Here is a 72,089-nt window from a genome sequence, read left to right as displayed (position 1 = left end):
GCAACCCAAACTTTAAAATTCGTAATGCCACTTGATCGAGAAAATACTAGAAGTCGGAGATATAACAAGTCCTTAGCCGAGCTCGATGAAGAACTTCTACTGTAAAGGATACTTCTCTGTAAAAGCTTTAGCAGATCTCGATGAAGAACTTCCACTGTAAAAAGCTACCTTCATAATTCTACCACAAGCTTTATCAAAAATCTTCAAATTTGGAAAGTCACAAATCCAATGTCGAATGGCCATACCAAATTCTCCCCCGATTTATAATCAAAAACATGATTATAAAGCCTTCAAATGAGAATGATCATGAATGGATAAAAAAATTACTATGCTCCCCCGCGACAAAATGATATAACCGATGAAGCATAAAATCCGAAAAAGTCGTGAAAATTTGACGTTATTGCGAAAAACGACTTTCCAAACTGCCAAGACTTGATGGAATCTTTATTTTTCTGTTCACGAAAAAATATGTGCGTTAAAGAATTCAAAATTGTTCACCAGCTGTCAAATTTGCAAACTTTTCTGAATATTGGGCAGAAACTATCACTTGTTGAAAGACAGGGGCTGGAATGGTAATTCTGCATCAATATTCCCCTTTATTTGTAACAATTTCTAGAATTGATCCAAAAATGCCAAGCTTTGAAAACAACATGGATCAAAAGTGTCAAATCAGTGAAGCTTCAGGGACCAGAAACGTAACTTGAATATATTCTTCCCAAATACCCCTGATTAAAAGAACACGACTGGAATGGTGAATCCAAACAGCGAACATTCGTAATTTGAACACGAATCCAAACAACTCCCATTTATATTTCCGTTCTGAGCGCAAACATGTGAATCTAAGCCATTCGCAGTCTCAATTTCAAATCGTTTCACTGTGAATCAAGTGATTTCAATCTCGCTGCAAATCCTAGTCAACCACGAATCCAAGGAATCAAACTCCGAATCAATCATTCGTTCCGATTGTAGTCACGATTCTGATTTTGACTTTTTGGTTTGACCCATCGAGTTTGAATCGGAAGCCAACGATTAATTTCACCACAAGCGAAGAACAACTAAACCATTATTCCAATCGATATTTCAGGTTAAACACACCGATTCAACAAGGATACGGGATGTGTTGGGAATAAAATTGAGAATCAAAATATAGTCGAATCATGAAATCGATTTGTTAAACCAAATAAGATTGATTATTAGAAACACATTATACGATCTGGATCAAAGAATCGAGTGATGAAATCGAGCAAGGGAAATTTGTGAATCGGAAGTTTTAGAATTGAGAACTGATTATGTATTATCCAATTGATGAACAGTAGCGACTATAATGGGGTCAATAACAGAAGCAAATCGGTGGAACAAATATGGCTAAACGATCAAAACAATAAAATCGATATCGGATCAAAGAATTGATCAGATCTAAATAGAGTATAGGAAAGATACGAATGAGATTGAAATAATACCAGATGAACAGTGACCTAAACAAAAATTTTGGTTCCATACCGCCAAAACACCAAAATCTTCAATAACTTGTGTAGAAAATCATCAAATCAAGAACCGATACTTAAAAAATCTATAGATCTTCAAAGACCCGCTCTGATACCACTTGTTAGGATTAAAACCCTAATTGAGATTTGATGAACAAGATGCAGAAAATAAGAACAAACACAAATATGAAGATTAAGTTGAATGATCACTCGATTTATTCAAATATGAGGAATAAATTACACTTTCAGCATAGACTAAAGAATCTAACACTACATAAGAAACCCCACGGCTACATTTTACCTCACTCTTAACCCTAATAATGAATAATACATGACTATTTATAGGGAAAAGACAAGTCTTGGGCTTTTAACCTACAATCATCAATGGGGCCCATTGTCATCATCCATGGAGTGCTTTGAAACCCTATATATATATATATATATATATATATATATATATATATATATATATATATGTTACTTCTTCTTTTTATACACATCTAAAAGTACACACACACACACACACACACACACACATATATATATATATATATATATATATATATATATATATATATATGAGACATTAGCAATGATATCGATGTAGATAGAAGCTACTTCTATTTTTTGTATTTAAAATTCTTATAATACATGAAACAAACTTTATTGAAGATGATGTTCTTCTTCATGTTGTTGGTCTCAATTTCTGATACTTTAGCCTCGAATTTGACACTCCGTTTTCCAATTTGACACCGTGTTTTTTTGTCTCAAATTTGACACTGTGTTTTCCAATTTGTTACAATTATGACCACTTGACCGGTCAACCAGGTTAGATGCTGATGTGGCATGATGACATGTTACTTTTGATGACGTGACATGCCGACATGATATGCTGACGTGTTAAAATTGATTTTTTTTTTCACAAATAACACTAAGTTTTCACGTTTTTTTTTATTTTAACACTAAGTTTAATTTTTTTCTTTCAATTTTGACACTATGTTTTTTTTGTTCCAAATTGAACATCATTTATTAAATTTTGTTCAATTTTGATCATATTTCATTTGAAACAATATAAATATATTTTTATTATATTTTAAATCGTATAAATACGTTTTTTTCAATTAAAAACCAAAGTTTTGTATAAATACAAGGTTTTTTTTTACCTTCAAACCATAATTTTATGTATAAATTTGTATTAGTTATATAAAAACCGTAATTTATATTAAATATGCAACTTTAAAATGAGTTTAGAGGTTTGGAGGCATGTAGTCGATCACAACCCGGATGTCAAGTTTACAACCCGTAAAAATTTTAGATCTTATTAGAAGTTTATGGTTAGTTTGATTCTCATTATATAACTAATGCATATATACATTATGCTTTGAATGTAAAAAACAAAACAAAACAAAACAAAAAAAACACCTTGTACTTAAATAAAAATGTGGTTTTAAACAAAAAAAAAAATATATTTATATGATTTAAAATGTAATAAAAAAATATATTTATACGGTTTCAAATGGAAAATGGTCAAAATTAAACAAAATTAGAAAAAATGATGTTCGATTTGGAAAAAAAAAACATAGTGTCAAAATTGAAAGAAAATATTAAGCTTAGTGTCAAAATCGAAAAGAGTGAAAACTTAGTGTTTTTTGTGGGAAAAAAATTCAAATTTGACATGTCAGCATGCCACGTCATCAAAACTGACACGTCAGCATATAACCTGGTTGACCGGTCAAGTGGTCAGAATTGTAACAAATTGGAAAACATAGTGTCAAATTTGAGACAAAAAAAAATATGGTGTCAAATTAGAATTTTGGTGTAAACGGGGTGTTTTTTATGCTATTTACCCCATCTAAAAGTACACATATATATGAGACAAGAGCAATGATATGGATGTAGATAGAAGCTACTTCTATTTTTTGTATTTAAAATTCTTATAATACATGAAACAAACTTTATTGAAGAAGATGTTCTTCTTTATGTTGTTGGTCTCCATCTCTGATATTTTAGCCTCTAATAAATTTAAATTTTTATATTTAATATATCTTAAACAATAAAATTTTATAAAACGACCATGTGTTTTGTTTACATGTTAAACCTTGAGGTTTTTTTGGAAAAAAAAAATCAAAGCAATGTATTTTGAAAATATATTACCAAAATGGCGTGGTTTTAAAATATTTATCATTTAGGTTAAATATTATACCAAGTCAAAGTTAGAAGGTAAAATAAAAAAAGAAAATAAATTGAATTATCAATGTAGTTGTCTTTTCGTTTTGTTCATATTTTAATAATTTTTTTTAGTACACATTTAGATATCGAACTTTATGAAAGTGTTTACATACGACCATAATAACCGAATGTAACCTGCTACAGTCGGTCGTAATGGTTATATATATATATATATATATATATATATATATGTTACTTCTTTTTTTTTTCTACACATATATGAGACATGAGCAATGCTATCGATGTAGATAAAAACTTCTTCTATTTTTTATATTTAAAATTCTTATAATACATGAAACAAAATTTATTGAAGATGATGTTCTTTTTCATGTTGTTGGTATCCATCTCCGATACTTTAGTCTCTGATAAATTTAAATTTTTATATTTAATATCTTAAACAATAAAATTATATAAAACAACCATATGTTTTGTTTACATGTCAAACCTTGAGATTTAAAAAAAAAAAAATCAAAGCAATGTATTTTGAAAAGATATTTACCAAAATGATGTGGTTTTAAAATATTTATCATTTAGGTTAAATATTATACCAAGTAAAAGTTAGAAGGTAAAAATAAATTGAATTATTAGTGTAATTACCTTTTCGTTTTGTTAAGATTTGGGTTACTTATTTTTTTGTACACATTTAGGTAACAAACTTGATTAAAGTGGATTATTTATTTTTTTGTTCACATTTAGGTAACGAACTTGATTAAAGTATTTACATACGTGCATTATGACCGGATGTAACCTGCTACAGCCGGCACGACGTAATGATCGTATGTGAACACTTCTTAAAATTTCGTTATCTAAATATATACAAAAAAAAAATATTACAAAGATATTAACGAGCCCAAAAATTAATTACATTAAGTCAACTTCATTTGATTTAATCATCTTTCAGATTTGATCTTCGAGACAAGACACAGGGAAGTGCATTCGGTACAAGACTCCACATGCTTAGTATTATCTATTATTTACCACTAAATTAAGACCTTAATAACAAATTCATACAAATTAACAATTTTACTTTTACTTTTACGACAACTTATTTGTACAACTATAAATATTTAAAGTTTTTTCAAAATATATATGGCATTACCAATAAGCAATTGTGTTGTTCTTCCGAATATACATGCTTCTTAATAACTCAAATTATTACTCGCTACATTCTCTATGAAAGACCCTCACTTTTGAATTTCTGAAAGACCCAAACTTTCATACATGAAAATATTGTTACTCTAAAACATGCTACTTGCATATTCATAAAAACAATATCTTACATGATAAAGTGATTACAAACGACTGGATACAAACCAGCCATTACAAAGTGTTATATATTACACAACTACCCAAGATACTATACTTTTATACATACCTCAACATTAAAGACAAAGAAATAGTATTAACTATTCTAAATCTTCTAAACACAAAATAAGACTATATTGGATGATTATCATTTGCATTTGTTAAACATTGAGAGGGATAAGCGATAACGCTTAGTGAATTCAATAAATAGATACAATATAATCTTATGTCATATATATATATATATATATATATATATATATATATATATATATACACACACACACACTATTATGACAGAAGCAAAGAGGAACAAGAGCAAGAATAACATATGTGTATCATATGTCAGGCTTTCAATATCAACTCAAGATTTGATTCAAAGATTTACGATCAATGAGACATAACGATTTGAATACTTGATACGCATCAATAAAGCTTTGGCCCAAACGGCACAGAAGATATACAATTTTTGATTAACATTTTAGTAGATTTCAGGCTTATAGCCCTATCTAACCATTTGCCAATACCATAGAATAGAGGTCATTCTCTTACGGAGACATGCTCTACATGGTCAGAGGCTACATACTAGTCCTATCTAACCTTCTGCCAATTCCATAGAATAGAAGTCATTCTCTTACGAGACATGTTCTACATGGTCAGAGGCTACATACCAGTACCACCGTTTTAACATCCAAAATTTCAAACAAATTTAAACTTTTAAAAACATGTCAAGTTCATCAAAATATTACAACTTAGTTTTCAAAACATTGATTATCAGAGTCTTGTCCCCAAAAATAAAATAATAGGAGGAGCTGTACGACCACGCCTTGGCCTTGTCGCGATCCCCTGAGGTACCTGAAACAATAAACTGAAACTGTAAGCCCGAAAGCTTAGCGAGTCACCCCCAAAATACCGATACACATACAGTCCACATAGCAATATCAACGTTATCATATCGTATCAATCAAAACAGAACAGCATGCACTGGGTCCACAGCTTTGCAAGCTGGACTACCCCTGGGCCCTCAGTACGAGTCTGGAATGCCTACCGGGCCCTCAGCTCGTATCTGGAATGCCGTCGAGCCCTCAGTACGAGTCTGGAATGCCTACTGGGCCCTCAGCTCGTATTTGGAATGCTCTCGAGTCCTCAGTATGAGTCTGGAATGCCTACCGGGCCCTCAGCTCATATCTGGAATACTCCCGGGTTTGTTGGCTACCGCACGGAGCAGTACAACCTCAACCCACCCCACACAACATGTCGACATGTAACATATAAATGCACCTACATGTAATCAATCAGTATCACAGGCAGTCCTACAGACCTACCCGACTAACATATCAACAGGCATACATTATTAATTCAACTCAACATATCAATAACTACTAGGATATCAAATCTGATGGGCCGGCCTTGGTGCCTTAGACCCCTTAGTATAGTGAGGATAACTCACCTTGTAGATGTCAGCTCGGTAAATAATCACAGCTCTCCGATCACTTGACAAAGACTCCACCACCTATTACCATAATACGATTATGCTCATAAGTTTCTATCCTCATAGAGTACTCCATAACCCAACTAGTTAACCCTGATCAAGGTCAAAGTCCTTAGTCAAGGTCAACAGTCCATGTTGACCTTAACTCGTCGAGTACCCTCGGCTGCTCGCCGAGTTCCTTGAAACTTTTACCCCCTCGTCGAGTCATCGGCGTGACTCGTCGACTTCCCACGATCCTCGATTGAGGCCCTAGAGCCACTCGTCGTGTTTCTTTCTAGTAACACATCGATGCACACGCATTCCTAACTTGGAGAAAACTCATCCGACTCGCCAAGTTGTTCATGTAACTCGTCAAGTCTAAGGCATCCTTTATCGGACTCGCCGAGTTGTTCTACCGACTCGTCGAGTTCACGACAATATTCATACGACTCGCCAAGTCGTTCTTGCGACTCGCCGAGTTCCTTCAGTCCTTAAGCCATACAAATCCATTTTAAGCCATGAAACGACTCCAAACCACAGATCCAAGCTTCCAGGGCATGCCTTTCACGTAAAGTTGCAAACTTTACGTGTATGCATGGCTAAAAAGGTCCTTAATGTCCAAAACTAAGTTGTTAATGGGTTTCATGCACAAGGAAAACCTCATTCACGTCCAAGACAGGAACTGTATGGATCTAGAACTAGGGAATGGTCCAGATATGAAGTTACAACTTCAGATCTAGCTTATGTTTTGCAATATCACCTTACTTATACCTCAAAAACCCTAGATTTCCACTATATGAGATCTAAAAGGGAAAACGGATAAAGGTGTCGACTTGGTACCTTCTATGAGTGCTAACTGAGGTAGATTTCGGGTTCCACTCCTCCCTTGCTTCTAACCCTTTGCTTCTCCAAGTTCTTCCTTCCACAAGTTCTCCTTTCAAGCTTTCAAGGCACTAATGGCACAAAATACACGGTTAGGGTTTTCCTTTGAGTTATAACTGACTGTAAGGAGGCCAAATGGGGCTTAAGCCTCCTTAAATAGAGTGTAGAACTCGGGACTTATGGTTTCTTTTGCCAGCCCCTACTCGTCGAGTCCCACTCGTGGACTCGCCGAGTAAGTCACTTAAGTCGCGATGCATTCCCGCTGCTACTCAACGAGTAGGGCCAACCCAAGAAACTATAACTGGACAATACCTGAGAATCAGGGCATTACATCTCTCCCCCACTTGAACTAGACTTCGTCCTCGAAGTCCGCTGGCCTGAACAATGTTGGGTAGTGCTCGCGCATCTCCGCCTCCAACTCCCATGTCCACTCGGATCCCCTACGATTTTCCCACTGTACCTTTACCAAAGGTATCTCCTTGTTCCGCAGAATCTTCGTCTTTCTTTCCAAAATGGCCACAGGCCTTTCCACATAGTTCAGGCGCTCGTCGATCTGAACATCATCCAATGATACCCCAGCCTCCTGATCCGTAATGCACTTTCGCAATTGCGATACGTGAAAAGTATTGTGGATTCGACTAAGCTCTTCCGGAAGCTCTAGTCTATAAGCCACCTTGCCAACCCTTGCAATGATCTTGAATGGCCCAATGTACCGAGGGCCCAACTTTCCCCTTTTCCTGAAACGGATCACACCCTTCTAGGGCAAGACCTTTAGAAGTACCATGTCGCCTATCTGAAATTCCAATTCGGATCGGCGTCTGTCGGCGTAACTTTTCTGCCGACTCTGAGCTGTCTGCAACCTTTGTCTGATCTGCTGAATCTTCTCGGTCGTCTACAAAACCACCTGTGTTCGGCCCATTACCCTGTGCCCACCTCACCCCAACAAATCGGGGTGCGACATCTCCACCTGTACAATAGCTCGAATGGCGGGGCGCCAAGGCTAGAATGATAGTTGTTTTTGTAGGCAAACTCTGCAAGCGGTAGGTGAGAATCCCAGCTCCCACCAAAGTCGATGGCGCACGCCCAGTTCTGAATAGTCCGCTCGCTCTAGCCGTCTGTCTGAGGGTGGAATGATGTGCTGAAGTGCAACCGCGTGCCCAGTTCCTCGTGAAACTTCTGCCAGAAATGGGAGGTAAACCTGACATCCCGATCTAAGACAATAGAAACGGGAATCCTATGGCGAGACACGATCTCACGAACATACACCTCGGCCAACTTTTCGGCCGACGAACTCTCCCGTATGGCCAAGAAATGGGTACTCTTGGTCAATCGGTCCACGATGACCCAAATGGCGTCGTACCCCTTCACCGTCTTTGGCAGCTTGGTGATAAAGTCCATCGTGATCTGCTCCCACTTCCACATGGGAATCTCCAGGGGCTGCAGCTTGCCATGCGGCCGCTGATGTTCGGCCTTGACGATCCTGCAGGTCAAGCACCTCTCGACGTACCAAGCGATCTCGCGTTTCATACCCGGCCACCAATAGCTCAAACTCAAATCCCGGTACATCTTGGTGGCCCCCGGGTAGATGGAGAATTGAGACTTATCTGGTCAGTAATCCCGCCAGACATCGAAACCCAAACCCGACTATATCTGGTCAGTAATCCCCGACTATCCTGCACGAACCTGGTGTTTTCACCCTTGATCCTTTCTCTCTTCAAATTTTCCGGTCGCATGCCCTCCATCTGGGCATCCTTGATTAAGCTCACAAGCGGGGAGTCCACAACTATTTTCATACATATTGTGGGAGTAGAAGACCCCGCTGACTTGAGGCTCAAAGCATCCGCAACCACATTCGCTTTACCAGGGTGGTAAAGGATCTTGCAATCGTAGTCCATGACTACATCGAGCCACTTGTGCTGCCTCATGTTTAGGTTCGGCTGATCCATGATGTGTCTCAAGCTCTTGTGATCCGTGTAAATGGTACAGAAGACCCCATAAAGGTAATGTCTCCATATCTTGAGGGCGAACACCACCGCCCCCAGCTCCAAATCGTGCGTAGGGTATCGAGTCTCATGCGGTTTCAGCTGCCGCGATGCATAGGCTATCACTCGTCCTCTCTGCATGAGAACCGCCCCTAACCCTGTGATGGAGGCATCACAGAACACCACAAAATCCTCAACTCCCTCCGGGAGTGTCAGGACTGGCGCTTCACACAAACGCTGACGGAGGGTCTCGAACGCTCCTTGCTGTTTGGGACCCCACTGAAAATCCACCCCTTTTCTTGTGAGACGAGTGAGGGGTACTGCAATCTTAGAGAAATCCCGTATAAATCTCCGATAGTATCCTGCCAATCCCAAAAAGCTCCTAATATCCGAGGGGGATTTCGGAACCTCCCACTGCATAACCGCCTCGATCTTGGCCGGATCGACCAAGATCCCTTCTTGGTTAACGAGATGTCCAAGGAACTGGACCTCTCGTAACCAAAATTCAAACTTTGAGAACTTGGCGTACAACCTTTCCCGCCTCAGGACCCCCAACAGCTCTTGCAGATGTTCCTCATGTTGCTCTCGGGTCTTGGAATACACCAAGATATCATATATAAACACTATGATCGAGCGGTCGAGCATCGGTCTGCAGATCCGATTCATCAGGTCTATAAATACTGCTAGCATGTTGGTGAGCCCAAACAACATCACCACGAACTCGTAATGTCCATAACGAGTTCGGAATGCGGTCTTCTCCATGTCCTCCTCCCTGACCCTGACCTGGTGGTACCCGGACCTCAAATCGATCTTGGAAAACCAAGATGCACCCTGCAGCTGATCAAAGAGGTCGTCTATCCTCGGGAGTGGATAACGGTTCTCCACCGTTAGCTTGTTTAACTCCTGGTAATCAATGCACATCCGGTGTGATCCGTCTTTCTTCTAGATGAAAAGAATCGGCGCTCCCCATGGAGAACTGCTAGGTCGAATGAACTGCTTGCCCAGCAGTTCCTACAGTTGCGATGACAGTTCCTGCATCTCAGGCGGCGCCAATCGGTACAACGCCTTAGCGATAGGGGCCGCACCTGGCACCAGGTCGATCCTGAACTCGACCTGCCTCTCCGGAGGTATCCCTAGCAACTCCTCCGGAAACACATCTGCGAACTCCCTGACCACTGGTACATCGGAGACCAAAATCTGGTCCTGGACTCGCGTATCTACCACGTATGCTAGGTAACTCATACACCCGTGCTGAATGTACTGCCGAGCCCTGGCAGCTGAGCAAAAACCTGAGCCTACTCTGGTGCCCTCACCGTATATAACCAGTTCTCCCCCACTTGGGGTAGAACTACCCCTTGCTGACCCTCGCAATCAATCATAGAACCGAACCAACTGAGCCAATCCATACCCTCAATCATGCACACCTCCCCCATGGGAATCAAAATCAAGTCTATCGGAAAAGACGCCCCAAAGATCTCCAAGTCACATTTTCTATAAACTGAAGAAGCAGCAACCCTGTGTTCGTTAGCAATGGACAATCGCAACGGACACTCTAACTCGCCCATAGGCATACTGAACTCCCCACTAAAAGACTGAGACACGAAAGACCGACTCGCCCCCGAGTCAAATAAGACCAAAGCAGTCAAAGAATTCACCAAAAACGTACCTAATTACAGGCACAACAGATAATCATATAACAGATAAATAAAACAAGGTAAGGATCGAAACATACCAGCAACCACATCTAGTGCTGCTATGGCCTCCACCGCCGTAAGCTAGAAAGCACGACCCTGAGCCTTCGGAGGCTCTGTCCTGTCTGATCTCTCGTCTGTGATCCTCAAAGTAGCTGGTGTTGCAGCCTGCACCGGCTTGGCAATAAGTAGTGGACAGTTGGCCCTCTTGCGGCCGACCTGGTTGCAGTGGTAACATAACCTCATACCAGAAACTGTGGTAGTCTGGCGACAATCCTTCGCGTATTGCCCCTCCTTGCCACATTTGTGGCACCCACTACCAGCCCGACATACCCCAGAATGACCCTTGCCACACTTCCCACAAGTGCGTCCCTGTTGACCCCCGGTCCTAGTATCTACGGTCATAGGCCGCTTCGGCGCCAACTGTGATAGTACCGGGGCCGGCCGCTGCTCCCTCAGCTGCAGCTCAATATCCAACTCCCGCCGCCTGGCGGCCTCCTGTAACTCTAGAAGAGTATCACATCGCTGGGTAGATACGAACTGTCGGATATCAGTTTTGAGCATACTCAGATAACGGGTCATATGAGACTGCTCGGAGGCAAACTCTGGGCAGAACATCGCCCTCTCGGTGAACATACGGGTGATCTTCGTCACCGACTCTCCATCCTGTCTCAGACTCAGAAACTCCTGTGCCAAACGTTCCCGCTCAACCCTCGGAATGTAACGAGCGCGGAACATATCCCTGAACTGCTCCCAAGTAACAGCAGCTCTCTGATCATCATTATAAGCCACAGTCACAAGTCTCCACCAATCCTTGGCTCCGGACCTAAGCAGGTTAAGAGCACACCTGACTTTTTGGTCAGTAGGACACGAGCCGGTGAAGAAACACCCCTCCACATATGAAATCCATCTCATCGCCTTGATGGGATCCTGTATCCCATCAAACGTAGGGGTCTTCGTGTTGTCGAAGTCCCGGTACTGAAAACCCCTACCTACTCCTCCCCCTGCCGTAGTTACAACTGATGCAGCTGCTGCGGCGGTTGTCTCTGCGAGGGCTGCGTAACGCTCATCGAAATACTCCACCATGGCGGTCTTAATTGACCCAAACATTTCCGGAAATTCGGCCCGAAACAACACAGCAACCTCGTCGTGCAAGATTGCTCGAATCCTGTCGTCCATCTCCTCCGGCCTCATTTGGCCGATCGTCTCGGATGCTGTCAGCTCCCCCTGTCCGCCCTCTCCTGATCCCGACCCTGATCCTAACCCGGATCCAGTCACAAAGCGCCTAGTCATCACCATTCTGAAACACAACACAAGGCATTAGATAATTTTTACAACAACTAGGGACCAGCCCCCAACAAAACCCTGGGAGTTGTGACTTCCTTGTCACACGTATGGGTCCTGTGCTTTCAGTAGTACGGGTCCATACTACCTTCCACACCTACCCATATTCGTTCCAAGTATTACCACAATTCCCTAACAATACATATAATCACATCGAGCACTCAAGTCCGATTCCTAAAGGAATACTAGACGACTCGAAATCGGCAGACTTATCCCAACAACCTACCCACTCACGAAACTTCCACCAACCCTGCAGCACTAGTGCATGCTAGCCATACATAATACTGGACCCGATAGACTTTTGAATATTCAATCCTACCCTAAGCTCCCAATCAAACAAGAACATAACATAAGGCTAAATCAGACATTCTCATGCTAAATCAGACATTCTCAGGCTACAAGGAGTTGTACGATCACGCCTTGGCCTTGCCACGATCCCCTGAGGTACCTGAAACAATAAACTGAAACTATAAGCCCGAAAGCTTAGTGAATCACCCCCAAAATACCGATACACATACAGTCCACATAGCAATATCAACGTTATCATATCGTATCAATCAAAACAGAACACCATGCACTGGGTCCACAGCTTTGCAAGCTGGACTACCCCTGGGCCCTCAGTACGAGTCTGGAATGCCTACCGGGTCTTCAGCTCGTATCTGGAACGCCGTCGAGCCCTTAGTACGAGTCTGGAATGCCTACCGGGCCCTCAGCTCGTATCTGGAATGCTCCCGAGTCCTCAGTATGAGTCTGGAATGCCTACCGGGCCCTCAGATCATATCTGGAATACTCCCGGGTTTGTTGGCTACCGCACGGAGCAGTACAACCTCAACCCACCCCACACAACATGTCGACATGTAACATATAAATGCACGTACATGTAATCAATCAGTATCACAGGCAGTCCTACAGACCTACCCGACTAACATATCAACAGGCATACATTATTAATTCAACTCAACATATCAATAACTACTAGGATATCAAATCTGATGGGCCGGCCTTGGTGCCTTAGACCCCTTAGTATAGTGAGGATAACTCACCTTGTAGATGTCAGCTCGGTAAATAATCACATCTCTCCGATCACTTGTCAAAGACTCCACCACCTATTACCATAATACGATTATGCTCATAAGTCTCTGTCCTCATAGAGTACTCCATATCCCAACTAGTTAACCCTGATCAAGGTCAAAGTCCTTATTCAAGGTCAACAGTCCATGTTGACCTTAACTCGTCGAGTACCCTCGGCTGCTCGCCGAGTTCCTTGAAACTTTTACCCACTCATCGAGTCATCGACTTGACTCGTCGAGTTCCCACAATCCTAGATTGAGGCCCTAGAGCCACTCGTCGTATTTCCTTCTAGTAACACGTCGATGCACACACATTCCTCACTTGGAGAAAACTCATCCGACTTGCCGAGTTGTTCATGCAACTCGTCGAGTCTAAGGCATCCTTCATCGGACTCGCCGAGTTGTTCTACCCACTCATCGAGTTCACAGCTATATTCATACGACTCGCAGAGTCGTTCTTGCGACTCGCCGAGTTCCTTCAGTCCTTAAGCCATACAGATCCATTTTAAGCCATGCAACGACTCCAAACCACAGATCCAAGCCTCCAGGGCATGCCTTTCACGTAAAGTTGCAAACTTTACGTGTATGCATGGCTAAAAAGATCCTTAATGTCCAAAACTAAGCTCTTAATGGGTTTCATGTACAAGGAAAACCTCATTCACGTCCAAGACATGAACTTTATGGATCTAGAACTAGGGAATGGTCCAGATCTGAAGTTACAATTTCAGATCTAGCTTATGTTTTGCAATATCACCTTACTTATACCTCAAAAACCCTAGATTTCCACTATATGAGATCTAGAAGGGAAAACGGATAAAGGTGTCGACTTGGTACCTTCTATGAGTGCTAGTTGAGGTAGATTTCGGGTTCCAATCCTCCCTTGCTTCTAACCCTTTGCTTCTCCAAGTTCTTCCTTCCACAAGTTCTCGTTTCAAGCTTTCAAGGCACAAATGGCACAAAATACACGGTTAGGGTTTTCCTTTGAGTTCTAACTGACTGTAAGGAGGCTAAATGGGGCTTAAGCCTCCTTAAATAGAGTGTAGAACCCGGGACTTAGGGTTTCTTTTGCCAGCCCCTACTCGTCGAGTCCCACTCGTGGACTCGCCGAGTAAGTCACTTAAGTCACAATCCATTCCCGCTGCTACTCGACGAGTAGGGCAACCAACTCGTCGAGTAGGGCCAACCCAAGAAACTATAACTGGACAATACCTGAGAATCGGGGCGTTACAACCGTGAATCTAAGTCCTTTCACTGATCACATGGTCGAAGGTATAACTTTGCTACAAATATAGCATGAAATAACTACACGAGATAATAACACAGAAAAAGCACATAGCACATATAACACATAACATACAATTGTTCCTATATATTGAACTCACCTTGAAATAACTGGGGGTTAAATTAGTAAATTGGACAGCACTTCGGCTTTAAATATGACTTTCTTCTATAAAACCGGGAGCTTTCTTGAAAACCGGGCTCTACGAAGGTAGAGCTTCAAACCGAAAAGATAAATTTATTGGGCTTCACGGGCAATTGGGGATGTGTTTCGGGTGTTAAAAATAATACTGGGGCTTTTAGGGTAAGTGGATATAGACAAAATATGGAATAAGGGGTGAAAATGGCGAAAATCCAAAAGTAGCCGGAAGATCTCGCAGCCTCCCTTTTAAAGGGTGCGAGCTTCAGATCCGACGGCTGAAAAGCGAACACGCGGCAGCAGATGCGAAGGCCACACAACAACAGCAGTGCGAGGCTCGCATGCGAGACATGAAGGCGAGGCGTGTCGGAAGGCTACTGGTCGCGATGTCGGTCGAATCTGGAAGCGACACTAGGCTAGGCACGCATCGACTGCATGCGAGGATGACTCACGATGTCGGACACGGGACGCGATTCGGGTGAGGAGATTACTATTCATGCGAGATTTCTCGAAAATTGTGCCCCGAACTTCTAAAATCCATAACTTTCGCATACGAGCTCCGTTTTTGACCTTCTTTATATGCACGCGTGCGCGGGAATATATTCTATAACTTTCGCTTGGACCTCGTTGGCTAATTTTGACTTTAATTTTAATATTATTATTTTTAACAGACCGGGACAGGAAAATCCGTTAAAAATTCATAACTTCTTCATCTGACGTCCGTTGTCGTCAGACTTTTTACCGTTGTACTACTATTGACGAGATCTTCAATTCTCGATTAGGTTGTTTCGGCTAAATATCGCTCGATCTTTATTTCGAGTTTTTAGCTGTCTACCGCTATTACGAAACTTAGAAAAATCATAATTTCCCCATACTAAGTCAGATTTAAAAGTTCTTTATATGAAAGTTTATTATTTTTACGAGTAATACAACTTTCATTTAGATCACTAAGGCTAAAAAGTAGTTTATCGGAAACTCACTTTTTACGCGACATTTTGTCGGTTTTATCGTGGATCTTCGATTGGTCATAACTTCTTCGTTATAACACGGATTTCGACGAGGTTTTCGCCTAAACTTTTCTAACGAGATTCTTTACAACTTTAAATAATAAAATTTTACTTATTTCAAATTTTATATTTTCGGTATATTTCACTATTTGGTTTTTAATTGGAATCTCATAAGACTTTCAATATTTTATGAATCTAAACATAGTTTTACTTCATTTCTAGTAAAAAATATCCGTTAGAACTTAACGCTCAATATCATATAATGTTTCATAATATTATTCACTTTTAATAATTGTATAACACGATTTTAAAACGTGTATGTTACAAATACCTCCTCCTTTTGAGGATTTCGTCCCCGAAATCACAACGATTAAAACAAATGGGGATACTTCGCTCTTATTTCATTCTTATTTTCCCTAAGTATAATTTGGGCATCGATGGTGTTTCCACTTGACAAGCACCAAATTCACTTCTTTTTTACGTAGATTAGTCGTTCTTTCATTTATGATCTCTTCTACTTAACTTATTATCCAGTTTCACCTCAGATAATGAAATCGTTTCATCATATACGCTCAAGCATTTACGTAGATGTCTTACATGGAATATATCATGTATATCTGCCAAATCGTTAGGCAATTCCAAGCGATTTGTTTGTTGACCAATTCTCTAGATAATTTTGAAAAGTCCAACAAATCTAGGATTCAATCTCCTTTTCTTCTCAAATTTCATAATACCTTTCTACGGGGATACCTTCAGTATCACCCACTTGGAATTCTATGGGTCATCTTCTCTTTTCTGCATAGAACTTTTTTTCGATCCTGGGCCACTTTCATTCTTTCTCATACCAATTGAATCTTATCAGTGGTATATTGAATCAATCCAGGCCTCCAATTATTTTTTGTCCTACTTCACGCCACGATAATGGAGTATGCCATTTTGATTGAAGCGTGGTAACTGTTATTATATGAAAATTTGACAAGCGGTAAATACTTATCCCAGTTACCACCGAACTCCAAAACATATGCACGAAGCATATCTTCTACTGTTTGGATCGTTCTCTCCGTTTGACTATCTTTCTTGGAATGATAAACTATGCTGAGAACAATTTGAGATTCTAATTTTCGTTTCATAGTTACTGTCACACCCCCGAACCAGACGGCGGAAATGTCTGAGGGCTCACATGACTTAAATTGAATATCATCACAATGAATATACATGAATCATAACATAAACATTACCATGCATTAATATATTACAACTTACATTGTTCACATCAAGTACGTTGTTTTTTCATTACAAATCCATAACATAAATTGTTTGATAGATTTCAAAAGCACAACACACTAACATATTTGGTTCTACTCCTTAGCTTACCTATTACCTGAGAATACAAGTTATTTTGAAAACGGTCAACATATGGAATGTTGGTGAGTTCATAAGCAGGTTTGATGTGAAAATGTTTTGTGTAGTTTGTAAGAAAACAACCCAGAAAATCCGATATTTTCTGAAAATACCATTGTTTATATAAAAGTATGAAGATCCGTGAATATATGCATGATGATTTCCAGACGTGTATATTTGAAAAACTTTGTATTAAAAGTACAGTGAAAAATGTTGAACTTTCTCGGAAAACCCGATGTTTTCAATAATAAAAATATCATATAACTGTTCGAATTGTTATTCCATCACGTGAATGATTTTGATTTACCTTGATTACTTGATTAATATTGGATTTATTTATGTGAGTCGTTATAACCATGCATGATAATGGCTAGTTCATCTGTCTTGGCACTCTGGTGAATGCCGGAATTGATCTTAAGATTTTGTCACCCTAGATTGGCCGAGTCTAACTGTAGCGAATAGCTGAGGTGTGGGAGAGTCACCCCCGTATAGATTTATACACAAACTCTCGCTCTCCCTCTAGGAGACTTTGATTATAACTACAGACTATGACCGACACACGTTGGTGCCACCCGTTATTACTCACTAAATCTCAATTGACTTTGATTACTATTGATTATGGACATGTATTTATTTACTTGGATTGACGATAGGCCTAATAAACAAGGAGAAGAGGATTACAAGATCCTACTATTTCCGCGTATTATTTATGGCTATTGGTTATACGAAGAGCACGATGACCGGTTTCGCATTTGATTCATTTGGACCTTACTAACATTGCTAATGGGCCACTAAGGCCCAATAGCACTTAAAAGCCATTGAGGGTCCCTTAAATATGAAATTGGGTCATAGAAGGCCCAATAACATTTATTATTATCCCTTGGGCCCAAAAATCATGTTAATGGGTCGCAAAGGCCCAACAAGCATAATTAGAACTTTCAAGCCCAAAGATTTGAATGTTTACTTGTTTTAGGTATAGTTTAATTGTTGGAAAGTTTGATTGGGTGATTGTTATTTTCGCACCGGAACAAGGCCGGTCGGTTATTTTTAACGATGTTTGAAATTATACGTATTTTCATCTTTCCATTTTCATGAATTGTAGTTTGGTATTTTTATTTTAACTCAAATATCTTAAAAATAAAATAATTGACTCAAAAATCTTGGTTTGAACCCCTTTTAGCACTTCTTTGGTAAAATTGACAATTTTAGTCCTTTATATAAAAAAAGACATTTTAAGCCCTTAAACCATTTTCTTGACACTTTTGACCCAAAGACTTGTTCAAGTGATATTTTTAGTTCAGAACTTATTTTTAGTTAAGAACTTTCGAATTTCTGAAAGACCCAAACTTTCATACTTGAAAATATTGTTACTCCAAAACATGCTACTTGCATATTCATAAAAACAATATCTTACATTGATAAAGTGATTACAAACGACTTGATACAAACTGACTATTACAACGTGTTATATGTTACACAACTACCCATGATACCATACTTTTATACATACTTGAACATTAAATACAAAAAATAGTATTAACTATAGTATAAGACTATATTGGATGATTATCACCTGCATTTGTTAAACATTGAGTGGGATAAGTCATAACGCTTAGTGAGTTCAATAAATAGATACATTATAATCTTATGCCATATACATACTATTATGACAGAAGCAAAGAGGAACAAGAGCAACAATAACATATGCGTATCATATGTCAGGCTTTCAATATCAACTCAAGATTTGATTCAAAGATTTACGATCAATGAGACATAACGATTTCAATACTTGATATGCATCAATAAAGCTTTGGCCCAAATGGCACAGAAGACATACAATTTCTGATTAACATTTTGGTAGATTTCAGGCTTATAGCTCCGTCTAACCATTTGCCAATACCATAGAATAGAGGTCATTCTGTTATGGAGACATGCTCTACATGGTCAGAGGCTACATACTAGTCCTATCTAACCTTCTGCCAATGCCATAGAATAGAAGTCATTCTCATACGAGACATGTTCTACATGGCCAGAGGCTACATACCAGTACCACCGTGAATCTAAGTCCTTTCACTGATCACATGGTCGAAGGTATAAATTTGCTACAAATATAGCATGAAATATAACAAGGAAAAAGCACATAGGACATATAACACATAACATACAATTTTTCCTATATATTGAACTCACCTTGAAATAACCGGGGGTTAAAATAGTAAATTGGACAGCACTTCGGCTTTAAATATGACTTTCTTCTATAAAACCGAGAGCTTTCTTGAAAACCGAGCTCTACGAAGGTAGAGCTTCAAACCGAAAAGATAAATTTATCGGGCTTCACGGGCAATTCGGGACGTGTTTCGGGTGTTAAAAATAATACCGGGGCTTTCGGGGGAAGTGGAAATAGCCAAAATATGGAATAAGGGGTGAAAATGGAAAAAATCCAAAAGTATCCAGAAGATCTCGCAGCCTCCCTTTTATAGGGTGCGAGCTTCAGATCCGACGGCTGAGAAGCGAACACGTGGCAGCAGCAGTGCGAGGCACGCATGCGAGACACGAAGGCGAGGCGCGTCGGAAGGTGATATTGCCATATTTATACATATTTTTAGGCAATATTTAAGTACATTTATATATATATATATATATATATATATATATATATATATATATATATATATATATATATAGGTCATTTGCATAGAATAATGATACTTATAAGGTTAGATTATATTTTGCAGAAAAAAATAAGACATTTTGAAGAAAGGGACTAAAAGCGTTAAAGGATGAAACTTTGGAGGTTGAAGGCTTGAAAGACAAGGAAAACACCTAAAAAGACGTATTCACGACGTGAATGGTTTATGGTTCACGACGTGAATGGTTTATGGTTCACGACGTGAGTGGAAGGAATGAGAAGATAAGCATTCGGGTGAAGGAATCCTTGGCGATTACGATTACTTCGAGTTCACGACGTGAGTTTTAAATGCTCACGACATGAACGGTGATTTTCCAGAAACTATATATATCCTTCTCCATTACGATTTAGGGAACTTTTTGGCTGGTTTTAGAGGGTTCCTGGAGACAAAATTCAGAGGAGAAGAAGATCTGGAAGTTGGTTTTAACACCAAGGAAGGAGAAGTTCATAATTTGTATTTATAGATTGGTACATTTAAACATGTTTTTGATTATAGTGTTTGTTTGTTTAGCTGTTAATATTTCCAGCTAAATGTAGCTGCTTCTGTTAGCTAGATGAAGCTGGAACTCATGGTTTTAATGCATTAGACTTCATTTTATTTGTTTGTGATATGCTTGTGTTGATTGATTTTACCTAGCATGCTTGAATTAGTTATTCGATTGCTTTGAATTCTTGTTCTGTGTAGTTAGTGAACACAAATCTGCATGAACTTGAATACCTAAAAATATAGTGAACACTAGTTTATTGGAGCTCAGATCAAACCAATCTTATATTAGTAATTGAATCATTAAAACAAGTTGTGTTAGAGAACTCATATTATGACTGTAATTGTGTTCTGATTAATCAATCTTTCATGGCTCCAACCTTATCTAATAATTGATTCTGTGTTAACTATTCTATAAACATAAATAGATTTACGTGAATTGATTAATAATTTGTAGATTTAGAACTAAATTGCTAATACTTTCTTAATTGGTCACCAACAGTAATAGTTATAGCTAATGTATAACAATTGAGTAAAAGTGGATTCGAACTAACAGAAGTATTTTGTTTATTGATTGAGTTTTTGTTAAAGGATTAAGTTCATCTAAACTTGCAAAATTAGATAAAAAAAAAAACCCTTTTAGCTTGTTAATAATTAGATTAATTTAGTAGTAAATAAAGTAATTAATAACACCGTTCCCTATGATCGACACCCGACTTACCTAAGTTATACTGTAATCTGACTAGGTACACTACCTATAAGTGCAAAGTTAGTCTAAGTTTTTTAGGTTATAAATATCAAAATTAGTGGGTACTTCCGTGCACATCAAATTTTTGTCGCCGTTCTCGGGGAACGACTTAGTTTATTATTTATTTGCATTAGGTTAATTGATCCTTTTTGTGGGGTAAAACTTGCAAAGAGTTAGTTTTGCAGCAAAGTTTTTTTTTAGTATTACTTTTTACCTGTTTTTAATTTCTAGGAAGGTTGATTTTTTTTTCTGATTACAGAACTCACGACGTGAGAACTGTGATTTTTAGTTTTCTTTAGTTTTCAGTTTATTTTTCTATTTTAGTTCGTTTTTACGTTGTTATTTTTTTTAGTTTGCAGGAGTTCATGACCAGAGGCTCTAACACACCTTTGGTGCCACCACTTGAAGATCCGAAGTCAGCCCTTCACAAAAATAAGAACAAGAACGTGAAAGAAGACCAAACACCAAAGATGACACCTTTGCAAGAACTAAAATCAGCTTTTTCAAGGAAGTCGGGAAAGAAAGCAGGGGAGTCGAGTTCGTCTTCAAGGAACAAGAGCAAGCTTGAACACCTAGATCAAATACCCGTCCACGCCGAGTTCGAATACAAAACCGATTCAGAATTTGCACTATTTACAAGTGAACCCAAAAACGAGCTGGAAAACGAAATGGCCAACATTGAGGAGATGTCCATGGGAGCTTACAAGAAGTGGATCCGAGAAGATGTGGGTACTGGTTTAGTCCAACCTGCAATACCTGCCACTGCCACATTCGAGCTGAAGGGACATATCTTGACTACACTGAAGGATATCCCATTTTACGGGAAGGATCATGAGGATGCTTTTAAGCATCTAGATGAATTCAATGACATTGCGGATTACTTCAATGTCCCAAATGTCAACAGAAACACCGTCTTGCTCAGAATGCTTCCCATTACTTTTAAGGGAGCTATTAAAGAATGGTTAAAATCACTTCCACCGGGTACGATCACCACTTGGGCTCAAATGCGTGAGCAATTTCTTGACCAGTTAAACTCAAGAAGGCAATAGCCAACTTTGAACAACAGCTGGAGGAGTCATTATACGAAGCATGGGAGCGGTACAAAGGCTTGATCAGAAATTGCCCTCAGCATGATTTTAATGTTCAACAAGAGATGTCGATATTCTATGATGGGGTCAATGTTATGACAAGACAACTCCTTGATTCTCAAGGACCTTTGCCAAAGAAAAATCCAAGAGAGGTCAAGGAGCTGATTGAAGAATTCGCGAAGCACTCTCGTGAGTACCACAACCCTAGGCAAGATGGAATCAAAGGCAGTGGAGGTGCACAAACTGAAGAAATAACAGCTATGATGGCTATGTTGAATAATATGGACCGGAGGTTAACACAAATGGACCAACCAATTCATGCTATAAGAGTTGGTTGCGAGAGGTGTAATGGTCCACACTTGACCAAGGACTGCAATTTAGATGAGTTTGGGAGTAAAAACGCTCAAGTATGTTACTCGAGTGGGGACAAGTACGATGAAGACTGGAGGAAACCAAAGAAAGAGTGGCTGCTATATGAAGAATATAAGAAGCAAAAAGAAGAGAAGTATAAGCAGACAGAACGAGGCTTCTACCAAAAGGAGCAGCCACCAGCTGAGAGGAAACCCGATCTAGAGACCATGTTAATCAAGTTTATGGAAGCTTCAGAAAAGCGACACAAGGCTACTGATTCTGCTATTAATGAAGAAATAACTTTGGTTAAGAATCATCATGCATTGATGGTAGAACAACATGCTTTAATAAAAAATCAACAAGCCTCCATCAATAATCTTGAAGTGCAACTTGGTTAACTAACCACTTTGGTTCATGAGAAGCTTTCCCCGAAAAATCCTGAAACGAAGACCCAATCTCATGTAATGTCCATAGATACTGAAGAAGAGGCTATCTCTGAGTTCCTAGAAGCATTAGAAGAAGAACCACAGCAGCCCGATCCAAAGCCAAAGAAGCCAAAGCTCGAAAATGAAGAAGCTGGTGGAACACCCAGTTCACGACGTGAACCCGTAATGCTCACGTCTTGGGCTCGGTCTCAACAGAAAAATTATGTCTTTGCTCCAGCTTATCAGCCGCCTTTGTCGTTTCCTTCCCGAGCTGCCCTTGGTCCACTGGAAAGAGAGCATATCGAGTTTATTAAGCATGTGAAGGATATCCCGATTAATACTCCCTTTGTCGAGTCGTTATCCAAAATTTCCGAGTATGAAATTTTTTTACAAGACTTGCTAGACACTCGTAAGCAACTAAAGAAGAATTCTAAGGTGATTCTAAGTGAGCAAAGCTCAAAAGTTGTGTTAGGAGAGATACCTAAGAAGATGAGGGATCTTGGATTCCTCACTCTTCCATGTGAGTTTGGTAACAACATGAAGGTTGATGCTTTAGCCGATTCTGGGGCTAGCATTAGTTTGATGCCTTATTCATTTTATCAGAAGTTGAAGGCTACAAGAATGACTATTCACATGGCGAACCGTTCAGTGACACAGCCCCGGGGCATTGTGAAAGATATTTTAGTAAAAATTGAGAAATTTGTTTTTCCAATAGAATTTGTGGTATTAGACAAGAAAGAAGATCCCAATGTACCAATTATTCTTGGTCGGCCGCTGTTAAACACTGCTGGAGCTCTTGTTGATATTCGCGAGTCTAAGCTCACCTTGAGGTTGGTGATGAAAAGGAAATCTTTGGGATGGAAAATGGCTTTCAAAAGAATCATGATCATGAAGAGTTGTTTAGCATTGATGAAGACAATGAACTTGAAGAATTAGAGAAGCTCATGGAAGAAGAGATCAAGACAATTCATCAAGTCAAACGAACAAAACCAAGAGCATCTGTTCCATATTTAGTTGAAGTCATTGCCTATACAAGTCCGCTTTCTTGGGTGAGCAAGGAAGATGATGTGACAACGAGTGATGATGAGGAGGTTACTTCAAAAATAACAATTCCAGTCATGAAAGAAGAAAGGAATGCTATGGAGTGCAAGGAGGAAACTAAAGGGACAAAACGCAAGCTTGATGAAGACGAGGTCAAGGCTAAAAAGGAAAATTCGGAAAAGGCGTACAAAAGACGAGTTCAAGCTTACAAGAGGCGTTTCAAGGAACAAAAGATCAAAGTGGTGGATTCTTCGGATGACTCAACGTAGGAGGCACGGAGTCCAACTCAAGACTCCAAGAAAAAGAAGCGCTTCTTGGGAGGCAACCCGAGTTTGGTTTGCATTTTTTTTCTTTTCTTTTCAGTTTTTGCACTTTAATCTTAGACACGTAGATCATATCATCCAACTCGCTTCATTCATAATTAAACATTGAGTGTGGGGTCCTTAAAAATGAATTGGTGATAATTAAGAAGTTAGTTAATAGACATACTTTACTTGATAATAATAAAAAATTTCGTGCAGGATTCACGACGTGAATGGTTAAGAATGCACGACGTGAATTCTGAATAAGCTGGATAATATAAAAATGATGCATATCAGCCCATTTTCTATTAAACAAATTGGCCCAAGACTTAGCCCACTTCTTATTAAATTGACCCAATTTTAAGTCCAGAACAGGACTCACGACGTGAATCCTTAAGGACTCACGACGTGAGTTGTAAATTATTCGGGACCACTGATTAAAGAGATAAGAATCAGTTTGACCTCATTTCTTTATTCCCCATGAAGTGAAACACACGATCTAGTCCCCCTTGCTCCAATTTTGGCCGACAATTCTTCTATTTTCGTTTGTGCTTACGTAATACTACAATATAAGGTAATGATTCTTAATTCTTAAGTTTAATTTTTCTTTAATAGTTGAACTTAGGGTTAGGGTTTTCTACTTAGATGAAATGTTAAATTTACTTCTTAAAATTCCCAAAATAGATTTGAAATGTTGATGCTTTATGCATGGAAATGCTATGGAAGTAAACCCCATTATTATTGTGACCTGATTTCTCATCTGATTTTCACGCTTTTGGTTGCTGGGTTACAATTCACAACGTGAATCTTAAAGGATTCACGACATGAATTTTGGGATGAACAGTTTTCAGTTTCTTTAATTTATTATTTTGTGGGTTGTTTCTTTTAGGTGTGTTTGTTGTTGTTTTTTGTAGAAATGGCTCCCAGAAGAGAGGTTCCAATTGGAGTGCAAGTTTACACCCGTTTTACAATTTTCCCGCAACAATGTCCCGCGACATATTAAACCGATGGAACAACAAATTAGGATGGCTCTACAACCGAGAGATTGCAGTTGCCCCAACAATTAATTGGACGCAGTTGAGGGAAGTTGGGCTCGTGGACCGGTTGTCCCTATTTTTGACGAAAATGTTTATTGGAAATGGGTATTCGTTCACTTGTTCTGGATGGCGCAACCTGTTTCGAATCCAAGAGCGTGTGTATAAGGAATTTTGTGTTGAGTTTTTCTCAACAGTAACATTCCAGGAGACTGTCCAAGACCCACATTGGCCACAAGCTTTGGTGTTCCGGTTGGGGGGTGAGTATCGGGAGTGCAGTCTAGTTGAATTTGCTTGGAAAGTTGGACTATATGATCGCCAAGAAGCAATGACTCCTGAATTTGGTATGATCTTGAGCGAGGCAGCTAGAAGGTATACAGAAGGAGTCACTGGATATGCTTTCAGGCATGGTATTGCATCCGGGATTTTTAATTCCGGATTGTCTCCCGAGAGTAGTATTCGGTCCCTTATCCATCGCCTACTTCACCGTTTCATCACATTCTCCATCAATCATAGGAGGCATGGAGATAATGTTACAAAACAAAATCAATTCTTCCTATGGTGTATCTTGCAGCCAGGGGTGTGTTGCAACATTCCTTATTTTCTGGCACGTTTTCTGTCCGGGTCAGCAACTAGTTCTCGCCCAGGGACCCCTATTTGTGGAGGGCACTTTATTACACGTCTGGCACGTTCATATCATTTGCTTGTCCCTGATATTACTCGTTCTATGACTTGTGTGGATGAGCATGATTTTGGCATGGGGTATTTGGAAACCATGCGGGTTGTCATAAACTTTGGGTCGCATTGGGGAATAGTACCTTCGGACGATGAGGGTGATGAGCAGCCTGATACACAACCAGAACAACCACAACCAAGGCCAAGGCATAGAAACATAAGAGGAAGGGGAAAAAGAGTGCAACCAATACATCCACCCACATCCATGGTAGGAGCACCTTTTGGGGGTGATATGGCTGGTTATTTTGACCAGTTATCTTTGAGTGTCAACTGGATTGGTGGCACCATGGAGATCGTCGTTCGACACCTTGGGGTGGAGCAGCCGCCTCATTTGGGGTATCATTACCCAATTTGCCCAAGGTGGACGGAGTATAGAGGACATGGAGGCGGTGGAGCGGGTACTAGCGGGGTGAACGAGGATGAAGAGGATGATTGATTGTTTCTTTTAGTTTTATTATCTTAGTTTGGTTTGGTTTTATTTTGTTTTTATTTGTTTTGGTTTGTAAAACTATTAAGATATTATGTTACTTTTTCTCTTCTTGGTTGTTATTATTTTTCAGAATTGCTCAGAGCACATATAAATGATGTCGAGATACGAGTGCATATTTGTTTACCCGGGAGTGTTTAAAGTCAAGAGTCGAGTCCCACAATTTAAAATAAGTGTGGGGTGAGTCAAGAGAGAAGATAGTCAGCGGAAGAGTCAAAAATGGTGAATTTAGAAGAGTCTTAATCCACTAAGACATGAGTTAAATATAAGAAGTGAGAACAAAGGTTGGAGGGAATATATTTCTGATATTTCAGTTTTCACGTCGTGACCCTTTTGGTGTTCACGTCGTGAGTCAGTATATGGTGACTTTCTAGAACCCGCTTCAAATCGAATTCACGACGTGAACATTTCCAGTACTCATGTCGTGACTTTGTACTTTTCACAAAAAGAATCATATTTTCCTATATTCCTTATGTGGTTCACCACCATTCTTTTTGGGAATATTATGAAGATAATAAGGGCTCATTTTCTCCACCATACAATGTGTCGTTTGCTTTCCCACATTGTTCCTTCCGTTGTGAACATTTTCGTGCACCATATTTGTTGAAGATTGAAGACTTGATTCCATATTTTGTCGGTACATTCCTTATCTCGCGTATTCAAGATCCAAGTTTCTATTTCTCAAAGTCTGTATTCAAGATGCACATTCCATCCGCACGTTTGGAGATGATCACGCCACTATCCCAGGGGAGTTTGTTCCTTTTTCTCCCTTCTCTTAATTTTTATATTTTTTTAGGCATACAATGAGGGCATTGTATGAAATAAGTGTGGGGTAGGGGGTAGAAAAAGTAAATTGCTAGATAATTGTGAAATTTAAAATTTTGAAATTTTTAATAATTAAATCTAGTAATAATAATTTGAACTATAGTTGTTAGTGTTATATGGGATGATCCGATAAGAGCTCAAACGTTTAGTTGAGCCAATACACGTTATAGTGCATTTGTGGCCTCCCTTATTTTAGTGAAATCATGGAACAAAAACATGACCCTGCTTAGTTTGAGGAATGCAAAATGTTTAGCAGCCTAAACCTGAAATGTATCCAGGAAAGATATGTCTTAACCAATAAAAGTTGAAGTTAAGCGCCCCTACTTAAGCATGTTGGTTTTGAGTGAAAAAAAAAGTGAGTTATGCATGTAAAAAAAAGAGAAATTACTAAAAAGTGAAATTCTTGAAGAATTTTGGAGCTATCAAAGTATGAAGATCAAAGATCAAAATTCCAAAGAATCAAAAGTTGAAGATGCCAAAAATCATGAAAGAAATGAATTCAATGAACTTAAAGGGTAAACATCAAAGAAAGGAAGAATCCAAGAGCTCCATTGTGGTGTCTAAAGTTGTAATTTCTAGAATATGTATGCTTGGGTAGCTTTACATAAATATCTTGAGGTTAGAAAGCTTTCTGAGGATGGATTCGGAGGGTTGCATAAAATGAGCATTGTTCGAAAGAAGTGGGTGATTGTTTATAAAGATTGTGAGTATTTAAAGTATGGGGGGTCATTTAGGAAAAAATTTAGACACAAATGCTTGCGTTGAGGTCTTGGCATAATGGCTGAGCTGGAATTGGATTGTTCGATGAAATGCTAGTAATGAAAGTATGAGTTTGAATAAGTAGATTTGCTTGAGGGCAAGCAAAGCCTAAGTGTGGGGTATTTTGATATTGCCATATTTATACATATTTTAGGCAATATTTAAGTACATTTTTATATATATTTCGGTCATTTGCATAGAATAATGATACTTATAAGGTTAAATTATATTTTGCAGCAAAAAAGAAGACATTTTGAAGAAAGGGACTAAAAGCGTTAAATGATGAAACTTTGGAGGTTGAAGGCTTGAAAGACAAGGAAAACATCCAAAAAGACGTATTCACGACGTGAATGGTTTATGGTTCACGACGTGAATGGTTTATGGTTCACGACGTGAGTGGAAGGAATGAGAAGATAAGCATCCGGGTGAAGGAATCCTTGGCGATTACGATTACTTCGAGTTCACGACGTGAGTTTTAAATGCTCACGATGTGAACGGTGATTTTCCAGAAACTATATATATCCTTCTCCATTACGATTAGGGAACTTTTTGGCTGGTTTTAGAGGGTTCTTGGAGACGAAATTTAGAGGAAAAGAAGATCTGGAAGTTGGTTTTAACACCAAGGAAGGAGAAGTTCATAATTTGTCTTTATAGATTGGTACATTTAAACATGTTTTTGATTATAGTGTTTGTTTGTTTAGCTGTTAATATTTCCAGCTAAATCTAGCTGCTTCTGTTAGCTAGATGAAGCTGGAACTCATGGTTTTAATGCATTAGACTTCATTTTATTTGTTTGTGATATGCTTGTGTTGATTGATTTTACCTAGCATGCTTGAATTAGTTATTCGATTGCTTTGAATTCTTGTTATGTGTAGTTAGTGAACACAAATCTGCATGAACTTGAATACCTAATAATATAGTGAACACTAGTTTATTGGAGCTAAGATCAAACCAATCTTAGATTAGTAATTGAATCATTAAAACAAGCTGTGTTAGAGAACTCATATTATGACTGTAATTGTGTTTTGATTAATCAATCTTTCATGGCTCCAACCTTATCTAATAATTGATTCTGTGTTAACTATTGTATGAACATAAATAGATTTACATGAATTGATTAATAATTAGTAGATTTAGAACTAAATTGCTAATTCTTTCTTAATTGGTCACCAACAGTAATAGTTATAGCTAATGTATAACCATTGAGTAAAAGTGGATTCGAACTAATAGAAGTGTTTTGTTTATTGATTGAGTTTTTGTTAAAGGATTAAGTTCATCTAAACTTGCAAAATTAGATAAAAAAAACCCTTTTAGCTTGTTAATAATTAGATTAATTTAGTAGTAAATAAAGTAATTAATAACACCGTTCCCTATGATCGACACCCGACTTACCTTAGCTATACTGTAATCTGACTGGGTACACTGTCTATAAGTGCATAGTTAGTCTAAGTTTGTTAGGTTATAAATATCAAAATTAGTGGGTACTTCCGTGCATATCAGAAGGCTACTGGCCGCGACGTCGATCGAATCCGGAAGCGGCACGTGGCTAGGCACGCATCGACTGCATGCGAGGATGACTCACGATGTCGGACACGAGGCGCGATTCGGGTGAGCCGCTTACTATTCATGCGAGATTTCTCGAAAATTGTGCCTCGCACTTCTAAAATTCATAACTTTCGCATATGAGCTCTGTTTTTGACGTTCTTTATATGCACGTGTAGGCGGGAATATATTCTATAACTTTCGTTTAGACCTCGTTGGCTAATTTTGAATTCAATTTTAATATTATTATTTTTTAACAGATTGGGACAAGAAAATCCGTTAAAAATTCATAACTTCTTCATCCGATGTCTGTTTTCGTCAGACTTTGAACCGTTGTACTACTATTGATGTGATCTTCAATTCTCGTTTATATTGTTTCGGCTAAATATCGCTCAATCTTTATTTCGAGTTTTTAGCTGTCTGTCGTTATTCCGAAACTTAGAAAAATTATAACTTCCCCATACGAAATCAGATATAAAGTTCATTATATGAAAGTTTATTATTTTTACGAGTACTACAACTTTCATTTAGATCACTAAGACTAAAAAGTAGTTTATCGGAAACTCACTTTTTACGCGACATAGTGTTTGCTGGTTTTATCGCGGATTTTCGATTGATCATAACTTATTCGTTATAACTCGGATTTCGACAAGGTTTTCGCCTAAATTTTTCTAACGAGATTCTTTACAATTTTAAATAATAAAATTTTACTTATTTCAAATTTGATATTTTCGCTAAATTTCAGTATTTGGCTTTTAGTTGGAATCTTATAAGACTTTTAATATTTTATGAGTAATTCTAAAAATAATTTTACTTCATTTCTAGTAAAAATTATCCATTAGAACTCAACGCTCAATATCATAAAATATTTCATAATATTATTCACTTTTAATAATTATATAACACGATTTCAAAACGTATATGTTACACTCTATTAGTTGTTCCATATTATTTTTAAATATTATGAAAAGATCGTATTCAAGTCAATGTATTATTAATGCAAAAATATGATTAAACCATTTCAAACGAGCAACGAACACATATTAAGATTCCATTTTAAACAAACAGCTAGCTATTGCACTTAACCCATTAACTGGCTCCATTTTCTTGATATCAGATAGTAAAGTTTCTGAAAGAGAGAAACTATTAAAGGAACTAAAATTAATTCGCAAGAAAAATAGCATAATTTCAAAACAATATCAATACGTAAGAGAACATGATTTTGAAAGAGGGAAAAACATGATTCTGCCACCATACTTTGTTGTAAATCAAGAAAGATCCACTTAAAAGATGACACCATGAACAACTTCATACTATTATCCCGAATTCGTTTCTTTTCTAATGGATTTTTCTACAACATCAATTCAAACCAACATCAACTTAAACTTCTTTTAACACATACACAAAACATGTAATCGACAAAAAAGAACCAGATTACAAATCATAAACCACAGTCATCATGTCAAGAAAGATGCAGATCTGATTTTATTCGTTTATTTAATCACTGTCCAGATCCTCATCATCATGATAAGACTGATTAAATTGCTTGTATGCATTCCTGAAATTATTTCCGGTCATACTGTGCATGGGATTCGCTAGTGGATCGAACTTCATATTATTAGTGGATGATCCGTTGTTGGATCGATCTCGTTCAGCAAATCCTGATAAACCTGGCGCTTCCTCATAACTATAAGGATCGACGACGCCGTATGCAGAATTGTTCTTGTGCACTAAACCTGAAAGACTGCCACCGGCGCCGCCGTCGGTGTCAACCCACCCGCGGTTGCCATTTCCACTAAGTTGATTACTCGAGTGTTCAAGGGAACGTACAGCTGTTATTGGCGGAGGTTGGAGGACAGCTTCATAAGCGGGTAACGCGCGTTGACCAACTGCCGGGAACTGCGGCTGGGAACTTTCAGTAAATCCACCTGAATAGGTCGGAGGAGGTGGCTCTGTTCCATATACATCAGCCACCGTGGGTTGGACTTCTTCCGGAAAGTCAACTTTCAAGCTCCTAAGACCCCCCGATGATGCGGAAGGAGGTGGTGCATAGGAAGAATTCATTTTGAGCTCGGAGAAGAAGGACCTCAGATTGGGTGTTCAGTGTTGGGTACTCAAATTAGGATAAAGGGTAGATATAAACTGGAAAGGTACTAGTATTCTTATCTCCTTTTCAATAATCATACAATTTCAATGATTACTTTTCCTAATCTAATCATATATTTGGATTATTATTTTTCTTTTTATTTATTAAATAAATAAAAAAATATTTCTTTTAAACTAATTAATTTAATGTTTTATTTAAATATATTAAAATGTTTATTTTAAATAAATATATTAATATTTTATTTAATTTTAAGTATTATTATATTTATCATTATATTTTTTATATTAAATTTAATTTTTTAACATGTCGCTCAAATATATATTAAATGACCAAAAAATATATTAAGCAATATATTTAAACAAAACGTAAAACAATTTTTTTAATTTAATATACTATTATACTATTAAAAAATTTATTGGACACAAACTTAAATATGTAACGTTTTCTTTTACTTTTTGTTCGAAGCCATTCCTTAATAACTATTTTCTTTTACATTTTCTCGTTTTGGAGTTACGAATATGCACAAATAAAAATAAGTTTAAAAGGTCAAGGTATTTAGCACATTAATAACTATTTATTTTGTTAAAATAAATTCGAGTTTAAAAAGATGGATTATCCAAAAAATTAAAATAGTATCATGAAATATATATAAAATAACAAAACATAAAAAATACATTAAAAATATATATATTTAAACAAATTATTAAAAAATAGGAAGGTTCTAAAAATCGTTCGATGGTAGCTCGACGGTCGACTGGTGTGAAAGGATTAATCGGTCTTGGTAGGGATTAATCGAGGACCATACATTATTAATAAAAAATTAAAATTAATCAAAGATTAATATATTTTAAGAAAAATAAATACTTCAAAATTATAAAATAAGAGAATTTGTAATTTGAAAATTTGAAAATACGAAAATATGAACATTTTTGTATAATATTTGAAAATTTTGGAGTAAAAAAAATGTAACATCCCGGGTTTTCAGGTATTTTCAAATCTTTCCTTTGGTATTCAAATATGTCATTTTTGGTCCTTGGAGTTGGATGAAATTAGCCCTAAGAAGCCCTAGTGGCAGAATGGTAAATCTTTGAAGATGCCTTAAGATGCCCTAGTGGCATAATGGTATTTTCATATCTTTCCTTTAGTATTTAAATATGTCATGTGGGTACGCTAAGTGTACTAGGGCGCGCCCTAGTATGCTGGGCGTACCTGTGTCCGGGTGAAAACCCTAATTTTAGGGTTTGAGGAGTATTTAAGCACCATTATGGGTCATTTGCTTCATTCTTCCAGCCTCCAAATCCTTGAGCCGTTTTTAATAAACCTTAACCCCATAAGTGAGTATTTTGAGTATCAAGTGTGATATTTGTGTGCTAAAAAGAGAAGAAGGTGCATCAATGAGTCAAAGAAGGAAGCAAGCTTGTAGATCTAGGATTATCACCTTCTTGGGAAGCTCCAGGAGGTAAAAGCTTTTACCTTTATGTTTGAATTGTTTAGATCTTGTCTTGGTGGCTTAATAAGGTTCTTTTGTCCCAAGAAGTCTCATTTTTGTGCATGGTTGGTGTTGGACGTATTAGGTTGTCCTTCCCGACCCTAGTAAGGGTTTTAAGACATAAAAATGAGGTCCCAATGGCCATAAGTGTCACATGCATTTGGTAGAAAGGTCTTAATGGATTAAGACCTTGTATTAAGAGATTTTGGATGCCTAAAGTCATAAAATTGGAAAGTTTATGACTCTATGATTCATTTGGACCATAGATCTGAAGTTTTGGCTTAAGTGTGTAAGCCATTAAGAACTTATAAGGGTTTTAAGATTTGCGAGGGTGCGTTCCACATAAGGCGATGTATGCCCTGCGTACTGAGTCAACCACCCCGATGGTGGTCAATGCGAGGCGGAGTACACCCAGTGTACCGAAGGTGTACACCCCACATATGCCTTCTGTTCGGGCTTGGATATTTTGGCCTCTTTAGACTTCTAGATATGAGTGTTTTTGGGCTGATTGGAGAGTTGGACCTTAGGATGAGGCCCAATAAAGAGTTGGGCCTAATTTGGAAAATTGGGAGAATTATGGGCCTTGTAGTTTTTTTGCCTTGTAGATCAAAGAGTTGGACTTGGGCCTTGGCCCAATTGGGGAAAGGGTAAAGTGGAAATTTACCCTAAGTGTAGATCCTTAGTCAAGGATGGTAATCCAAATGTTAATTGGATGTTTGTTTGTTGTGATAGTTCGGGATTCTTCATGAGCCATCAATCGGAGATTTTTGTGCAGATTTTGTTGGAATAGGTGTCTAAGACCATAACTATAATTGATATGTACTTGACCCAAGAGTAGCATGGTCCATTTTCGGGTTGCCTTCATCAGGACAATTTAATAGGATGGATATTTGAGTAAGAGGTTATTTGTGATTTATTAATATATTATAAGTATAATATATTAATTGAGAAATCATATTATTTAATTAGTATTGATCAAGAATTGATTTGGAATTGATTTAGTGATCAAAAGAGACTAATTAAATTAACGGGGACTGATTATGTAAATCAATGAGACATATGGTTTGGGCTAATGATCCATGATTAATTTGTAATGGGCTAAACTTATGTGAAAGTCCATAACTTATTGGCCCATATAAGTTATGGATCATAAGCCTAAGTGTAAGAATTATGGTTACATATAACTCTTGGAATTCTACACTATATATGTGTAACCCTTTTAGCCAAAATGGGACCTAAGAGTGACATTGCAAGAGTATGGATGATTTTTGGTGCCTAACCTCTCTCTCATTTATATTCCAATTGTTCATGATGTTTGTGACTTGTTTGAGGCACAACTCTTGGGGTGCTAAGCTCTTGAAAGGCCAAATTCAACAAACTACAACAAGAGGTAATCTTCTAACTTACTTTTATGATTTATATGTCAAAATTGTATGCTAGTTGTAGCTTCATGCTTTGGAAATTTTATTGCATGTATAATTAGAGAAAACTTAGATCCAAAACTATTAGGGTTGTATGTGCACCATAGGAGTGTTAGAGTATACAAAACCCAATAGATTTGTCATTGTGAGATAAGTTTCCTCACTATACTTAGGGGTCGACGGCACCAAGGCCGGCCCATTGGTTTGATAACCTGGTATTGTTGTTATGCCGAATATGGAATAAATATGCATTCTAGTCTTGATATTCTAGTCTGGTAGATCTGTAGGATTACCTATGATATTTTATGTTTATCTGTATATGATAGTATCTTTTATATTTCGACATATTGTGAGGTTGGGTTGAGGTTGTAGTACTTTGTGCTATAGCCAACAAACCCTAGAGTATGCTAGATATGAGTTGAGGGCCAGGGAGGGCATGCCAGACTCATACTGAGGAATCATGAGCATTCCAGATGCGAACTGATGGCCAGGAAGGGCATACTAGACTCGTACTGAATGCTTAGTGGCATTCAGTCCGATGACTGATCAGGCCAGGTGTAACGCACGTAGATTCGGGCTAATCAATTAAGAGACGATAATCATCAAAAATGAATTTTTGATGGAAGATTATTTAGAAGGATAATCTTAACTAAGTTATAGTATATGTTACAAGGATTCTGTACATATAAAGAACGCCGAAATCTGAGTTATAACAAAAAAGTTATGACATGTCGAAGTTTCACGACAGAACCGGTACGACACAGCGTGACGTAAATAGTGAATTTACGTTAGAGTGATATTTGGCCCAAATGATCTAAATTAAAGTCATAGAATATGTTAAACCGAGAGTGTGCATGAAAAGAATGCCCAAATCTGACTTCGTATAAGGAAGTTATGATTTTTCAAAGCTCCGGCTTAGTAGTGTACAACCTGAAGTTCGAATATGAGATCGAATGATATTTAGCCGAAACAATCTAAACAAGAATGGAGTATCTCGTCGATATTAGTCCAACGGTAAAAAGACAGACGAAAACGGACGTCAGATGAAGAAGATATGATTTTCTAACGGAGTTTTCCTGTCCCGGCCTACTAAAAATAATATATTAAAATTAAATTCAAAATTATCCAACGGAGTCTAAATGAGAGTTGTAGAGAATAATCTCACCTATGCGTGGATATAAAGAACGTCGAAAACGGAACTCGTATGCGAAATTTATTAATTTCTGAAGTTCGGGGCGCGAACCCCAAAGCTGTGTCAGAGTTCACGACGTGAACTGACTTCTGACACCTTCTGGAGCCTGACAGACGCAAGTTGTGAAGATGCATGCAGTGACGATCAAGTTCCACGACGTGAGCTTCAGAAACTCACGATGTGAGGGTCAAAATATAGCCCTATAAATAGAAATCAAGGGTCAGCCGATTTTGGTTGCTCCTCCCATACTCTTCCACTCCCGATACCCTCTCTAAGCCCTATTTTATACCCCCGAAGCCCCGGTATCATCCCGAGACCCGAAGTGTGTCCCAAAGCCCCGAAGATCTCGAGAAGAAAAGTGCTTCCGAGCCGAAGCTCTGCCCGCGAGAAGCCTGGTGTTTGAAGATATTCTAGTTTCACCAAAGAAATACTACTCTTAGATCCGCAATGTTGTCCGATCATCTTCTAATCAAGTGAGTGTGTAGTTACTTTCTCCTTACACATAGATATGAAGTATTTGCTATGAAATACATGTTATGTGTTTATATATTGGTGTTTACTTGCGATGGATGTGAATGAATGTTTTAGACAGGTTTTTAAATAGTTTTAAACTGTATACGTAATTTATATCTACAAATATGTTGGGTAGAACATGGATAGATGAAATAGTTGGTGTGTGATGAAATAATGTGATAAGATATAGGTGAGGATATAATGGTGATGATAATTAGGTGATGACAGATATGTGATGAATTACGAGTCCAGGCGAGGTTGTGGCTGCGTATTCATGCGATGATAGTCTAACCCTTATTATGATTTACGAGTCCAGGCGATGTTGTGGCTGCGTAATCATGCGATGATACCCTAACCCTTACTAGACACATATTGAGGGAGTGATCCTCAAATTAGTATTGTTTATGCGATGTAGGCAATGATCCTTAGGAAAAGTTCTTAGGAACAAACATATAAGGAAATAAGATGTAAGGAGACGAGAGGTAAATATGATATAGGAGATGACCCTTAGTATAATATCTTTAGGGAAGATTAAACGAAGATAATGAGGATGGGTAATTGGGTTGATTGTTGGATGATTAAATATAATAATTATATTTTTGTGGGTTGAAAACCCTGTATTCTCACTAGGATCCCAATCCTGACCCACTCAGTTTTCTTTGTATTACAGGTAATGGCACAAGAGTATAAGTTGGTGGACTTGACGAGAGATTTTGGATTATAGATCAGTAGTTATAAATAACTGTTGTAAGGGCTATTTTATATTGTTTATGCTTTTGGTATGTATCGGAACATGACATCCCGAGATTTTATTATTTAATGAAAAGTACATTCTCTTTGAGAAATGTTTTGATAAAGTTTTATCTTATCATGTTTGGGAACAAATTCCGCAATTGATTTCTTTAAAAGATTACTCTGATTTATAAAACAAAGCATAAACAAATCGGTCTTTTCTGGCCGTGAAATTTGGGGATGTCACACTTGGTATCAGAGCATTCGTTTAAGCGAACTAGGAATTTGTAGGAAATTTCTAGACTTAAACTTAGAATGCTAAGTAACGACCGTAAGGAGTGTGTCTAAAATATGTTAGGTAATACACCTAAATTGACACAAGCACTAGTTTATTTTAGGAATAATGCCTAAAATGCTTTTATGTGCTAAATGTTTTGTGTGATAGCTATATCAATGCTATTATTTGTTCGGATCCATGGTCTGTTGCCGACCGGATCTGGAAACCTTATGTATGTAGGATTCTAAGCGTACGACTATGGTATTAGAACTAGCATATAAAACTTTCTTATCTTAAATTCTCGCCCGGTACACCGAACGTCTGCTTGGATGTACAAAGCGTTATGGTGAAGACTCGTAGATAATTGAGTAAATGGAGGAAATGGAAGGCTTATGATAGTGAATGTCACCTATCGGAAGATATCGTAAGAGTGGTATCTTGCCTTTAGAATATGTCTGATAAAATAACGGAACGTTTAGAAGAGTATGGTACGTCTGAGGCACACCTTCGATTGGAAAGATGGTGGAACGATTGGTGTAATTATTGAAGTTGTCGCATCGTCTGGAATTTCCATCACCAACCGACTTGAAGTAGAATTGATGATTGAAGATACATATGGAAGAAGTCCTAGTAAAGTCTAGGAAAATTTTTATGATTAATTGAACACATTCGTTTGTGTTAAATTGTTTTGTGATTTTAGGACGTGGGGACTGCGTGACAATACTTGGGATAAGTATGAGTAGGTGTGAATAGTAATATAGATTTATACTACTGGAAGCACAAGACTCATGCTTGGATCAGGGAAAGTCACAAGGTTACCAAGAAGCGAGTGATTGGTCTTGTTTTATTTAAGTATGTCGTTACCATTGTTTCGGTAATGACTAATGAGATGATTGTTATTCCAACCCTAGTGGTCATATCAAATTGAGTCCGACTACGAGGAGTTTGTTATGTGGTTCATGGAACCAACTTCGATGTAACATCTGACCTAAGGCAGAAGATTGAAATCAATGCGATCGATAGCATCACGCTTGTTGTTAAGGAAGCTTGTAGCTAGAAATGCTACATGCAAAAAATGTGATTATTTCACATTAGAATATGAAGGAAGGTATATTCCATTCTGGAAATCGACTCTAAGAGACCTGAGTTTAAGCGTTGCATCATACGATGAGAGGTCATTAGAACATGACCCATTGGTATGTTACAATAAATGAAGGAAAGTATTTATTTTAAGAAGAAGAAGGGGTCCTCAGTAAAGATTTATTTTGTAACTCGAAGGTTACAATTGAAAGTCCAACATAGTATGAAGAGCAGATGCAGGATTGAGCACTACCTGCTATCGAGAAGTCCAAGAGTTAGATACTCTTTCGAGGAAAAATAGAATTTATAGGTATTACCTAGGATGAAGAGATAACGTATGGAATCATTATACAAGTCTTATTTCGTTGATGATTCCGGGACGTAATCATCCTAAGGGGGAGATAATTGTAACGCCTGTAGATCCGGGCTAGTCAATTTACAGATGATAAGCATCAAAAATGACTTTTTGATGGAAGATTATTTATAAAGATTAATCTTAACTAAGTTATAGTATATGTTACAAGGATTTCGTACATATAAAAAACGCCGAAATCCGAGTTATAACGAAGAAGTTATGACGTGTCGAAGTTTCGCAACAGAACCGATACGACACAACGCGACGTAAATATTGAATTTATGTTAGAGTGGTATTAGGCCTTAACGATCTAAATTAAAATCGTAGAATATGTTAAACTCAGAGCATGCATGAAAAGAACTCCCAAATCTGACTTCGTATGAGGAAGTTATGATTTTTCGAAGTTTCGGCTTAGCAGTGTACAACCCGAAGTTCGAATATGAGATCGAACGATATTTAGCCGAAACAATCTAAACGAGAATGGAAGATCTCGTTGATATTAGTCCAACGGTAAAAAGACAGACGAAAACGGACGTCAGATGAAGAAGATATGATTTTCTAACGGAGTTTTCCTGTCCCAGCCTACTAAAAATAATATATTAATAAAATATTAAACTTAAAATCAAAATTATCCAACGGAGTCTAAAAAAGAGTTGTAGAGCATAATCTCAGCTACTTGTGGATATAAAGAACGTCGAAACCGGAGCTCATATGCGAAAGTTATGATATTCTGAAGTTCGGGGCGCGAACCCCAAAGCTGTGTTAGAGTTCACGATGTGAAAACAGTGTTCACGACGTGAACTGACTTCTGACACCTTCTGGAGCCTGACAGACGCAAGTTGTGAAGACGCATGCAGTGACGATCAAGTTCCACGACGTGATCTTTAGAAACTCACGACGTGAGGGTCAAAATCTAGCCCTATAAATAGAAATCAAGGGTCAGCCGATTTTGGTTGGTCCTCCCATACTCTTCCACTCCCGATACCCTCTTTAAGCCCTATTTTATACCCCCGAAGCCACGGTATCATCCCGAGACCCGAAGTGTGTCCCAAAGCCCCGAAGATCCCGAGAAGAAAAGTGCTTCCGAGCCGAAGCTCTTCCCGAGAGAAGCCTGGTGTTTGAAGATATTCTAGTTTCACCAAAGAAATACTACTCTTAGATCCACAGTGCTCTCCGATCATCTTCTGATCAAATGAGTGTGTAGTTACTTTCTCCTTACAAATAGATATGAAGTATTTGCTATGAAATACATGTTACGTGTTTATATATTGTTGTTTACTTAAGATGGATGTGAATGAATGTTTTAGACAGGTATTTAAATAGTTTTAAACTGTATACGTAATTTATATCTACAAATATGTTGGGTAGAACATGGATAGATGAAATAGTTGGTGTGTGATGAAATAATGTGATAAGATATAAGCGAGGATATAATGGTGATGATAATTAGGTGATGACAGCTATGTGTTGAATTACGAGTCCAGGCGATGTTGTGGCTGCGTATTCATGCGATGATAGTCTAACCCTTATTATGATTTACGAGTCCAGGCGATGTTGTGGCTGCGTAATCATGCGATGATACCCTAACCCTTACTAGACACATATTGAGGGAGTGATCCTCAAATTAGTATTGTTTATGCGATGTAGGCGATGATCCTTAGGAAAAGTTCTTAGGAACTAACATATAAGGAAATAAGATGTAAGGATATGAGAGGTAAATACGATATAGGAGATGACCCTTAGTATAATATCTTTAGGGAAGATTAAACGAAGATAATGGGGATGGGCAATTGGATTGATTGTTTGATGATTAAATATAATAATTATATTTTTGTGGGTTGAAAACCCTGTATTCTCACTAGGCTCCCAATCCTGACCCACTCAGTTTTCTTTGTATTACAGGTAATGGCACAAGAGTATAAGTTGGTGGACTTGACGAGAGATTTTGGATTATAGATCAGTAGTTATAAATAACTGTTGTAAGGTCTATTTTATATTGTTTATGCTTTCAGTATGTATCGGAACATGACATCCCGAGATTTTATTATTTAATGAAAAGTACATTCTCTTTGAGAAATGTTTTGATAAAGTTTTGTCATATCTTGTTTGGGAACAAATTCCGCAACTGATTTCTTTAAAAGATTACTCTGATTTATAAAACAAAGCATAAACAAATCGGTCTTTTCAGGCCGTGAAATTTGGGGATGTCACACCAGGGATCAAGCCAGACATAAGTTGTGGGCCCATGAGGCAAGCCAGTCTTATGCTATAGGCTTAGGGGTAATCCAGTCTTTTAGTTGTGGACCCATTACATGTTGTTATTATATTTGTGCTATTTGATATGTATCTGTATTTTGGGGGAACTCACTAAGCTTTGAGCTTACAGTTTTGGATTTTGTTTCAGGTACTTCAGATGATCACGGGATGGCGAAGATGTGATTGTACACCTCCCCATATTTTGTTTTCTGATCTTGGAAATTATTTGATGTTGCAACATATGTTGAAAACAATTTGTAAACAATGATGGTTTTGAGTTTATGTAAAAAGTTAAAAATTTTCAAGAATTTTATGATTGTTACAAAAAATTTAAATTTTTTGATTTTTTTGACTTTCTTTTGACTTTTTTGACTTTTGTTGACCGATTAATTAACCCGTCAAACCCGATTAATCACTAATTTCTGGAAAACACAGTAATCCTAATCGGTCGGAGAACGTCAAGCAATGAAAAATTGTAAAAAAAATTATTCGGACAAAACGTTAAAACTTAAACGAATAAAACATCAAAACCAAAAGTATTACAAATACTTTATAATATTCTATATAATTGATTTAAAATAATATATATATATATATATATATATATATATATATATATATATATATATCATTATTTGATAATTAACTATTTAAATACAAATAAAAAAAAGTAAATTATTATGTTGTCATGAGTTAACTGTATAATATAAAATTATTATGTAATCATTGGTTATGGGATTAGACACTAAATCCAATAAAATATCCAGAATTTTCAACAATTAGAAGGGGAGTCCTTATACGAAGCTTGGGAACATTACAAGAGATTGTTACGACGTTGCCCTCAACATGACTTCAATGAGCAACAAGAAATCTCGATATTTTATGATGGAGTCAATGTGTGTACTCGCCAACTACTAGACTCTCAAGGTCCTATGACAAAGAAGGCTCTGACAACAAATAAAGCTTTAATTGAAGAATTCACCAATCATTCAAGGGAGTATCACAACCCAAGGGGGGGATATCACAAGAACAAGAGTGAATGGAGATGGAGCTTCTGAAGTCCTAAGAATGGTAATGGTAAAGCTCGATGCCATGGAAAATAGGCTCACGAAGGTAGATGAATCCATTAATATCGTACATGATAGATGCAGAGATTGTGGAGGACCTCATTCTACAATGGATTGTGATGTGGACTACAAGAGAGAACAAGATGTGAAAGAAATTCAAGAACTTAAGCATGATCTCTACCAAATTGAGCAAGTCCAATCCAAGAAAATAGATGCTCTCGATTCAATGTTATTCAAATTCATGGAAGTTAGCGAAATAAGACATGATGCAACTGATGCAACACTTAGAGTTCAACAAGCATCTATTTTGATCATCCACACACAAGTTGGGCAATTAACAAAACTTGTACAAGAAAAGTTATCGGATCTACTTTCAAGAAAAGTCGAGTCAATCCCTATAGATCAAGTCATGTCCGTTGACACAGAAGAAGAAGACGAATTGGTGCATATGGAGGACCTCGAAGATCATTCTAATCAGTCACTAGAAATAAAAAAGAAAGAAGCAGAAGAGTGTCGTGATTTTGACAGTTAACCACAACGTGGAAGCAATAGTGCCACATCGTGGAAAAAAAATGATTATGACTTTTCTGTTGTTGAGCTGTATCGACCACCTCTTCCTTTCCCATCCCGTGCCAAGGAAAATCTGGTAGAGCAAGGAAACACAATGTTCATGGAGCATAAAGAACTTAAAGATGAATTGGAAAAAGAAGTGAATTATTCAAAACCTCCAGTGTCAACGCCAATGATGTTTGAGGTGTTTTCTTTTACAAGACAACCAAATCTAGTAACAGAGGCGATTGGCGAAAAAGAAGAAGAGATTGATGAGTCCAATTTTGACAAGAAAAACCTGAAAAGAGAAAAGACAAAAGCTAAAGACATGGGAATGAGGAAAGAACCCAAGCAAAAGCACAAAGAAGATGTCAACCCATCAATGCAAGAAAGATCAAGAAAGGCATTCAACAGAAGGGTTTCCTACAAACGAACAAGGCTTAAGATGATGGAGAACGGGGAGGTTACACTTCCACCTGACGCAACGTAGAGTGGGAAGGAGTCCGTCTCACGACTCTTCAAAAAGAAGCGCTTCTCAGGAGGCAACCCGATGTTTTTAGCGTTTGCATTTTCTTTTCTTTTTTATTTAGTTTTAGTTTTATTTTTCATTTTAGTTTTATTTTACCTTAACCGAATGATGATGTGTTTCTCTAACTCTTGATCTTATTTGGTAGTGTTGAACGAAAGTGAAGCAGTAAAGGAGCTTACTTTGAAGAAGTCATGCGATTTTTGAAGATCATAATTGAAGAACAAGTTTTTTTTGAATAAGTGTGGGGTTCCCACATAATGAAGAGAAAAGCATTTTGAAGCATATTTACTGAAAAGAATAGTGGGAATGGTCTTACACATTACAAAGAGTCGATGCCCACCTGTTTCAATCTTAGAAGATTCTATGAGAAGACACCACGGCGTTGACATCATCAACACATCGTGGCAAAAAATTTAATCGCGACTGAATCTGACTACACCACGACGTGGCATCCTTAAACCACGTCGTGGCGACATTATTTTGCTTCACCTTCATGACCATTTGCTCGACACCACGATGCGGTGTTGCTTCCTACGTCGTGGCAGCGGTTCACCACATTTTTCAAGAATGGTTCTTTGATTTCATTCAATCTGACACATTTGCTTTTACTAGACGAAGGTCTAGAAGTACTGTTTCCAACAATTATACGAGAAGTCTAAGCTTTCCACACAAGTCTCAGAGTTTGATCTTGCCACTACTACCCAAGGGGAGTATGTTCCAATTCTTCCTTTTTAATTTTTTATGTTCTTTAATTGTTTTAGTATGCAATAGGGACATTGTATCATTTAAGTGTGGGGTAGGGGTCGAAAAAGTAAATTGCTAGAAAAGTTTAAGTAAGTTGCTAAAAAAATTAAAATTATAAAACTAAAAAAATTAAAAAATTAAAAATAGATTTGAAATGATAATCTAAAAATTGATCTAGTATTAGTTTAAACATAAGTTGCTAGTGTTGCGTGGGATGATCCGATGCGAGCTCAAATGTTTAATTGAGCCAACATATGTTATAGTATATTTGTGGCTTCCCAAGTTTTAGTGAAAAGTCATGAGATATGAAAGACAATCTGGTAGTTTATATGGTATAAAATTTTTTGCATCATGTACCTGAAATCTATCCAGGAGAGCTTATGTAGTCATTGCACTTAGACTAATATCTCTAACCAATAAAGGTTGAAGTTAAGCTCCTTTGCTTAAGTATATAGGTTTTGAGTGGAAAAAGTGAGATATATATAAAGAAAAAAAGAGAGATATTACCGAAAAGTTGAAGAATTGAGAAGCTGTCAAAGTATGAAATTCAAAGATCAAAATTCTAAAGAAATTCAAAAGTTGAAGATACCAAAAATCAAACAAAAAGGTGGTGAATTCAAAGAAATCAAAGATCAAATATCAAAGAAGTGAAAATTCCAAAGAGCTCCATTGTGGTATCAAAAGTTGTAATTTCTAGATTATGTATGCTTGGGATGCTGAACAAAAATACCTTGAGGTTAAGAAAGATTTTTGAGGATTGATTCGGAGGGTTGCAAAAATGAGTGTTGTATAAGCTAAGGGATAAAGGTTCATAAGGATTGTGAGTATTTAGGATTGGGAAGTTATTAGGAGATTTAGACACAAATATGCGCATATCGGTCTTGGTATAATGGCTGAGTTCAAAATGGATTATTCTATGTGATGATGGTGATGAAGGTTTGAATTAAAAAAAATATATATTTTTGCATGGGGGCAAGCAAATGCTAAGTGTGGGGTATTTTGATATGTGCATATCTACATATATATTTTACATCATATCTTAATATTATTAGCTATATTTATGCTTATTATAGAACAAAAGTTACTTATTATGTTTAATATTTTTTATTTAGCATAAAAGACATGCTTGGAAGCAATATGGAAGTTGGAAGCAGGAAAATGCGAGCTTAGGCAAGAAGAGGACACAAGAAGGATGTTGGTGGATAGCTTGACCCTTCCTCAGTATTTTGACGATATCTCATGACTCGTAACTCCAATTTAGGCGATTCAAAATGATACGAAAACTAGACACAATTTCGGACGACTTTTGTTAGAAAAGGGGGATTTCCAACCACCACGACGTGGTGAATTGAATCTTCACGATTCTTGATGCTGGCATGGAGAATACGGGATAAACACCAGGACCACGACGTGGTGCCATTACCATGTTGTGGTGGCCAGATTTTAGGCAAGTATATATATCCGAACATTATGATAAATTGGGGGACTTGGAGGTGACTTTCTGGAGAAGTATTGTGACAAAAAACCCTTCTAAGAACCCTTTGGGGTCGGTTTTGAAGCTAGGAAGTCGATTGGAGCAAGGATTCACATCTACACATTCGATTTGCTTAGTTTAATGATGTTTAGCTTAGTTTACCTTATGTTTATGTGTTCATCAACTGTAATTATGGGCTAAAGACCCTTGCTTTTGTTTAGTTAAATGAAACCTAAAACTATGAGTTAGTTTCTTACTTTATGGATTATATGAATTTGGTTTATGCATGTGTTTGATTATCTTACCTAGCATGTTAAAGTTTGTAACTTTTTTGCTTAATTTCAAGTGTAGTGTAGCTTAGTGACCATTAAATTACATGAACTTGGATACCTAGTGATATAATGACCATTAAATTGCTAGAGCTAGGATCGACCAAATATTAGATAAGTAATAAAATAACAAAGTTAGATATGCTAGAGAACATAATTGTGACCATAATTGCATTTGTTTAGATAAATCTTACATATCCCATCTATTATGAATAACTAATTTTGTGTTTTGCTTGTGTATGACCATACAAGGTAGTTTATGTATTGGTGAAAATTGTGACATCCCCAATTTCCACGGCCAGAAAAGACCGATTTTGTTTATGCTTTATAAAAATCAGAGTACTTCATTTCATAAAGATGTTGCGGAATTTGTTCCCAGAAAAACACGATCAATACGTTATCAAAACATTTTCCAATAAACGTATTTTATTCATTTTACAATGTTTGGGATGTCATCGTCAATACAGAAACATAAGCATAAACGGAACTTACATTTATTTACACTAGTGATCTACATCTCTTAAATCTCTTAGTGTAATGTGACGTCGTATCAACAGCTGTGATATAAATAAACTTAGTGGGTCAGGTTGGGAAACCTGGTGAGTACATAAGGTTTTCAACCCACAATAATATAATTATTATGTTTAAACAATCAAACAATCAACCCAATTACCCATCCCCATTATCTTCTTTACTCTTAAGGATTTATCCTAAGAGTCATCTATCCTGCATTCGTTTATTCCGAAGTCCCTTACTTCTAGGGTTATAGGACTGGCACTAAATCCATAGTTGCCAATGTTCGTTCGTAAAGCACTAATTCCATAGCTGCTATAGTCTACTCATCGGGTACTAAATCCATAGCTACCAGTGTTTATCTAATAGGTACTAAGTCCATAGCTACCAATTCCTAACAGGTACTAAATCCATAGCTACCGGTGTTTGTCCAATAGGCACTAAGTCCATAGTTGTCGATGTTTATTAGGCACTAAGTCCATAGCTGCCAATGTTTACTCACATCCTCTTTTATCTCTCATCATTCATCTACCCATGTCATGCCCAACATATTTTTATATATAACATACGTATACAGTTTAAATCCTTTAAAACATGTATAAAGTGTTCATCCAACATAGACAGCAAGTATTCAGATAATATGCACACATAGCACGTAGTTTATATAAAATACTTCATATCTATGTGTAAGATGAAAGGGACTATGCACTCACTTGATTAGGTGGTGACTCGGCACTCGGACAACACTTCGTTACTTCTTAAAACAATTTTTCCTTGACCAAAACCTAGTATTAATACCACTAGAGTTTAGTTTAACGTTAATCGCGACTAATTAATAGTCTAGCTATTATTACTGTTATATAAGCGTTAAATAACATTCAATATAACTCATAATAATAGCCCAAATAATTATTTTAAGGTCGTAATAATGTTACTATAATTAAATAAAAGCTAGATTAAATATAGTATAGGCGTAACTCACTTACAACGGGTTTTTATTAAAAACCGGGCTTCGCTGGAGCAGCGTTTCCGAGCCGAAAGCTTTTCTTCTCGAAGCCGTCGGGCGCTCCGAGGCTTTCTTCTCGTGCTACGGAGGTTCCCTAGACTTGGGAGGGGTTTAGGGAGGTTAGAGAGAAGTTAGAGAGAGAAAGAAAGGTTTGAAGGTGTGAGGAAATAATGAAGAGTTCATCTCTTATTTATAGGAAGTGTATAGTAAAGTAGTCTCCAAGCTTCGTTCGTAACTTTTGCATACAAGCTCCGTTTTTGTCTGTCTTTTTACCGTTGAGTTCCTATTAATGAGATCTTCAACTTTCATTTAGACCTCGTTAGCTAATTCTCGGATTTATAAAACTGTATCGAATTCGTCACGCTCGAAAAGTAGAGACTAAGCTTCGTCTATATCTTTCGCATACGAGCTCTATTATCGACTTTCTTTATATCCACGCTTTGGTATTTACAAGTACTACAACTTTCATTTAGATCCCGTTGGCTAAAAATCGACCGATCTAAAATTCAGATTTCGGGCTGTGCACTGATATGCTAAATCTTAGAAAAATCATAACTTCCTCATACGAAGTCAGATTTGGGCGTTGTTTTTATCGATGTTCTTAGTTTAACATATTCTACAAATTTCGTTTAGAGCGCTAAGGCAGAATCTTGCTCTATCGTAAATTCACTATTTACGCTTCCCGATATCGTGCCGGTTCTGTTGCGAAACTTTGACGGGTCATAACTTCTTCGTTATAACTCGGATTTCGACGCTCTTTATATGTACCGAAACCTTGTAACATATACTAAAACTTGGTTGAGATTATTTATTCTTAATAATCTTTTGTCAAAAAGTCGTTTTCGACCCCTATTGCCTCTAAATTGACTAGCCCGGATATATGGGCGTTACAATTATCTCCCCCTTAGGATGATTACGTCTCGAAATTATCAACGAAACAGGATTGTATAATGACTCCATACGTTACTCTTCAGCCTAGGTAATAACAGTAACTTCTATGTTGCTTCGAACGAGTATCTAACTCTTAGACTCCTTGACTGCAGGCGGTGCTCGGTCTTGCACCTGCTCGTTAGACTTTCAATCATGACCTTCGTGTCACAACCTCATTCTTTATCAAAGACTCCTTCTTCTTCTTAACAAACTTAGGATAAGTTAATTTAATTACTACAATTGACCGATGTGTCATATTCTAATGACCTATCATCATATGTAGCAATGCTTAGACTCAAGTCTCTTAGAGTCAAATTCCGGAATGGAATATGCCTTCCTTCATCGTCTAATGTGATATAATCACATTTTAACATGTAGCATTTCTAGCTACCAACTTCTATAACAACGAGCGTGATACTTCTATTGATCACTTTGATTTCAATCGTTTGGTTTAAGTCGGACGCTACATCAAACTTGGTTCTCTGAACCACGTAACCTACTCATCGTAGTAGGACTCAATGTGATATGACCAATAGGGTCGGGATAACAACAATCTTCTTAGTCATTACCGAAACAATGGTAACGACATACTTGAATAAAACAAAATCAATTACTAGTTTCTTGGTAACCTTGTGACTTTCCCTTATCAAAGTGTGAGTCTTGTGCTTCTGGTAGTATAGGCCTCTACTACCATTCACACCTACTCATACTCGTCCCAAGTATCGTCTCGCAGTTTTCCAAGTCACCATAAAAGAAAATCACATAACAATTTAACACACCAGATAACAAAACGAAGATTTTATTATTTCTTGAAACTATTACATAGGTGTTCAAGTTCACCCTGGACTATGCCTCTGATGGGCTACATCTTACGAAACTATGGCTACTGCATAACTTGATCTTCGGATTTAAAGTCCTCATCCTTGATTCCTCACATGGTTTTCTTCTTCGTCGAGGATCATGTGAAATGCCCTTGGCCTTAGTGGTGTTTCTGGTCTTCCTGCTTTATTTTTCCTTGGGCAGTCTCTGGACATGTGCCCCTTGCCTCCACATCCGTAGCATACTTTATCATTAGGTGTGCAGTCCTTGGAATAGTGGCCAGTCCTCCCACACTTGTAACAAGTCGCTTCTTCCTTGCACTTCCCACAATGCTTCTTCTTGCATTTATCACACCATCTCGCTTCACCTCCATTTCCTCCTCCAAGCTTTGAGAATTTGCTTTCCTTGTTGGACCTTGAAGATCCTTCAAACTTCCGCTTCTCTCCTGCCTTATCTTTTTCTAGACCCTTTTCTCTTATCTAGGCCTTTACGTTCTTAGCTGCCCTAACAGCTGTTTTCAAGGTAGTTGCCATTTTGACCATTGGGCCAAAGTCAGTGGGCAGTCCATTAGCAAACCTATCAATCTTGGAGAGTTCAGTAGGCACCAAGTAGGGGAATAGCTTCATCCTCTTGGTGAATGCGGTGGCATACTCATCAACACTCATCTTCCCTTTCTTCAGGTTCTGAAACTCGTTGTTTAGGTCTATCAGATCTATCTCCGAGCAATACTGCATTTTCAACTGTTCCAAGAACTCTTCCCATGACATCCTTAAGGCTTCTCCTCGTGGCATCGTATCTGCCAATAGCTTCCACCAGCTCAAGACTCCAGTTTTCAGTTGTCTTACGGCGAAGACGGTCTTCTGTTTCTCGCTACAGTTGTAGCTCTCAAACACCATTTCCGTCTCGGAGATCCAATCCATAATCTCAACAGGCTTTGTACATTCGCCCATCCTTGTCATTTCTCCTTTCCGGGCCATCTTGAGTCCCCACTTGACTCACTTGGCGGCTGTAGTTCCCTTCCTTCGATTGCTCGGGAATCAGCTCGGGTTGCTCAGTGGGCATAGTAGGTTCGTCCCTATTTGACATCCTCCTCATTTCTTCCCTTTGTTCAGCTAGCATAGCCCGAATCATGGCTTGAACTCCATCCATGGTGACTGGCTCAGGTGCAACTTCTTCTACAACAGGTATTTGCTGAACCACTAGGGGTTGGTTCCTATTCTCATTTGCATTCACATTCCGCTACTGGTCCTTGCCATCTTGATCTATACACCGAATAAGGTGAATCTAGACCTTTACTTAGGATTGACGTTTAAATCATCCTTATCACTCCGAAACGTTTACATGCTAGTTCTAATATCGTATTCGTACGTTTAGAATCCTAAACACATAAGGTTTCCAGATCCGGTCGGCAACAGACCATAGATCCGATCAAACTATAGCATAGCAAATCATTTAGCACATAAAAGCAATTTAGGCATCATTCCTTAAATAAGCTAGTGCTCACACCTCACAATCATCGCTTAGCATTCTTTGTTTAAGTCTAGAAATAAATCCAAATTCCTAGTTCGCTTAAACTAATGCTCTGATACCAACTGTGACATCCCCAATTTTCACGGCCAGAAAAGACCGATTTTGTTTATGCTTTATAAAAATCAGAGTACTTCATTTCATAAAGATGTTGCGGAATTTGTTCCCAGAAAAACACGATAAATACGTTATCAAAACATTTTCCAAGAAACGTATTTTATTCATTTTACAATGTTTGGGATGTCATCGTCAATACATAAACATAAGCATAAACGGAACTTACATTTATTTACACTAGTGATCTACATCTCTTAAATCTCTTAGTGTAATGTGACGTCGTATCAACACCTGTGATATAAATAAACTGAGTGGGTCAGGTTGGGAAACCTGGTGAGTACATAGGGTTTTCAACCCACAATAATATAATTATTATGTTTAAACAATCAAACAATCAACCCAATTACCCATCCCCATTATCTTCTTTACTCTTAAGGATTTATCCTAAGAGTCATCTATCTTGCATTCGTTTATTCCGAAGTCCCTTACTTCCAGGGTTATAGGACTGACACTAAATCCATAGTTGCCAATGTTCGTTCGTAAAGCACTAATTCCATAGCTGCTATAGTCTACTTATCGGGTACTAAATCCATAGCTACCAGTGTTTATCTAATAGGTACTAAGTCCATAGCTACCAATTCCTAACAGGTACTAAATCCATAGCTACTGGTGTTTGTCCAATAGGCACTAAGTCCATAGTTGTCGATGTTTATTAGGCACTAAGTCCATAGTTGCCAATGTTTACTCACATCCTCTTTTATCTCTCATCATTCATCTACCCATGTCATGCCCAACATATTTTTATATATAACATACATATACAGTTTAAATCCTTTAAAACATGTATAAAGCGTTCATCCAACATAGACAACAAGTATTCAGATAATATGCACACATAGCACGTAGTTTATATAAAATACTTCATATCTATGTGTAAGATGAAAGGGACTATGCACTCACTTGATTAGGTGGTGACTCGGCACTCGGACAGCACTTCGTTACTTCTTAAAATAATTTTTCCTTGACCAAAACCTAGTATTAATACCACTAGAGTTTAGTTTTAATGTTAATCGCAACTAATTAATAGTCTAGCTATTATTACTATTATACATGGTTGCAGAAATCGGGATTAATCAGCGATTAATCGTGGATTAATCGCTTGGCGTTCTACAACCGTTGAGGATTAGGGCATTAATCGGAAATTTAGGATTAATCGGGTTTTGGCGGGATTAATCGGCATTGGCGGGATTAATCAGTCAACAAAAGTCAAAAAAGTCGAAAAAATTCAAAAAAAAGGTCAAAAAAAATTTTAAAAATTCAAAAAACCATATTTCTTCTTTTACTCCAAAATTTTCAAGTTTTCAAAATTTCAAATATTATACCAAAATGTTCATATTTTCGTATTTCCAAATTTCCAAATTACAATTTTTCTTATTTTCTAATTTTGAAGTATTTGTTTTACATAAGATATATTAATGTTTAATTAATTTTAATATTTTGTTAATAATCTATGGTCCCCGACTAATCCTCGATTAATCCCCGCCAAGACCGATTAATCCCTTAACACCAGTTGATCGTCGAGCTACCGTCAAACGATTTTTACAACCTTGCTATTATATAAGCGTTAAATAACACTTAATATGACTCATAATAATAGCCCAATAATTATTTTAAGGTCCTAATAATGTTACTATAATTAAATAAAAGCTATATTAAATATAGTATAGGCGTAAGTCACTTACAACGGGTTTTTATTAAAAACCAGGCTTCGCTGGAGCAGCGTTTCCGAGCCGAAAGTTTTTCTTCTCGGAGTCGTCGGGCACTCCGGGGCTTTCTTCTCGTGCTAGGGAGGTTCCCTAGACTTGGGAGGGGTTTAGGGATGTTAGAGAGAAGTTAGAGAGAGAAATAAAGGTTTGAAGGTGTGAGGAAATAATAAAGAGTTCATCTCTTATTTATAGGAAGTGTATAGTAAAGTAGTCTCCAAGCTTCGTCCGTAACTTTTGCATACAAGCTCCGTTTTTGTCTGTCTTTTTACCGTTGAGTTCTTATTAATGGGATCTTCAACTTTCATTTAGACCTCGTTAGCTAATTCTCATTCTATCTCGGATTTACAAAATTGTATCGAATTCGCCGCGCTCGAAAAGTAGAGACTAAGCTTCGTCCATAACTTTCGCATGCGAGCTCCATTTTTGTCTGTCTTTTTACCATTGAGTTCCTATTAATGAGATATTCAACTCTCATTTAGACCTCGTTGGCTAATTCGAATTCTATCTCGGATTTACAAAACTGTATTGAATTCGTCGCGCTCAAAAAATAGAGACTAAGCTTCGTCCATATCTTTCGCATACGAGCTCTATTATCGATGTTCTTTATATCCATGCGTTGGTATTTATGAGTACTACAACTTTCATTTAGATCCCGTTGTCTAAAAATCGACCGATCTAAAATTCAGATTTCGGGCTGTGCACTACTATGCTAAATCTTAGAAAAATCATAACTTCATCATACGAAGTCAGATTTGGGCGTTCTTTTTATCGATGTTCTTAGTTTAACATATTGTACGAATTTCATTTAGAGCGCTAAGGCTAAATCCCGCTCTATTGTAAATTCACTATTTACGCTTCCCGGTATCGTACCGGTTCTGTTGCGAAACTTCGACGGGTCATAACTTCTTCGTTATAACTCGAATTTCGACGCTCTTTATATGTACGGAAACCTTGTAACATATACTAAAACTTGGTTGAGATTATTTATTCTTAATAATCTTTTGTCGAAAATTCGTTTTCGACTCCTATTGCCTCTAAATTGACTAGCCCGGATCTACGGGCGTTACAAAAATATTAGTAACTTTATACTTGAATTGCTAATTACAATAACTAATGGATTAGTGTCTAAGTCCATAACTAGTTTTGGTATGTACTTGACCCGGTTATAGCATGGTCCTTTCGGGTTGCCTTTACACTGGTGACTAGACAAGATGACTGTTGAGGAGAGAGACTGATTTATTGTTAAGAATAATAAATTGGGGAATAAATATAATTTGTTAACATATTATATGAATAATATATTAATTTGGAATCATATTATTAATTAGTGTTTAATCAGAAATTAATTATGAATTAATTTTGGGATTAAAGGAATTAATTAAAAGTGTAGGGTCTGTTTTGTAATTATTTGATAGTTGAGACTTTGGGCCATTGGATCACCTTTATTAAGGCTTGGCCAAAAATCCTAGAAGGATCTAGGAGTTTTCGTCCAAGGGCTTAAGGAAAGGAGTCCATGGGTTTGCTTAGGCCCTAAGCTAAAGGATTAGGGTTTCCACCTTGAAACCCTCGTTGACTTCAACTATAAATAGCACCCTAAGGCACTTAAAATTGGTACCGCTTGGATGAACCCTAGTAGAGCCGATTTTGTGGGCTTGTTACCCTCCATCCTCTCTCTTACATTCATCCTCTCACGCAAGTGTGTTTGTGAGCCATTAGAGGTACCACTTGTGGTACTTGCTTTCAAAAGCTAAGGAGATTCAAGAAACAAGTTGTTATTACTACATAACAACAAAAGGTATGTATTCTATTCTTTTATATGAATTTCAAAAATTCTAGAAGCATGCTAGGTATATTTTTGTGTTCATAAATTTATATGTCTAATAGTGAAAACATTGATCCAATTAGGGTTGCATGCACACATATGATTGTTTGTATAAGACCCATCAGTGGTATCAGAGCTTTTAGTTTTGTTTTCAATTAGATTTCATACAAGAGTATAAATATGATAAATTAGGGTTTATGGCAAATAAACCCTAAGGGCTTGATTTTCAAAATTAGGGTTCCTAAACCCAAGTTTTCGAAATTTTGTTAGGGTTTCCCAAACCCTTTCCTTAGGCCCCAAGATTTCGAATTTAGGGTTGTCTAACCCTAGGGTTTAAGAAATTGCCTCCTCCCCAAGATAAGATTCCTAAATTTAAGGGATTAGGATAATGCCATATCTTATAATTATCCCTTTAATTCTTTAAAAAGGTAATTAAAGATTTTTTGAATATTCCATCCCAAATTTTCGAATTTTAGGGGATTAAGGGATTAGGTTAAATTAATTTTTTTGAATACTCTACCCAACCGACCCGTTCCGAATTCGGGTAGAATGGGTCGGGTAGAACGGGTAACGGGTATGAACATTCGGGTAATAGGTTAACCCGATAATAATATAGGTTGGGTTTTAGGTATGAATATTTATTTTCGGGTATACCCGAATACCCAAATTCGTTTTTTAGATAATACCAAATACAAAATGCAGTCACGTATGCACACTTCAAATAAAACAAAACCTTTTGTTTCCTTCTTATGAACAACGGCTCGATAGTCGACGCAAACTTGCAAAGGGAATTCAACGCTGAAGAAAAAGAAAAAATTCGAGCTTTTATGAAAAAAACGTTGGTAGGATTTGTTTGACCACCGATACTTGGACTTCTACACAACAATCAAGTTATATGTGTCTCACCACCCACTTTGTAGACAATGAATGGAAATTGAAAAAAAAAGTGTTCAGTTTTTGTCCTCAAGAGAGTCATTGTGGGGTTGATATTGGATTAGTGGTTGAGAACTGTTTAATGTATTGCGGAATAAAAAACGTTTTCATAATTTTCGTTGACAACGCAAGTGCTAATGACGTGGTAATTGAGTATATATGTACTTGTTAATTGTCTGGAGTATTTTCCTACCCAATTCTTTATTAAACCAACTAACATGTAAAAAAAATTATCAATAAGTGTCACTTAATAAATTTTTGGGTATACCCGATAATTACCCGACCCGACCTCAAACCCGAATTCACGAAACCCGAAAACCCGAATTACAATATAGGTTGGGTATCGAGTATTATTTTCTTAAAGAATTACCTGTTCTACCCGAAACCCAAAAAATTTTATGCGTTCGAGACCCCTACTCTCAGTCGGGCTGGGTCTTTACCCTAAATGGAGGAGAAATTACTTGGAAGAGTTCCAAGCAAGAAACAGTAGCTGATTCAACTTGCGAATTAGAGTACATAGTAACAAGTGAGGCGACAAAGGAGGCTATATGGCTAAAGAACTTCATTGGAGACCTTGGAGTTGTACAAGCTATTAAGGATCCTATGGAGATTATCTATGACAACGAGGGTGCAATTACCTTAGCTAAGGAACCAAGGGATCACAACAGATCTAGGCACATCGACAGAAAATACCACTTCATTAGACATCGGATAGAAGAAGGGCTCCTCGTGGTAAAGAGGGTATCATCGGATGAGAACCCAACAGATCCCCCAACGAAGAGACTGTGTAGGGTTAAGCATTTACAGCATGCGAGGTGTATCGGGCTGAAGGATGATATTAGTTTTACATATTAGATAGTTATTTCTGAAACTTGTAAAATGTAATTGACATTTGATGATTAAATAAAAGTTTTTGTTTATTTATAAGTAAAGTGTTGCTATCTTGTGTCAATTGTTTACTATTGTTTCAATTTTGCATGTTTTGACTTCTAGAACAATTTCTTTATTCGAACTCTTCACAGTCAGTCATATGTTGACAGTAGATATGAATCAAGACTATCATGAATTGGACTTGTAGATGTCTAGGATGTTAGACATAGCAAAAGTTGCTACAACATTAATGAGTGCTCATAAGTTCTGAGTATTGGATTCAACCCATGCCCACTTGTTTTACTTCATGGAATTTATCTCGAGTGATTGTGAGATGGTAATATCATATAAGTCTTCAAACCTAGAGATATGAGTTGTTTATTATGAGTTGGTTGTGCATTGATTGTACAAAAACGCATCGGTAACTTGATGTTATAAAACGTGCTTTTGTGTATGATTCAACAAGTAGTTAGTACAAGCATATGAGTTGAAGTTTATTCGTTCCTTTTAATCCTTGGAGGATGAAAAGAGATATCTGGGCCCCTCAATGATTTTGTTTTGACCTATGTATCAGGCCCGGTCAGAACCAAATTGATGTGTTACGTTTAGTTCTATCTCAAACAAATCGGAAATCGTGAAACATATTGTTGGACAATAAGTACGACATTTTTCCATGTATTTGTCCATTAGATATCTAGAAAAGAGGATTATATGATCACTTGTCTTAAATGGTGCATCATCATCTTAGTTCCGCGAGACTTTGAAAGAGCTACGATTGCTGGTCGGTTCTTGAAGTCATACCTATAACTATAGTTATTAGACTTATCCAAGTGGGAGACTGTTGGATAAGGTGTCTAAGTCTATAACTATATTTATTATGTGCTTGACCCGGTTTGGCATGATCCATTTGGGTTGCATGACGTCATAACAATTGGATAGACAAAATGAGAAAAGGACACTTACAGTTTGTTAATATATTATAAGTTCTAATATATTAATATGAAATCATATTATCTAATTAGTATTGATCAAGAATTAATTTGAAATTAATTTTGTGATCAAAAGGAGACTAATTAAATATATGGGGATTGATTTTAAATCATTCATTCTTGTATAGTGGGCTTATGGTTCATGATTCACTAGATTGGGCTAGGACCCATTGGGTGTTCCATGGAGGTTATAACCCATGGATCATGGAGGAAATGAAAAGCCATACACATTAGGGTTTGCATGGTGTAACCCTACATGTGACACACTATATAAAGAACCTCATATGGAGTAAAATCGGCACTAAGACAAAAAGGGTAAGGGCTAGCGGATTTTGTGATCAAGTGTTATTCTCTCAAGTTATTCCAAGAGTTGTGGTGTTGTGTGAAACATTTTAGGCGTCACATTTGGGGTGCTAGGCTCACAAGGTCTTAAGGAATCCAAGCTACAAGATAGGTATGTCATTCTACTATTTTTTTATATTACAAGTACCCTATGACATGCTAGTTAGGATGAGAACCTTTGGAAAAATCAAATTTTCATGAATATTAGAGAAAACATAAATCCTAGGTTTCTAGGGTTGCATGTACACCATAGGAGTGTTAGAATGCTCAAAACCCATCACTTTGTACCTTTAAAAACTCATAAAACTGAAGAGAATGTTAGATCTAAACTTGCTTCTTGCTTCCTTGCTTCTTTGTGAACTTCACTCTTCGCAAACTCCACCAAAACTCAATGAATAAGCTTAAAATTAAGAGAACATGCTCTCAAGCATGCATGAAGGATAGGGTTTCACTATGGAAGGAAGGGCTTGAGGTTGAAGAGGATGCCCTAAACCTAAATTTTAGGGGCTTAAATATGACAAAACCTTAAAACTTCATGGCCTTAGGTTGCACCAACTGCCACATCGTGGTATTCTTATTACCACGCCATGACGACCATCCAAAACATGCATTTTATATCTTCCATTCCACAATGTGTCTATCCATCCTCCACATTGTGGTACTCAATCTTTCCCAAAAACCCTCCATTTGATTCTTCTAAGTTCTCCGCTGACCTACATAGTAAAATGGGTGTTACAATTCTCCCCTACTTAAATTAGATTTCTTCATCGACATCGGTTCGTACTTCCACTCTCATACACTCTTCAAACTCCTAGTTGGTCCTCCTAACCCGAATCCATCAATGTGGGTTGAGACCACTTGAATACTAGCATTTGCAACCCTCAACATCAAGGGTTCCAAGATCATACTCATACGCCAATGCGAGCAAAGATTCCAAGGTCTGAATCACATCTATTACAACACCTATTGAACAGCCGACCATCACCCGACACTTCTGCCAACACTATTTAGTGAGAACTAGGAAACTGGTGGACCATCTTCGCACGACATCCTTAATCCATACCGATTAGAACATACTCATTTATCTGTAACCTGCAGATCCCGAAGTCTTACACAAACTTCATGTAGATAGAGCCTGAAGGTTTTTATCGATCGGATACCCTTCAGTATAATAAGTAACAACAAACTAAACTAAGAAAATAAAGGGAAAAAAAGTAAAGAACATGATAAATTCACCAAATTGTCTTTCACCAAGAAAGTGGTTGTTTTCATGAAGAAAACGGGTTGTCACAAAGACGATCACCAAGACATGACGACATAAAGCCATACATTAGGGTTTCACCCTAATGTTGTGTATATATATATATATATATATATATATATATATATATATATACATACTAATCTAATCTAGTGAATCCCTTCAATCATGGGATTGTATCTAATCTATATATAAACAAATCCTTATCACCAAGATATCAGATCTATTATCTATTCTATATTTACAGAGTATAACTACCTAATATTCAAAGCTATCTTCCTAATAATGATCACCAAGATCATGGACTTCACGCCGACGCTGATCATTCTGGAGCTGACGTTGGCATTGGTGTTGACGTTGGTGTTGGAGGTCAATGTGTTATTGTGTTTGACTCATCAGATCATAAAGTATGACCTTACAATCTCCCCCTATCTGATGATGTCAAAACTAATCTTCAATAAATTCTCCAGCTTGTGCTCCCCTTGAGAGTAAGAACTTTTCTTCCCTTCCCCATTTTGGTTATCAGCAGTAGAGGTAATACGAGCAACGAAAACAATCAATGTATCATGAGTTGCAATAGAATGATAGATGATAAGGAGATGATAGAATGTTGATATCGGCTCCCCCTTAGATTTAGCTCCCCCTCAGACAAACAACATTTGAGGTTTGCTCCCCCTTAGATAAATAATCTTCTTCTTTTAGAAGTGTCTGCTATTCAATGAATGATCAAGCGACAACATAGTAGAAATCCCACTGAGAGAGTAGCTTCATCAGTTACACTTCCAAATCCCATCGAAGCTCCATGAGGTGTATTCCATTCCTCTAAATCCAGAATAATGGACCAACATATAGTTATGCACATGTTATAGTCAATTGTTTCTTCCGGTATGTCCATAGGTTGAAGACAACATTGTTAGGGTATTTGAAGCTTGATGTTGTGGATGCTTTTCAGGTGAAGCATAAAGGGGAACAATGTTTTTTTAGATATCTAAGTTAGAGTTTCAATTAATAATCTAGAGACAACATGGAAGTGACGTGGATTATGTCACCAATGCCAAACACAATTAAGAACTTGAAAACTAGATAATAATTTAGTTGCTCTCTATTTTAATAGTTAAAAATAATTCATTTATCGGACTATAAAAAAATAACATCAATAGACCTTTTAAAACAAAAACGAATACTTTTTGAGGTTAAAGTAAGATTATCTCTTAGGCTGCATGGACTAGGGATTGGGGACGCTAAGGAGGTTGTCAAGGCTCGCTAGGCTCGCCACACACTGCCTTAGCTTGCGCAAAGGTGCTCGTCACCGGTGCCTCGTCATGGTTGTAGTGAGAGAAGAGAGGATAGAAAAAGTTGGTATTTGAGCTTTGATTGGTTGTTTATTTTGTTGTTTCTTCTTTTAATTTTCTTTAAAATAAACCCTATTAAAATATCACTATCACTTTCCAAATTTTACAATATACACATGTTAAGCTTACATGTCAATAAAAAAAACTAAAAAATATATATGATAACTTTCTAAAAATACTACCACTCTTTCTAACCTTTGATAAAATCCATAACCTTATATGAAATTCATAATAGTTTTGTTACTTTTATTACATAATTTATGGCCAAACGGGGCATCAAACCAATAGTTTAATTAAACATTGTCAGATTTAGTTTTGATAATCGTATATATTTAGTGTTTTTTACGACTGAATTGTTCCAAGTCACTAGGGGTGCAAACGAGCCTAGCCGAGCCTGAGCCTGGCCAGGCTCGGTTCGGGCTTGTTTAAGTTATATAAGGCTCGAGCTCGAGCTTGGCTCGATTCGAGCTTCCTTGTACTGAGCTCGACTCGAGCTCGTAAAGAATTATACAAGCTCGGCTCGGGCTCGACTCGTTTTTTTATCTGACATGTCTAAATAAGCTTAAGTTCGACTCGAGCTCATTAAGAAGCTCGTTTACTAATATCCTAAATCTATAATTCCCCTAATATGTTTTTATTTTAATATATATAAATAATATTAAATTATATTATATAAAGGCTCGTTTAGGGTCGCGAGCCTAATCAAGCTTAATGACATAGGCTTGAGCTCGAGCTCGTTTAATAAACGAGCTTAATATTAAGCTCGAACTCGGCTCGGGCTCGTTTAAAATAGATTTCAAGTCGAGCTTTTAACGATCCGATCTCGAGTAGCTCGCGAGTAGCTTGACTCGTTTGCACCCCTACAAGTCACTTATCGGAAACTGGACTATGCCTTATGAAGACGTTATCCACTGTCTATGACTCAATATTAATGTTCAAAGAAAACAAAAGAATTAACAGACTAAATTTGATTAGCACTCTTGAGTTCTTCTTTTTTTTTTTTTGTGATATATAATAATTTTCTTGCCTAGTGGCAAAATTTGATGTAGGTAGATGATAATGTTTTCACCAGGAGACATAAATGATATTTCCAGTTCTCCTGATAATCGCCATTCACCCATATATGTTTTTGAAGTACAAAATTATGCTAAGGTTGAATATCTTGTTTACACGTAATTATTATAATTGAGAATGAAAATATTTTCCATTAAAGACATCAAACGAACATTGTTAATGGACAGTACCAATACATAAAATGGACGCTTACAACCAGATTGCAAATCACAAACAACAGTCATGGAAGCCTTGTTCCTACAAATCTGATCAAGAAAGTTGCAGAGATGTGATTTTATCTCTTTAATTCATCAATATTAACTCCAGGTCGGCAGGTCATCATCATCATCATCATCAAGATCATCAAACTGCTTATATTGATTGTATGCATTCCTTAAATTGATTCCGGTCAAAGTGTTCATTGCATTCGCTAGTGGATCGAACGGTGTATTATCAATGGATGATCCGATGATCGAATGAGGTCGTTGGTTAATCTGTGAGATTCTCGGCCCTTCCCCGTTACTGAAATGATTAGCAAGGTCATATCCAGAATTTCTCTGGTGCAGAAGATCGGAATAACTAGCACCGCTGGCATAGTTTTCATCCAGCACACGGTTGTTATTTCCGGTAAGGCTAGTAACAATCGAGTGCCCAAAGGCACGTAGATCTGTTTCTTCTGGAGGTGAGAGATCAACTACATCGGCCGACACCGTCACCGCGCGTTGATCACCAATCTGGTGCTGCAGCTGGGAACTGTTAAGTAATCCGGTTGAAAAGCTCGGAGCATGTGCTTCGGATGGATAATCACCGGCTACCGTGGTTTGACCTTCCGGGAAGTCAGGTTTTAAGATCCTAAGCGCCCCCGACAAAGCGGTTGGAGGTGGCGCGTAGGCCGAGAAACTCATTTTGAGATGGGAGAGAAGGTTTTCAGATGGGGGTATTGAATAAAGAAATTGGATGTGGGTAGATATAGACTGGAAATTGTAGAAGTCAACGTTATACTAGTGGTTCACTTTTTTATACTGCTGTAAACATCTTTACGGCGTTATAGGATTTTCATATATACTAGTAATTTATTATTATTATTATTATTATTATTATTATTATTATTATTAAACGGACAGCATAATATTAAAAACTACATACCAGAGAGTAACACAGCGGAAATTGGTAAATTATGATTTTGCCAAAAACCTATCCAATTAAGACAGTACAAAGATTTTGTTTGTTACAGGCGAAAAAAAATGATTGAAAAACTATAAAATGTCACAACCTTTAAAGGTTTTTTATAATTAACCAGTAGTTTATTTCCAAAAGATCAAATAGTCCACATAAGAGTAGCTCCCACATCATGCAAATACAATCTAATAGGCTTCTTTGAACGATAAGCAGCCAACCATACGTCCAATCCTCAAAATTACAAAAGAATGGAAGATCCAACTCGCACGAAGTAGCCAACCAAATCCATAAATCAATCGCCATCTCGTACGTGAAGAAAGATGATCAATAGTCTACATATCATTAATACAAAACGGACAAAGCAAAAGACCCAATATCAATATTTCATCTATCCAAATTGACTCGGGTAGCGAGCTTATTCAACTCAAGTTTCCACTATATATATATATATATATATATATATATATATATATATATATATATATATATATATATATATATATATATATATATATATATATATATATATATATATATATATATATATATATATATATATTAACTTTAATGAGAACCACACCATGACACCATTCCATCTTATCGAATTAACATCCAACCATGATTACCATTCAAAGACCACAACCAACCATCCCCATCGGTCAAAATCACCATACTAATTAATTAGGGCCATAAACGAACTGTTCGTGAACCGTTCGACAGGAAGTTCGTTTATTTCCCTTTATTTAATAAATAAATGAACATGAATACAAAATTTTATTCGTTTAATTAAACGAACAAACATGAACAATTGTCTCGTTGTTCAATTATGTTCATGAACGTTCGTATATGTTGTTCGTTTACGTTTATTTATGTTCGTTTATATAAGTTCCTTTTATCTTCATATATGTTTATGTAAGTCCAAATCTGTTTGTGTATCAATCAGATCCGCTTGATAGTGCGGAATCCCAATCAAGCGGATGATGCCATATCAAAATAAAAGAGAAGAAGAAGAACAACAAGTGCATCTATGATGTATTCAATGAATACAATGATGCTTCATACACATAGTACACACACACACACACTAGCTCTTCCCTCTCTAAAACACCTTGGTTTTCATACAATTATGTTCCTCTCTTCTCTCAGCCGTACACTCCTCACCCACCTAACATCTATTTATATGTATATGGGGAACACGGGTCGTAGATGGGTTCACGACCGTGAACTGGTTTACGGCCGTGAACACTCAGTTGGACGTGAACACAGCCACAAAAGTATATTACATTACAGAGAATCATCAGAGAGAACGATAGAGAATCAACAGGTTCATAAATAGCAGCAGACTGATTGAGGATGCTTCAATGCAATCTGTCTAAAGGGCCCAAATTAGTGGTTTGGTCTAGGCTTTGCATTGTAATAGTGGTATGTATAGATAGAGTATTTTAGTAGGTGTAATAGCCGTTTACGGTTTGTAATGAGTTTATGGCCGTAAACACCTTACGGCCGTAAACCCTTCTCGGTCGAGTTCCCTATAAATAGATGGCTAGTCAGACGTGTTTCGTAGTTGATGCATTATTGTTCACGACCCTATATCGAGGTGTACCAGACGTTTACTTCAATAGAATGTCTGCAAGCTTGATTTCATTGCTTCTTTACTTTTGTTCTTGTTTCTGTGATTGTGTTTGCTATTGATCACTGGTAAAATCCATTCTCAGGACCTTATAATTGGTATCAGAGCAGAACCAGCGTCAAAGGCACTCTACAATCGATTTTGGAGCGAGTTTTTATTGGCTTGAGATTAAGTTCGTTTTTTTCTGCAAGAGGGTTTTTGGTGTCATCGAAAAACTGAAAAAAATCGTAGCTTACGACTCAAGCTTACGTCCGTAATCACTATTTACAGCCACAAACTCATCATAGTTCTTAAACCGTGAACTGCATTCTTGAGTCGTAAACACGGAATTTTCATAAATCGAAGACTGATTGTTCTTAGACCGTGAACCTTAGACCATATTCTCTTTTCGACCGCAAACTCGGAGTTTACGGCCGCAAACTGATTTTCGGCAGTAAATTCTTTTTGGACAGTAAATCGGATTTTAACTGTGTTTGACCAGAAACTCAATTTAAATTTTAATTAATTTGCTTTCTGTTTCACATTAATTTAAAAATAAAAATGGAATCTCAAAGTCAAAATCATTTTCAAGAACTTGATGCTGTCATGGGCACCACTACACGAATTCCAAGGTTAATGTCTGCTGATGGTTTTCCCAAGTGGAAGTACAAAATAGAGAAATACATAAAAATGAAAGACTTCAAGATCTGGAAATGCATCATCAACAATCCAGTCAGAATAACCACTACAGTTGCAGGGCAAGTGGTTGACAAGAAGATAGAAAATTATACTGATGAAGACTCCGAGAGTGTGGAAGAGCAGGAGAAGGCTTTGGCCATCTTGACCATGGCCCTGTCACCAGATATTGCTCAAGGTTTTAGAGAGTATACGTCTGCTAAGGCTTTGTGGGAAGCCCTAATTGAGGTTTATGAAGGGAACGAAGACATGCGGGAGAGTCACCAAGACATGCTGCAACAACGATTCAATATGTTCAATTATGTTCCTGGAGAGACTCTTGAAGCACAACTGCAGCAGTTCACATCTCTCAATACTGAAATGACTGTGGCTGGGATTTTCTATACAAAGTCAGAGATAAACAAGAAGCTACTGAATGCTCTCCCAAAATCTTGGGACATGAATGTAGCTGTCATCAAGAAGACTAAGGATCTCAGCCGTCTCTCTCTCGCTGAAGTGATGGCAGTCATCAAGGCGTGTGATATTGATGACAAGCAGCGGGAGATCAACCATGTGAGCTCATATTCACCTGCAAACCTTGGCATCTCTTCTAACAATGCTCTTTCATCCTTTTCTTTTTCTCTTCCTTCTGCAGGTCAATCATTTACTACTCCGCAAGCTCAGATTCAGACTTTTCCCACTCCATCAGCTTCCTCTACATCAGCCATGCCTTTCACGCAGAATCAATCGTTCGTGGCTTCTCAAGCTGTTTCATCCTCAACTAGGGCTTCTTCTTCAATGGGAAAGGAGGGTGATGAAAATCTTGCACTTGCTTCAGGGCTTGTCAATTGCTACAATGCACTCGTAGCCGGGGATCTTCCACCCTAACTATCATTTGCCGATCTTGATCAGATTCACCCTGAAGATGTTGAGGAGATGGATATTACGTGGCAAATTGCCATGGCAGTCTTTAGGGAAAAACAATATGCCAAAAAGACTGGAAAGAACAACTGGGGAATGAGTGCTAACAAGAAAGTTAGGTTCAGCAAGGGAAAGCTTCGATGTTTCAACTGCCATGAGCCAGGGCATTTTGCTCGTGATTGTCCACAGCCAGACAAAAGATTAAATAATGATAAGACAATAGTTGCAGTCGTAAACAATCGAAGTGGTACTCAAATAAACAACGAGAAGGCTATGGTCGCTCAATCATTTGACTGGGAGGATCAAATGCAGGCCCTGAACTTGTCTGGACCTGAAACTGCCCACCTGGCACAAGTTTGTGATGATGCTCCGGCAGAGATTGTGGCAGCTGAAGATAAGATGATGGAGCTGCAGTTTGCGTTGATGGTATCTTCTTGTCATGAACCTAATACAACCGAGGTACGTTTACCATTATGCTCTCAAGCCTGTATTGATTATGTTAAAATTCTTCATGAGAAAATTGAGACATTAGATAGTGAAGTAGAAATCCTTAAGATTCTTTGTGAACTTAATGACCCATTAAAAAGGGAAGTAGAAGACCTTAGATATAAAGGTTACCAACTCAGAAAAGGTCAAAAACCACTTAAAGCCCAATTGGAATAAAAAATAAAGAACTTTAGGAGACTTCAGGAAGACTACAGTAATAAATGCGAAAATTATGATTATGTAGTGAAACAGAACGTTGAACTAGTGGCTGGAATTGAATCTTTAAAGGGAAAATTTGAAACCGCTGATTTTGATTTTAGGAAATTTGATGTCTCGAGTGAGGTAGTTGAAAATATGATAGACCACTGCATGCAATTTAAGAGAAATCAATCAAAGGGTCTAGGTTATAATCAAGTGCCTCCTCCCTTTAATCATTCATATCAGCATAAGCCCCTGTCCAAAGAAGAGATTGCCAATGAACCATTCATGGTTTATGGCAAGTCATCTGGTTTTGTTTCGGGAGGATTTATTAATGTTGAAAGTACTAACATTTCTACTTCTCCTGCAGATTAATCCTTGAATCAATCAAAGCACGAAGTTGAAGGAACTGTTTCTGAAAATAAAACTAAGTCCGAACATGAAGTTTTAGTTTTTAATAAAGACAATAATTTTGATGATGTTTTAAGTGACAATGATTTTTTTGGTGGTGTTTCTATTACTTCTGATACTGTTTTGAATGGTTTGAAAGTGTCTAGTTTGACCAATTTGGTTGACGATTCTGATGTGTGTGATAATAATTTTGAAGAACCACCAGTTTCACAAACTTCTCCATCTAATGTACCCTCACTTGCCTCACAACCTAATTCTTGTTCATGTTCTTGTGAGAGAAGCAAGGGTGATAGTATGGAAAACAAATCTGATCAATGTAGCACAAGTTATAACAATAACAAACAGATTTGTTTCAATTGTGGTGTTGGTGGTCATATAGCTAGAAATTGTCACAATCATATGTTTGTACATTTCAAATTTCCAAGAGGAGAGAACGAATCCAGAGGAAGGTCTTTAACTAGAAAGTCCTCTAAAAATCGTTCCCGGAATAATGATTGGAAAGATGATCGGAGTAGAAAACAAGCCATTTTTCAAAAGCATAAAAATGTTTTTATCACAAAGTCCCAGGCAGTTTACCAAAACCGAGCATGGCCAAGCCAAGGTCGGTTTCGTCAAGAAGAATCAGTGAGTCTTCAACCAAATCTGGTAGAAAACCCACATTCCTTAAGCAAACTGATAAACATTCAATCTTAAAAACACCCGGGACCATTAGAAAACCCAATTATGAATGGCTGCCCAAACTAGCTTCCAATTCATCTTCCGCGTCCTCTGAAAAATCTGAAAATTATCAATCTAAAAAGGCATCGGGGCCACCCAGGAAAATAATTACCTGGGTTCCAAAATCTAATTAAACCCACACATTTTGCAGGGATAGTTGCGGGGGAATGTCGTCAGACCCTGGTTCGTCGACAACGGCTGTTCCCGGCATATGACAGGAGATATCGCCCAACTGCACTACATTCAATCATTTAATGGGGGATACATCTCCTTTGCGGGTGGAGATGGTGGCAAGATCACTCAAAGAGGAACTGTCACAAACGGGGTTTTAAGTTTCAAGAATGTTAATTTTGCTCCCGAACTGAAGCATAGTCTGTTAAGTGTATCTCAGATCTGTGACAAGGGCTATTCTACTCATTTCACTGATGAGGAATGCATGATTCTCAAGCCAGGCTTCGTCATCCCAGAAGAGTGGATTCTTGTAAAATCTAAAAGGGATGGGAATGCCTATATCATTGATATGAATAGCAATCTTCCAAAACAAGTTACATGTCTTTTCTCCAAGATCTCCGAACAAACTGCAATGCTGTGGCATAGAAGACTAGGTCATGCTAATGCCAAGAACTTGAATCGTCTTGTGAAAAATGAGATGGTTCGTGGATTGCCTTTCAAATACTTCATCACGTTTGAAAAATGTGTGTAATGTGCCCTAGGAAAGCATCATAGAAAACCACACCTGCCAAAACAGGTTAACTCAATTAGTCAGGTGCTTTAATTGCTACATATGGATTTGTTTGGTCCAGTAAACGTTCTCAGCATCAACAGAAGCTCCTATTGTCTGGTCGTGATTGATGATTTCTCTCGATTTACGTGGGTTTTCTTTCTATCCAAAAAAGCTGGAGTTGCTGACTTGATTAAGAAATTCATAGTACTAATTGAGAACAAGACTAACCATCGGGTGAAGGCGCTTCGTACCGACAATGGAACAGAGTTCAAGAATTCTGTTCTCGATCACTTTTGCGCAGAAAAGGGTATCATGCGTCAATACAGCTCTGCTCACATACCCCAACAAAATGGTGTTGCTGAAAGGAGAAACAGAACTTTAAAGGACGCTGCAAGGACGATGCTGTGTGATTCAAAGCTACCGGTTTTCTTTTGGGCTGAGGCGATAAACACTGCCTGTTACGTTCAGAATCGAGTGTTGATCAACAAAGCTCAGATGAAGACCCCGTATGAGATTCTCTATGGTGACAAGCCATCAGTCAGTCATTTCCGAGCATTTGGCTGTCCTTGCACTCTTCTTCACTTAGATGCCAACCCGAAGTTTAATGCCAAGGATGATGAGTGTTACTTCGTAGGGTATGCTGCTCGCACTGCCTATAGAGTCTACAATAAGAAGACAAAACATATGGTGGAATCTTATGACGTGCGTTGGTTGGAAGAAAATGAGACGGACGCTAGAGTGGGTCCGGATTGGCTGTTTGATTACACATCGCTATTCAAATCAATAAATGTGTCTTCGAGTGGCTCATCTGGATCTGTTTCTGGTTTGAAGAAGATTTCTGAAGACGAAGACGAAGAAGTTGTCTACAGACCTCCATCTGCATCCTCTTCATCATTGAAGGGGAAGTCTCCGGTTTCGTCTGAGGGGGAGTCCTCTGCTATGCCTGAGGGGGAGTCCTCTACTACACCTGAGGGGGAGTCATCTACGCAACATGATAGTCCTAAATCTCCAGTCCAAAATGATACTCTTGATGTTGAAGCTACGCCATCTACACCTATGGAGAGAGAGTTCATGCCTAATGACGCTTCCGCAACCACTTCAACCTTTATGGAACTACTCTTTCCTAAATTTATCTCAAATGAGTTTGTGGCAAGAGCCTTCTGGAGCGGTTTAATCAACAAATGAAGGAGGAATCAACATTCACACTCTTCCTGTCTCTCTCAATGATATCAGCCAAGAGATACCTTCAAGAATTCAACGCGATCATCTGATCGATAACATCATTGGTCAGCTGGGCAACGGTGTTAAAACAAGAAGTCAGAGTGGAGATGTTAATACTTGTCTCTACTCTTACTTTATCTAGAGCCGAAGAATGTTGAAATGGCTCTGAATGAGCCTATTTGGGTAGATGCAATGCATGAGGAACTGCATCAATTTGAAAAACTTAGTGTTTGGAAGTTAGTTGAGTTACCAAAGGGCAAGAAGTCTCTTGACACAAGATGGGTTTATCGCAATAAGCAGGACAATTCAGGGGTTATTGTGCGAAATAAAGCTTGATTGGTGGTTCGCGGGTTTCAGCAAGTCGAGGGTCTTGATTACACTGAAGCTTATGCTCCATTAGCTCGCCTGGAGGCTATTCGTATCTTTCTAGCATATGCTTCTTACATGAACTTTACCGTGTATCAAATGGATGTGAAGACTGCCTTCTTGTATGGCAAGGTGAAGGAAGAAATCTACGTTGATCAACCTCCTGGGTTCGTTGACTCAAAATTTCTAATCATGTCTACTAGTTGGACAAGGCATTGTATGGGTTACATCAAGCTCCTCGAGTGTGGTACGCAACTCTAACCAAGCGTTTGCTCGAGCATGGTTATTCTCGTGGCACCATCGATCAGACTTTGTTTATCAAGCATGTCGGCAATGATCAAATTCTTGTGTAAATCTATGTTTACGACATTATCTTTGGGTCGACCAGTCCGCAGCTTTGTAAAGAATTCGAAGGTGTAATGAAGAAACGGTTCAAAATGAGTTCGTTAGGAGAAATAACCATGTTTTTGGGGCTTCAGGTTTAACAGAATTCAACCAGAATCCTGCTACATCAAGCCAAGTATGTGGAGGATATTCTTGAGAAGTTCGGGTTTCACGACGCTAAATCTTCTTCAACACCAATGGCTGAACGACCTCTTCTGACTCCAGATCCTGAAGGTGAATCCGTAGATCAGACTCACTATCTATCGATGATTGGATCGCTAATGTATCTTACTGCAAGCCGACCTGACATGATGTTTGTAGTTTATCAATGCGCACGTTATCAGGCTAATCCTAAACTTTCACATCTTAATGCTATCAAAAGAATCTTTCGGTATATCAAAGGGAGCCCAAAATTGGGTCTTTGGTATCCGAAGAATTCTGAATTTGATCTTTATGCTTTTGCTGACAGTAATTATGGAGGCTGTGAGCTTGACAGGAAATCAACCTCAGGAGGATGTCAATACCTAGGTGACAGACTAGTTTCGTGGAAATGCAAGAAGCAACACACTGTCTCAACTTCCACAGCGGAGGCGGAATACGTTGTTGCATCGGCCTGCTGTTCTCAAGTTATATGGATCCAACATCAGCTGTTGGATTACAGTTTGAATTATTTAGAAACCCCTATTTATTGTGATAACGAGGCTGCTATTCAAATTGCCAAAAATCTAGTCCAACACTCTAAAACCAAGCACATTAACATTAAAATTCACTTTATCAGAGATTGTTATGAGCGTTCACTAATCCGGCTTGAACAGGTCCCTACTGCTAATAATGTGGCGGATTTGTTAACAAAGCCATTTAACAAAGCTCGCGTTGATGTGCTTGTGAGTTTCCTGAAAATGATTCGTTTTGAGGATTAAGGTTTTTTTTTTATTTTATTATTTTTTTTTATTTTTTCTCTTTCTTAATTCTTCAATTTTATTTTTATTTTTTAATTTTTAGTTTCTTAGGATAGATTAAATTTGTGCATTTCGTTTTTCTTTTATTTTTATTCTCACCCATGCACAAATTTAGGGGGAGAAATAATCAAAAATCCAAAAACAATAAAACAATTTCAAAAATCCAATAACAATAAAAAACCAGAAAATTAAAAATATTGCTGATAGTTTTGTTTGTAGGTGTTCTGACGGGAAATGAAATTAACAAGTGATAACGGGCAATCTGTATCGGCGTAACGTACCTAAGTTGAATCGTCTACGCTCTGTGTTCGATGCGCTGGTAGGCACGAAAGAAGTTAAATGGACTTGACTAGGGAAAGTTGAACCTAATGAATTTAAGGACTTGACAAACTTTGACCTAGTTAGATCCGTTTAACCTGACTTCATGACGCTTGGATAGGTTGAGCAGGGAGATATACATGGGAATCTACCGGTCACATTAAATAACCCGTATCTAGAACTGTGGATTCACTTTTCCAAATTGGTAATATAGACTAGTTGAATCTATTTGAACTATGCATTCGATATGCTTTGGCTCGAGAAAATAAATTGGATTTCGCTTAAATTTTCTTTGGTCAATTGGTTGAGTGTATCAGGGGCAAAAGGAGACCAACATATGTGCATATCCAAGATGGCTTGCTCTGTTCCTAGCACATGCTGGTATGGGATACAGCGTAAATCGTGGAGAATCTACACCAATTCCTGTTTTATTCTCAAGAATCATTAATGTCGATTATGTCGATGAAGATCCTTACTTGTCTAATCCAATGATGAGAATACACATGAAGCTAAGGAATATCAAGAAACCCCTATATCAGCACCTGAAACTATTGATGAAAAATCCATTAATTCCTCATATGATGCCGATGATGATGATGATGAGGAATCCAGATCTTCTAATGTTAGCAGTATACTGTAAAGATTGATGCTTCAATCCAAGCTATTGATACAAAAGTAAATGTTCCTCCTTTAGGTATGAACAAGCACATTTGATTTTCGTTATCTTCTCCTTCGTCCTATCCTCCTTTCAAGGTTTCAAAGAAAATATAGTCT

At 37.6% G+C, this 72,089-nt stretch overlaps 2 non-coding genes across 2 annotated transcripts; both read right to left on the bottom strand.

The window, feature by feature from the left end:
* Positions 1–22,234: 22,234 nt before the first annotated feature.
* LOC145071882 (small nucleolar RNA R71) lies at positions 22,235–22,341 on the bottom strand. The gene has a single exon (XR_013690843.1). It is a non-coding gene; the product is annotated as a small nucleolar RNA R71 (small nucleolar RNA).
* A 19,621-nt stretch (positions 22,342–41,962) lies between these two features.
* Positions 41,963–42,068, bottom strand: LOC145071584 (small nucleolar RNA R71). The gene has a single exon (XR_013690589.1). It is a non-coding gene; the product is annotated as a small nucleolar RNA R71 (small nucleolar RNA).
* Between the last annotated feature and the right edge of the window lie 30,021 nt (positions 42,069–72,089).

Source organism: Lactuca serriola, chromosome 8 (genome assembly GCF_051521515.1).
Source record: "Lactuca serriola cultivar US96UC23 chromosome 8, Lser_US96UC23_V15, whole genome shotgun sequence".
NCBI lineage: Eukaryota > Viridiplantae > Streptophyta > Magnoliopsida > Asterales > Asteraceae > Lactuca > Lactuca serriola.
Note: the sequence above shows the minus strand (reverse complement) of the source record. Positions and strands in the feature narration are given on the sequence as shown.